The sequence below is a fragment of the Typopeltis vanoorti genome, chromosome 2 (assembly GCF_054136105.1).
Source record: "Typopeltis vanoorti isolate ZY-2024b chromosome 2, IOZ_Tvanoo_1.0, whole genome shotgun sequence".
Lineage (NCBI taxonomy): Eukaryota > Metazoa > Arthropoda > Arachnida > Uropygi > Thelyphonidae > Typopeltis > Typopeltis vanoorti.
In genome coordinates this window covers 86992992-87065080 of record NC_143550.1, presented here as the reverse complement: position 1 = coordinate 87065080, position 72089 = coordinate 86992992, and the positions used below count along the sequence as shown (strand labels likewise).

The following is a 72089-nucleotide window of genomic DNA, read 5'->3' as shown; positions in this document are numbered from 1 at the left end:
CACGACTTTGTGTAGCATACAGTATTTCGTTTCCTGGAACTTATGAACACCTTTGAAAGACAATTTTGACAAATAAAATAAAATACCGGTAATAGTTAGGAACATAAAACAAATGGGGTTCTTTCAAAGTCGGCTTTTTTTTTTACACTAATATAAAAAGGACCTACTTTGAAATTAACATGTATAGAGACAATATTTTAGTTTTGACAAATGAATCTCAATTACTTTCCAATGAAATCTCGCAGCTGTACTTCTTAGCAATATTTCCATCAGTGCTTTACGTTTCATTTGAGTTCAAGTTGTGAAAAACAGGGGAAACATTATAGCACATGGTCTCTATGAGTATCCATTAAGTTGATCAAAACTCTTGGGGATATTCTAAGAGTTCCATCGAACAATATCTCAAAAATAAAAGAGATGATGTACCAACTCTTGAGATTTTAAGAAGAACGCGAAAGTACAGGTAGCATGTCGCAATGCTTAATCTTAGCGATCGGTGAATTTTATCTAGTAGCGTTTTCTGCTATGATGAAAAAAAAAGGCATCAGAAGAAATCTCGTACGTCTGGCTCCCACTGACGAGACCTCAATAAAGGTCGAAACCGGTATGGGTAGTGACCACCATTACCTTAATGCATAGCATCATACATCTCCGCAAGTAAATGTGCTTTGCATTAGGGGAAAATTTTAAGGAAAGTGATCAGAGCTTGCTCCATTTTTACAACGAGTTGGCTAGTGTTGCACTACATGCAACCGCAAACTTGACTTACTTGTCTGTTTGCTTACTTGGGTAAAAGGATTAAAAACCTAGCTTATAAAATTGCTTGGTATCTTTAACATAATATATACCCAAGGTAAAAAACTTTCTACACACACACACACACACATATATATATATATATATATATAGAGAGAGAGAGAGAGAGAGAGAGAGAGAGAGTTAGAATTTAAGGAAGTACAGGACATTCATTATATGACCATACCCTGACCACAATAATAATAATAATAATAATAATAATAATAATAATAATAATAATAATAATAATAATAAATAATAATAATAATAATAAAGCAGTGTCAGCAAAATGATAAAAAACTCCCAACAGGAATACAGTCAGGAATATATACCCATACTTGAAGTAGAAAAAGCCACCAAAAAACTTAAATGTGAAAAGACAGCTGGATTAGATGAAACCGAACATAAATTCTCATAGATTTATGAAAGTATATTTGAGAAACAGCTGAGGAAAATTGTGAAAGGGTAGCTTGGTGAAGAACAACTCGTACTTAAGTTTGTAGATCGGGAAAAGGCATATGCAAGGTGCCAAAAGGAAAGCTCTTCAAAACAATGTCCCATTTACACCATATAACTACAGTTATATGGTGTAAATGCAAATATATTGCTGGATATAGGACATTATATCCAGCAAAACATAGTCTCTATTTAAGCTGTAAGTCAGGAGTTAGAATTTAAGGAAGATGGTTTGATATTAAATCAGGTGTGCGACAAGGGTGCGAATTATCTCTACTGTTATTCGTTATCTATACGAATCACATTATGAAAGAAATTGGTATTAAATATGATATCAAAGTTGGAGATGTTAATCGTAGCTCTTTACTTTAAGCAGATGATGTTATAGTTTTAAATAAATCCAGTACAACTCTGAAAGATTTGGCTAAATTGAATAACCTGTTATAATAAATTGGGTATGAAAATCAGCAATAAAAAAAATACAAAAACAACGAAAATAGGTAAAAACATTGAAAGCATCAACTGTATCCTAAATGGTGAACCTACAGAACAAGTAAAACATTTAAGCTATTTAGGCACAATTTTAATGAAGATGGCAAATTAAATATGGAAATAGTATATACAGACAGTGTCAAACCAATTTTAACCTATGGATATGAGAGCTGGGTTAGAAATAAAACACTTAATCAAAGACTAAAGACCTCTGATATGAGAGTTCTGAGACAGATTAGTGGAGTAAACAGATGGCATCAATGGCAGTATCGCATTAAAAATGAGGATATTAGGAAAAAACTTGACATCGTTATCATTCAAGAATATATTAGTAGAGCTAAGCTAATCTCTGGTGGTATAGCCACTTAAACAGAATGGGAGTGGAAAGATTAGCGAAACAAGTGTTCTTTGGCAGGTTAGCAGGGAAAAGTCCCAGAGGAAGACCAAGATGTATGTAGCTTGAGACAGTAAAAAGTGCCTTAGAGGGAGAAATATACGATCTGATAACGCTGTAATGTTAAAAGATAAATTAATTTGGAGGATAATGTTTGATCAAAAGTTGTAATAGTGTTATTTTATCATGTAGTACTACCATAATATCCTGTACCACCCCTGAAGATATATATCAGGAATTTTATATTATTATTATTATTATTATTATTATTATTACATAGGTGTCCTTAGACTCATCAAGGGAAGCACTAAACATTATGTCAACAACCATCCAACATTTGCGCAGCATCATACTTTACTTTGAACTCATTTACAATCATGGCACCCACAACGGACTCTGGCAAACTATTCCACTCATTTACTACTATCCAAGCAAAAAACCTAGTTCTCATACCTTTGCTAACTACTTTCTTACTCATTTTCTATGGATGTCCCCTAGCTCTCCCGCCATCAGATCTGTTTTTAAAAATTTCCTCTGAATTAATCTTGTAAATAAAAATCCCTCAGTAATTTGTATGTCTCAATCATATCACTCCTTTTCCACCTATCAACCATTTTCTGTAACCCATAAATCTTCAGCTTATTTTTGTAAGGTTCATTCCAAGTGAATAAGATGCTACCATCTTAGTCACTTGCCAGTGTATCCTCTCCACCTCCTCATCGCCATGAAACTACTGCTCCCAGATCTGTGCAAAGTCAAGATGGGGGTATTATCAAGGCTCAATAAAGAAGTGGATCAATAATCTGCTTGTCTCTGCTGTGAAAGTATTCTTCAGTAACCAAGTGATCTGATGAGCTGCTTTTGCTATGTGTCCCCTAAACTTTAACTCCATGTCCACTAACATCCCGAGTCTCTGCCTTCGTCAGTTTCCTGATTTCACTAATGTGGTATACAGCTTATAATCTTTCCATCCCAAAATTCACGACCTTACATTTTGCCAAATTAAACAGGCTCACCTTTGCCCAGTCTGCCAATCTATCCGAATCATCTTGCAAAAAATTTGACATCATCTGTATTAACTATTACTTTACCCAACTTTGCATCATCACTAAATAACTGAACAGTTCCTTTCCTATATCGTTAATGAACAAATTAAACACTAGTGGTCCAAGAACAGAACCCTGCGGCACGCCAGCAGCCACAGACCTTCTTTTGGACTCTACTCCTGAATAAAGTACCCTCTGATATCTCTCCATCAACCGCCCTCCTATCCTTCCTCACCAACCCTATATCCATCCCATGTGCTACAGTTTGATTACAATTCCATGTGGTATCCTGTCAAAAGCCTTTGCAAAGTCCAGCAGTATCAGACAAACCCATTACCTTTATCGAAATCGACTGTATTATAAAACGTGAGCAAGTTTTTGAGGCATGACCCATCATAATTATGATGATGATGATATTGATAAACTGTACAAAATTTAGAAATCTGATAATAAAATGACAAATACACACCCAGGGAAGATTTACCTCAGCATAAAAAGTATAAAACTATTAAATACATAAATATTCTAACACATTCTAATTTTTCAAAAAAAGCCTTAGAATTCTTTTAGATCAGAATTTTTTGGAAATCGATAAGCAGCTGGTTTGCATCTGTCACCATTCCAGCATTGCGGAAATTCAGTGAATTACTGATCGGTAGATGCCATGCTAAACGAAAGGTGATGTTTCCATTTCTGACTACTGTTATAATATTCAGTTTACTGAGGTTTTAGGAGATTTAAACGCTGAATTTTCTTCCACGACAGAGAAAGAAACCCTGCACTAAAGATCCATTAACGCTGGAATCTGCTGAAACAATTACTACTAATTGCTATTCCAGTCTTTCTTTTGTAGATGTAGAGAAATGGAAGTCACTCCTAGGCTACACAGAATTTATTTAAGATTTATAATTTAAATCAAATTATGAAATTATTTTATATTATTTAAAATATAATAATAATAATAAGAGTTAAGAACAGCTTTTACAAAGTTATGTAAAGGCTGTTCTTAACTCTTTGGAACATTCCCTCAAAACACGTGGTGAAATAGCATCAAGTCCCATAGCCTTATTTACATCATCTATTCAATTCCTCATATACTTGCTGTTCATTTACTAACAGTTCCTCCTCCTTCCTAGTTCTGCATGATGAAGACCTAGGAAGTATTTCATTCTTATATTCATAAGAATGAAATACCTTTATAAATTGCTCATTAAATATCTTAAATATATCCTCCATTTTCACCAATCAATCCCATCCTACCATAATCATTTTTTCTTCTACTGGCCACATATCGGGAAAAAAAAATCCTTCGGATTTTTTTAGCCGTATTAGCTAACTGCTGCTGCTCATACGGCACTTTTGCTACCCTTACCGAGCGAGTCACCTTCCTCGCCTGCTCTTTGTACTTCTCGTGCAACTGGTTGTTATAACTATTCATCTTGTGTTTCTTCCATACCTTCTTCTTCCAGACTGCATACCTTATCTCTTGATTCATCCATTTCACACCTGATCTATTTACCCTCTTAACCTTGGAATACATTCTGATATTACCTCCACAAAATAGTTCTTGAGTGGGGCTCAAGCAGCATTGATATCCTTTCCATCTTTTATTAGATAGTAGATAATTAATGATCTGAAGTAGGTTAGAAAAGTTCCATTTGTCATTCCTACATTCTGGATTATCTAACCCTTAACCAACCTACAATGCTATACGTACAACGGGTTCACATCTTTTGGATAGGATTCGCGTAAAAAATACAGTAATATTTGTTTTTCAGTTTATTTGAAAAACAAATCCTAATTATGTCAAGAAGCAGCTTTTACTTCTAACAAATTTGTGCAGTTTATATTAGAGGGTAATGTTCTTACCAAGATCATATTACGTACATATGGAGCTTAAATATTTGGCGCAACTAATTTACAATGGTGGATCATTACAGTAGTTAGGCATGCTTGCATGAAAGGTGTTTTTATAAGGGAAGACCTAACGCGTACTTCCGATATGGTGTGGAAATGGTAAGTTGGTAATTTTACTTATGAAATATACTATGGTTTAACGGGGGGAAAAAGATGGGATGACGAGATGTAATTACAGATTATTCACTGGAATATAATCGGAGTGGATATCGACAGGTATTCACAGCTAGTGATGACACGCTGCAAATCGCTCTTCCTACAACCGTAGGAAGAGCAGTTGATTGTCCTTGGAAACTAAGAGAGAAATTATATACATACACACTAATTTTTTATACAGTTTAAACGATACCTTGATAATAATAAAAAATAACTTTCACTGGCCAGAGAACGAACAAAAGAATGCCATCTAGGACCATGAAATCAAATTAGAATATTTGCACTGAGGTAAATAAAAACAGTTAAATATATAAATAAATAATTTTTCATATGAATTCCGCCTAAGATAAAAAAGGCATATTATATTATACCATTATTGTAAGCTAAGGATTAAATAATTCAGAAGCTCCCCCCCCCCCTAGAAACCAAAGTAATTTTTTCAAGACACTTCAGACCTCTAATAAGAAGTAATGGCAGTCTCATACTAGCAATGAAGATCAGTTCCACCTGAAGACATTTATAAACATGCATACCCATGACGGGATTCAGACTTACAGATTGTACACTCTCTTCATACACTGTCGACCAGCTAAACTGAAATACAGTAAAAGTAAATAAATCTGATATATACTAGTTTATCAAGAAATAATTCTTTTTATATATTCTGATATTCCTCGATGGCTATTTTATTTTGTCCTGCATAAACACTTCATTTATTAGCATATGATGATACAACGGGTGATTCCCATATGGTGTGGAAATGCCAAGTGAGGCACCATCTCATGAAATCAGTATGAAGCTATTAGTTATAATGTATTTTTGTCAGTCAATTGCATGTATTCACAGGACCAGCTTGTCTGTTTTGAGGGATGAAAAAAACCCATAATCTCTGTATGTGAGACCAGTTAACTCACTTTTGATTGAAAAGACGACAAGACGTCGTCTTTTCAATCAAAAGTGAGTTAACTGGTGAGTTCAATCAAAAGCCCATGTCTTTCCAGTCCAAGGACTAGTCTAAACCAAAAGCTATGGTCTGGTTCCTTCTGATAACCCTGCTTAAATAAATGGATGGAGTTTTGGTCCTCATTGGTTCCTGTGGGATGCTTTTCATTTTGAATTTAAAAATGCATCATGAATGTTTCACAAAGAAAGCTATTTCTTACTCATTTAAATGTATAAAATTGTACATCTTTCTCCACCTACATCGTAGAACAGCATTCCCTCATATCTAACCAATGCCAGCATATTAACATAATTTCAAAGAGCTTTTTATACAGATTTAAAAAAAAAAAAGTTGCACAGATGTTGTATTAATGGAAAATCATTATGTGCAAAAAAAAAAAAAATAATAATAAATAAGGTTCACATATGATACCTGGACATGTGAATAGCTCACTTTACCCTATATGTTTCCCTAAACCAGAAGCTTATATAATATAGATTGATCCTTGTTCTTAATGCTGTTATCATTGTTAAAAAAAGATAATATATTTCTACTGTATAAAAGTTTGTTTCTTTTGTTCCTGTTATCCTTGGTAATTAAAATATCTATCTAGTGGTATATTCTCATCTCATACACTGACTACATGAGACATAGCTAGATTAAAAAATTATATACAAGGAATAAACAAAATGTCTTGTGAATTTAATTAAGTTAATAATGGCAAAAACTAAAATTTCTCTTTCATGTATACAAGTTGAAGCACTATCATAATGAACCAACATACTTACACACACTATCAATTAATAATATTTCGCAATCCATACTCATATTTTACTGTATGCACTTGTGTCTATGGTTGTTTTATGAGTTGCTAGATTAAAAACTTGAGTTTGTTCAAAGAGAAAAATCTTACTTCCTATCTGTAAATATTGAATAATTCTAGAATAGGCTGGAAAAAACACAAAAAGTCAATCTAGTCAGTGGGCAGAGGAATAATTTCTATAATCCTCTTTCTACAAACCTAGCGAGAAATTTTCACAATAATGCTAGAGCTACAGAAAAGAGACTATTATAAGTTCAAATCCAGTCACAGACTAAAAAAATTTTTTTTTCAATGCACTTTTTGAACCAGATGTAAAATTAATCAATCTTTGGTTCAGGCAAGTAGGGTTTATTTATTTTTATTTTTTCCTCCTGGAAGCAACTCCGACTTTTAATCCTGCAATGCAGCAGAATTGACTATTGAGCATGTGCATGCACATGTGCACACACAAATAAATACAACTTAGGATCAGGAAAAAGCCTTATTTTTATCCAGCACAATAGGAGAATGCAGTTAATCTCCCCCCACTCCAGTGATAGAAATGGAGACCAAGTATTTACCAATTTCCAAAAACTGGAAGAACTAAGTGTTTTCTACTTCTTTCTGAATATGATAGGTGATGGAAGAATTTATATATTGACTTCAGAACACTGAGTTTGAGAGGTACACACATAAGCCAATCCACACTGCCATTATTTGTAACACTTGTTTGATTTACCTTTCATAACTGCATGCAAGGTCTGCTTTACTTTCTTTCAAATGCTTTGTCCTTGCTATCAAATGTTTCCCCTTTATTTTGGAAACAGCAAGTGAAATTTGAACATAATATTGGCAACATTTATCTTTGGATACTAAAAACTTCTTTGTTTGACTCTTGAAGATTTTATAGTAGTAAACCTTGTGGAGGTATTTTGCAGTAAGGATGGATATTTTATAAACTGGATACTTCTTAACTTTTAAGATAAATATTTCAAGGGACATAGCTGATTTTTTTTTAAATTAATTTGAGATGGAACTTGTTGATATGGTAAAATGTTTTTGCAAACACTCAGGGCTTTAAGGCTTATCATCAACAAAACACATTACTCCAACATTACACAAACATTCCTGGATTTTGGAATTTTGAATGCTAAGACAAGTTGCAACACTGCAAAATACAATTATGAGGAAATGTACACAAGTCGCTGTAATGATGTCTCCCCTATAAATTTATTTAAAAATTAGCCATTCCACCCTAGTGGGTAGCACTTGTCTCACAGTGAAAGCCAGTATTCATGATATTGGAGGTGTGATGTACTGTTCATTTGAAATTGATGATTAACATGATCTCACATACTTTAAAAATTGCATGATTGTGGGGTACTGGTTAAAAGGTAGCAGTGTTCAGGGAACTGCCAATTCATACACTCTTCATAGAGTGCTGTAGTTATTATTATTTTTATTCAGGCCTCCATAGAGTCAAAAGACTCATGGCAGGAGGTTCTTCCTAGGAAACACAAAGTCTAATTAAAATAAAAAGCCAAAAGGCTTTTTATTTATTTCTTATCCATTTAATAAACACAAAGTCTATCATACCACTCCTTAAACTCATTGACCGTTCTCGCTCTCACCATTCTATCAGGCAATAGATTATAAGGTTCAACCACCCTCCATGCAAAGAAACCACTCCTCACCCTCTTTCTCACAACTTCCTTTAGTAACTTCCAGGGATGGCCCCTTGTCATCACTCCTTCCCACTGTTCAGTTCAACCAAGCAAAAGAGCTCCCCAGTGTCAACCCTGTAATTGCTTCTCAACAGTTTAAAAGTCTGTCTCAATTCTTCTATTTTGGAAACAGCAAGTGAAATTTGAACATAATATTGGCAACATTTATCTTTGGATACTAAAAACTTCTTTGTTTGACTCTTGAAGATTTTATAGTAGTAAACCTTGTGGAGGTATTTTGCAGTAAGGATGGATATTTTATAAACTGGATACTTCTTAACTTTTAAGATAAATATTTCAAGGGACATAGCTGATTTTTTTTTAAATTAATTTGAGATGGAACTTGTTGATATGGTAAAATGTTTTTGCAAACACTCAGGGCTTTAAGGCTTATCATCAACAAAACACATTACTCCAACATTACACAAACATTCCTGGATTTTGGAATTTTGAATGCTAAGACAAGTTGCAACACTGCAAAATACAATTATGAGGAAATGTACACAAGTCGCTGTAATGATGTCTCCCCTATAAATTTATTTAAAAATTAGCCATTCCACCCTAGTGGGTAGCACTTGTCTCACAGTGAAAGCCAGTATTCATGATATTGGAGGTGTGATGTACTGTTCATTTGAAATTGATGATTAACATGATCTCACATACTTTAAAAATTGCATGATTGTGGGGTACTGGTTAAAAGGTAGCAGTGTTCAGGGAACTGCCAATTCATACACTCTTCATAGAGTGCTGTAGTTATTATTATTTTTATTCAGGCCTCCATAGAGTCAAAAGACTCATGGCAGGAGGTTCTTCCTAGGAAACACAAAGTCTAATTAAAATAAAAAGCCAAAAGGCTTTTTATTTATTTCTTATCCATTTAATAAACACAAAGTCTATCATACCACTCCTTAAACTCATTGACCGTTCTCGCTCTCACCATTCTATCAGGCAATAGATTATAAGGTTCAACCACCCTCCATGCAAAGAAACCACTCCTCACCCTCTTTCTCACAACTTCCTTTAGTAACTTCCAGGGATGGCCCCTTGTCATCACTCCTTCCCACTGTTCAGTTCAACCAAGCAAAAGAGCTCCCCAGTGTCAACCCTGTAATTGCTTCTCAACAGTTTAAAAGTCTGTCTCAATTCTTCTATCTACCAAACTCTGCAGTCCACATTCCCCAATTCCTGTGGCATCTGCTACATAGGCCAGACGGGAAGATCAGGGGAAATTCGTATATGAACGAACACCAAAAAGACATGCAAAAAAGGAGAGAACACAAATCAGGCCTAGCATCCCATACAACTTCCACCAGCCATGATGTACTCTGGCATAAAACGAACGTCTTATATTGAAAAAAAAAACTGTTTCACAAGGAAATTTAAAGAAGCTACTAATATGCTAATTCCAACACAATGCAACAAAAACTAGGGCCTAATTCTACATTAAGTTTGGTCAGCATTGATAAAACATATATCTAAGTCAGATACATATATATATATATATATACACCTCGGACAGTGTGAACGCGAACAACAGAACGTGACAACATCTAGCATTGTTCAAATTTAGCATGCACAATTCTGAATTCGGATTTTTTAATTTAATGAACAGTTAGATGCCCATAACATCATTTCTTGTGTTTAAACTAAACTTTTAGTTATCTTTAACCCCTGAAGATGTAAGTCAAACGACATACAAAACTTGTTGGGTTTGTTTATTTTTATTTATCTTAATAAACATGTCGCAATACTGGAATCTTTCTTTTGAACTGCTAAACCACAGAAACCTATGCCTACAATCTTCTGGCCTGTGTCTTATATTTTTCATGCATCTGCTTTTCACCTGTCTCCTTATATCTCTTCCACAGCCTCTTTTTCACATGCAGTTCCTGTTTAATATTGTTTGTCATCCACTTTACACCAAATTGTGTCCTCTTCTTCACTTGTGGAATACAGCTTACTACTGCTGCTAACAAATATTCCTTCACAATTTCCCAAGCACTAATGATATCCCAGCCTTCCAATTCCTCCCTCTGAAACTTCCCAAGTCGATATCTAAGAGTATTATAATCATCACCTACCTTATAATTCCACATACGTCCCCCATCTCTTTGATACTCCTGTATGTCTATTCATCTTCCAAGTCAAAACTACATGGCCACTCTCTCCAACTGGTGGAAGAGATGTCATCTCAATTATTATCAACTTCTCATGCTATGACCAAATAAAAAACTCTTGAACCTCTTGTTCCCTCTATTACATGTTGCCTAAGACATTTGTCCCTCAAGAATTCTAGAAATTCCATTCCCTTATTGTTACATGCATCTTCCTCTCCCCAATTTATACTGCTGTAGTCAAAATCTCCCATAACAATCATTCTTCTTGCATTTGCCAAGCTCAACTGTCTAAACATCTCCTGGTTCCCACCCTCTGTGCTCTTTGGTTTGTAGCAACACCCCACTAAATATCCCATCTTGCCTATCTCTACCTCACACCATATGCTTTCAAAATCATTAGTGTCACTGCCTTCCAAAGCCTCCACTCTTAGAGGAAATAAGTCGTCACTTATCATAAGCAGTGCTCCAAAACAACCATACTTTCCCTTCCTATCCTGCCAAAAAATGCTGTACCCTGCTACTTCTATTCCTGTTATTATATCCTCTTCTGTCAACCATGTCTCAGTGATTCCAATAATCTTTGACCAGGCTGATGCTATCAGCGCCACCAATTCCTCTCCTTTATTCCAGATACTCCTGGCATTAGTATAAAACATAAAAATGCCACTGTTTCTATACTACCTAGCATTATCCCCTCTAGACTCCATTGGGCTCAGCATTACCTGATGTCGTCCCCCTTCTCCCAAATACCCATTCCCACAAAAGGCCACCCCTGCTACCATCCACCCTGGGTATTCTAGTTTCCCTGCATTGACACACCGACTCGTTCAGAACAGCAATCTCTCCAGATGGCTATGTCCTTCCTCATTCAAATGCAAGCAGTCTCTCACATACAATTCCCTTCTGTCCTCAAACACCCTCCAAGCATCCACATATTCCAATCCTCTCCTCTGACACATTTTGGCTATTATGTTATTCGATATTACTGCTCTTCTGCTCAGCTCGGCACTATCATACCTAGGCAACATGCACACTATCTTTCCTCTCTGTGTTTTCTTTTGTACAACCTCAAGCAGAAATCTCATATCTCTCACTGCTCAAGTCATTCGTTCCTACCATCACAATCATCTCATCCACCCTTTCACCCTTCTTAATTGCCATAGCCACACTTTCTGTTGTTCCTCCAGGCAAATACTCCTCATGCATCCTATCTTGCGCATCGCAAATCATTGAGTCCCCATACATTACAGCTCTTACCACTCTGCTCCTTGATTGCTCATCTGCATCCCTCACTCTCTTTCCTCTAACTAACACTTTCTCTCTCTGTTCCCCTACTTACCTGCCTTCCTGACATCACTCTATCGCTGGTTCCAGTGCTCCCTCACATTCCTTCTCTCCTACTGTTTCTATTCTCCCCTCTTCTATCATTCCCTCTCTTCTACTGTTCCTATTCTCTCCTCTTCTATATTCCCATAACTCTCTCTCATTCCCTCTCTTCTACTGTTCCTATTCTCTCATCATCTATCATTCCCATACCTCTCTCTCATTCCCTCTCTTCTACTGTTCCTATTCTCTCCTCGTTTATCATTCCCATACCTCTCTCTCATTCCCTCTCTTCTACTGTTCCTATTCTCTCCTCTTTTATCATTCCCATACCTCTCTCTCATTCCCTCTCTTCTACTGTTCCTATTCTCTCCTCTTTTATCATTCCCATAACTCTCTCTCATTCCCTCTCTTCTCTTCTAGCATTCCCATAACTCTCTCTCAGTCTTACTCTGATTCGCCTTACACTCATCTCTTCCATTCACCTAATCTCATCTTTCACACTTCTCATCTCATTCCCTAGACATTCCACCTGCTCTTTCAGCTCGTCCATCTCTCTCTCTCTCTCTCTCTCTGCAAGTCAGCCACTCTTGTTTGCCATTCATCCTTCAAATTGAGACCATCTCCGAAAACTTTACAATCATTCAACCTTTCCACACTCCCCACTCTCATTTTTTCATTCATATTTCTCTCACTATTCTCGCCCTCTATCATACCACTCATCTCTCTCTATGTGGAGAATCTCCCACCTCTGACTCAACGAGGTCAGTTATAGTCATCTCTAACTCACCAAGTTCCTCCCATTGCCTGCATTTTGCATATATACGTATTTCTCCTTCTCTCACCTGCCACATATACAAACGCAGGGATGCATACATTCCACAAGTCCCTCATGCCACAAAATCCCTTATTATATCATGCAAAATGGAGTCCTTATATGGGGAAGGACTTGGTGATATGCCATTTGCAATTTTAGCTGCCGCCATTATTCAAAATAGTGTCGAGGAATTATTACAACTAAACGCTAAATAAGTATAACTATATAAGTATAAGACATATTTAAGTATACTAAATATCTAAATAATGGAAACTTGTTATCTTCTTCTCTCCCACTGCTATGCATCTGATTCCATCCCCAGCTTCTCGGTAACCAAAAATACACAATATAGAGACAACAACTAACTCCAAAATCAACCACTGAAGGATACTTGTATTACAGAAAAACAACATAGCACAAATCTCGACAGAAGTCACACTATTCACCGATTAAAAAAGCACTTTTTTCAGCACAGCTCAAATCCCCTGCCAATGTTCTTCGGTCTACTAATGGTCTTCTAAATGAGAAATTTCTAAATAAATATAGCATAGTATTGATTTTTGAGAAGAATGCCTGATTTTAACCATAGATTTTCTTAAGGTGGACAGAGATGTAAAATTAGAATCATATTATAACAAGTGACATCTTGTATTAATCTGACCTTAAATATATATATATGTATGTGTGTGTGTAATAATAATGCTCAGTAATGTTGTGAAACTAATGGATATCAGCTGGCATTATATTACTCCTTGTATACAAAAGCTTATATGCTTAGCTGTGTGAATGCACACTCATATGTATCACATACAAGTTTATAAAGAATATGGGTTGTAATTTTTAATGAAGTGAGTGCTAAAATATTATCATGCCAATTATCAAGATCTGTATGATCAATTAGAAACAAAGGAATGACAGAGAAAAATTTACCAACTAGCAAAATGCAGAAATAAAGTAGCAGAGGACATCTTACATGTGAGGCAGATCAAAGACACTGAAGGAAGAGTATTATGGAGGGATGTGGACATAAAAAACAGATGGAGAATATACTTTGAGGGACTTTTGAATGAGGAAAATGTGAGGACTCACAGAGAAGATGGACAGCCTTCTGAGGGGATGGTGCAGAACATCAGTAGAGTGGAAGTGAAGGAGGCCATGAAGAGGATGAAGAATGGAAAATCGGTGGGTCCAGACAGGATTCCAGTAGAGGCATGGATGACACTGGGGGAAGAGGGAATTGATCTGCTATGGGACCTGTTTATGAAAGTTTGCCAACAGGAAAATATACCTGAGGAATGGAGGGAAAGTACTCGTCCCCATCTACAAGGGTAAAAGGGATTACATACACCAGACTGTAAGAATTACAGAGGAATAAAGTTGATGACCCACACAATTAAAATCCTAGAAAGGGTTCTTGATAGGGGTGCTTAAGGGTCAAAGCTGTATAACTGAGAGGAGACCTCCACATAGCCTTTAAAGGAATGCGGAGAACCGACCAGGGCTTCTGACCTAATGTCCAATCCTCACCTTCTCGTGGTGCACCCTGTTGGGTATCTACTTTGATACTGAACGAACGAGGATGGGCTGGCAATTTGGGATTTAGCCGACCAAATTATATTATTATTGGTTAAAAAAAATAAAAAATGATGGTACAACATGACAAAATTTCATACCGGCTGGGGTGTCGCCCGGTTAAACAAGGCCCCCGTTGTTTTCGCCAGTGAACCAGAGCGAACAGCGAAAAGTCAGCTACTGGAACAAATCTGAAAACAAACCACAACTCAACATCACCACAGTTAAAGATCGGTACTATCAACATAAGAAGCCTGAATGGCAAAGAAATGGAGCTAGCTGAGGAATTAGATAAGTACCAGATCGACATAATAGGGGTGACTGAAACAAAAAAGACCAAAACTGGTGAGATCTTTCTGAGCAATAAATACAAAATGTTATATTCAGGCAATGACAATCAAGGAAAAGGAGTAGTAGCCATAGTATTCAACACAAAATACGAGGCTAATCTTCTTGAATGGCAGTCAGTCTCAAGTAGTGTAATGTGGGCAAATATGAGAATGGGGAACTGGACAATGAGACTTATTTGTGCCTATGGTCCCACAGAAGGTTCTACTAAGGTAGAAGTGGAGGAATTTTTTGAGGCTTTAGAAAAAGCAACTGACACAATGAAAAATGAAAAGTTGGTCCTTGTTGGGGATCTAAATAGCAGAGTAGGAAATGATTGTGAGACATACAAAATTATTTTGGGAAAATTTGGAGAAAAGAGCAAAGCTAATAATAATGGCAAATATCTGTTGGATTTCTGCTCAGGACATGGACTGGTTATTACTAACACCATGTTCCAACGTAAAAATGTGCACAAATTCACATGGAGAGAAGAGGCTAGGAATAAGAAAAGTCTCATCGACTATGTTATTGTTGATAGTGATGTTTTCTCCATGGTGCAGGACACCAGAGTGTACAGAGGATTTGAAATTGGAAGTGATCACTATTTAGTCTTGAGCAGGATAAAATTGAATTTCATATTGAAAAGAATAACATGTAAGAAAGTTTTAAAGCGAATAAAAGTTGAGCAGCTCTCAGATGTGAACTGTAGACTAAAATACAGAAAGATTATTGAAAAGAAAATGTAAACGTTTGAGAACAGGAATCAAACCTTGGAGATTCAGTGGCAAACTCTGAAGAAAACATTGATTGATTCTGCCAGAGAGGCATGTGGTGAGGTTGTGTGCAAGGATAAAAAAATCAGAACTCAATGGTGGACACAGGAAGTTAAAGAGGCAGTGAAGGAAAAGAAGAAAACATACCAAAAGTTCCTATCAAATAAGTCAGCTTGTGCTCTTACAGAATATAGAGACAAATACAAGAATGCTAAACACTGTGTAAAACTAGCTAAACAAAAGTCATGGGAGGACTTTGGCAAGAATATAGAAAATAAATATCAAGAAGGTGGCAAAATATTTTGGAGGTTGTTGAAGAAGCTTAGGAATGGAGGAAAGAGTGCTGTAAAAGGAGTTAGAGATGATAAAGGTGACATGAAAACAGAAGAAAAAGATATCCTTGAAGTATGGAGTAATTACTTTGAAAAATTGCTAAATGAAACAAGCAGTGATGACAGCATAGTGACAAAAAACACTAACCAGGCATGCAGTCAGGAATACATATCCATACTTGAAGTAGAAAAAGCCATCAAAGGCTTGAAATGTGGAAAGGCAGCAGGAGTCGATGATATTCAACCAGAAATGCTGAAGTATGGTGGTATAAAAGTCTTACAGTGGCTGCACTGCATAGTTCAGAAAGCCTGGACAGAGGGACGAATTCCCGATGATTGGAGTAGAGCTCTCATAGTACCCATATATAAAAAGGGAAAGAAAACTAAATGTGAGAATTACAGAGGTATTTCCCTCCTGAGTGTTCCTGGCAAGATCTACGCAAGTATACTTGAGAAACGGTTGAGAAGAATTGTGGAAGAAAAGCTTGGTGAAGAACAAGCTGGATTCAGGCCAAATAGAGGCTGTCAGGATCAGATCTTCACTTTACGACAAATAGTCGAGAAAGCATGGGAATATAACAAAGATCTGTATTTAAGTTTTGTCGATTTGGAAAAGGCATGTGACAAGGTGCCAAGAGAGAAGCTATTCAATACGCTGCAGTTATATGATGCCAATGGGGCATTATATCAAGCAATACTTGATATAACAGAAAGGAAGTACAGGAAGGAAGTACAAAACAGAAAGGAAGTACAGGAAGATGGTTTAATGTTAAATCTGGTGTGAGACAAGGATGTACATTATCCCCTCTGTTATTCATTATCTATATGGATCACATTATGAAGGAAAGTGATATTAAACCTGATATCAAAATTGGAGAGGTTAATGTCAGCTCTTTGCTTTATGCAGATGATGTTATACTTCTAAATAAATCCGCTACATGTCTGCAAGATTCTCTGACTAAATTGAATAGCTGTTGTAATAGATATGGTATGAAGGTCAGCAATAAAAAGACAAAGACAATGAAAATAGGCAGAATCATTGAAAATGTCAACTGTGTTGTGAATGGAGAACCTGTGGAACAAGTAAAACATTTCAGCTACTTAGGCACGATTTTTACTGAAGATGGTAAATTAAATAAAGAAATAGACAACAGAATCAGCAAAGCTGGTATGGTGGGAAGTCAATTGAATAAATTCATATGGAATAAGAGAGAAATTAGTCGGAACACTAAATTAGCTGTATACAAGACAGTGTTTAAACCAGTTTTAACTTATGGATCTGAGAGCTGGGTCAGAAGTAAAACACTTGACCAAAGACTAGAGACCGCAGATATGAGAGTCCTGAGAAAGATTAGAGGCATGAACAGATGGCATCAATGGCAATATCATATTAAAAATGAGGATATTAGGAAAGAACTTGACATTGTCAGCATCCATGAATGCGTTAGCAGAGCTAATCTCAGGTGGTATGGTCACTTAAATAGAATGGGAGAGGAAAGATTAGCAAAACAAGTGTTCTCTGCCAGGTTGGCAGGAAAACGACCCAGAGGAAGACCAAGATATAGGTGGATTGATACAGTACAAAGTGCCTTAGACGATAGAAATATAAGATCTGATAATGTTGGAGTCTTGACAAGTAACAGACTGATTTGGAGGAAAATTGTAGATAGGAAGTTAGTAATGATGTAATTTTTTCATGTAGTACTGTCATATCCTATATACCCCTTGAGGGTACATGGCAGGAATTTGATGATGATGATGATGGTTCTTGATGGAAGATTGAGGAATGAGGTGGAGATTGCAAAGAAACAATTTGGCTTCATGCCTTATAGATTAACGACAGATGCTATCTTTGGGTTACGGCAGATGATGGAAAGTTTCGAGAGAAACAACAGGAGCTACATCTGGTGTTTATTGATCTGGAAAAAGCATAATAGAGTGGCAAGGTAAGAATTCTGGAGGTGTCTGAGGGAGAAGAAGGTACCGGAGAAATATGTCAGGTTGGTGCAGGAGATGTACAGAAATGTGAAGACAAGAGTTCGGACCTGCCTGGGAGAGACAGATAGTTTCCTAGTGACAGTTGTCTTGCATCAAGGGTCAGCATTAAGTCCATTTCTGTTTAATATTGTGATGGAGATGGTGATGGAGGAGGTGAGAAAAGATGCACCTTGGACAATGTTGTATGCAGATTCAAGTTAAGAAGTGGCATCTAAACTGGAAAGATGGAGGAAAGTACTGGAAGAGAGAGAGGTATGAGACTGAGCAGAAGTAAGACAGAGTATATGTGTTGCAAAGTGGATGGCAGGAAATGTCATCAGGAAGGTGAAGGACTTTAGATACTTAGGTTCAACAGTGGAAGAAGATAGAGGGGCTGAGAAGGAAGTGGAATGCAGGATACAAGCAGGTTGGAGGAAATGGAGAGAGATGGCTGGAGTGCTATGGGATAAGAGGGCGCCGATCAATCTGAAAGGCAAAATCTACAGAACAGTAGTGAGAGCAGCAATGATGTATGCTATGGAAACTGTGTCCCTGAGGAAAAATAACATCAGTAAGATGCAGGTAGAAGAGATGAGAATGCTTAGATGGATGTGCGGTGCGATCAGAAAGGATCGTCTGAGAAATGACTATGTGAGGGGATCAGTGAAAGTTACGAACTTAGGTGCGAAGATACAGGAGGCAAGGTTGAGATGGTCATGTGATGAGGAGGGAGGACGAATATGTGGGAAGAAAGGTCATGCAGATGGATGTGCAAGGAATGAGGAAGCGTGTGCGGCCAAAGAAGAGATGGAGCTAGCTGGTAGAAGAGGACTTGAGGATGAAGAACTTGGATGTGGTGACAGCTCAAGACAGGAGGATGTGGAGGAGACTCAACATTAACAGCAACCCCACTTAAGTGAGACAAGCTGTAGAAGAAGAAGAATTAAACGAAATAAATTAATAAAAAAATTTTTAAAAAAATGGTACATTACAATTTCACTTCACTTTTTGCTCCCACAAATTCTAGTTATATTGTGTTAGAGACCTTCAAAATTCTACAAAAATAGTAATTTGTAATTTCCATGTTTATTATATTAAATTATACTCTATAGCTTCTGTAAGTCAAGACTTACAGAAGCTATTTGTATTTACTGTTTTCTTTTTTTAAATTGGTATTCTGGTACTTATCATTTTAGTGATTATACTCTTTGTACAGTCAAGCTTATCAGAAAAAATAACTCTTCAATGATTTGTGATCCATTAATACGATAATACACAAAACAATTTATTATTTTTTTTTTGTTCCTGACCACTAAATAGAGTTTGCATTGTTGGATACTATCACAGTCTGATATAGTGAGTAATTTTGTATTCATTAATGCATTAAGTCCGTTTCTATAATTTCATATATGTACATAATAAAAAATAACAGAAAAAAACTTATTTATTGACACGAGTCCAAATTAAATATCACAGATATCAAATAGTGTTAAGTGATCACAACCATCATAAATTTTCCTTCTCAAATATTAATTCAACAGCTTTTAAAACATCTTCTACTACATATGTGGGGTCTTTCATTCCAGCCTCAGCAGGAAGAAAATCCCTTGGAGAGTGATCACTTTCTTCTCGATGATTCTCTGAATAAACACCAGTTTGTACAAGAATTGATTCACAACTCGTCACTCCTGCATTCTCCTGAAAAATATAAAATAGTTTTTTTAATAAAAAAAATGTGCAATTTTTATTTCAAGAATATTATAATTGTATTTTTTTTCCTTTTTGATAAATTTCAACACACACACACAAAGCAGACCTTGTTTACCTATAGTATTCTACAATTAAGCATCAGACCAAAACTCCTTATCCTAAAGGAATCATACTTTATAAACAGCACATGGATTCCTAATTAACTTAATTTTAATAAAATAACTTGGAACATTGCACCACTTTTTTTGTTTAATTTGGAATTTAAAAAAAAATGGGAATTATAAGAATGTACTGCATCAAATGAACAGATGAGCTGTGTTGCACACTATGATTCATTGCTGAGGCATCAATAACATTTTCAACATCAAATAACTGATTAAGATATCTTAAGTTCATTCAGCTGAAGTGAATCAGCAAATGGAGTATGAAAAATACAAGTCTGGTATAAACACATTATCTTATCCCATTTTCCTTTCATGTTAGAACTGAATGGTCTGTCAGGGCCAAGTAAATTGGCTTCTTAGAACCTGATTACTGTATATGATAGCAAACAATGCAGATAGTATTAACTGCCTGTAAATAGCAGTTTGTCTGGCTGATTTATCTTTATAATGGATGAAAATAAGCCCATGTTTCTAGGAGGCCTGCCACTTCTGTATGAGACTAACTCATCTTTAAAACGTCACCTACTTAAATGAAAATTATTTTGCTCCCCAGTGAAAATACGACTAAGATAACAAGAATAACAATATAGATTGCTTCTCTAGTAGGTATCCAATTACAGGAGAGGAACATCACTATCAATGTGCCTTAAGGGTCTGTTTTAGCCCATTTCTTTTTAAAATGGATGTTAATGATATCGGGGAAAGTTTGAATAGGGATATTCAATTGTTTGCAGATGATGCAAATTTGGGAAAAACTATGAGAAACAGAGAAAATGTGGCTTTATAAGAGGACTTGAATAGACTGAGTGAATGGGCACAGGAGTGGGGATTGTCAGTGCAATGTTGCAAAAGTGTAAGATTTTAAAATTTGGAAAACAAAAATTGGATGTAGAGCATACACTTAGTGAGGATATATTGGAAGAGGTAGAGGAAATAAGAGATCTATGAAAAACCTCTTCAATATTAATTTGATAAGGACCCCTTACCAACTTATACGTGTTTGTCATATCACCCTTCCTCCTATTAACCCCTTAACATACAAAGACGTCTGTGACACGTCTTTTTTTGTTTATTGCACCAAAATTGATTTTGAATTTTGGTTTCACATATAAATACAACCAAATATAGATGCTAGACAATCTTGATGCACAAATTCATCATTATTTTTCAAATAATGATGAATTTGATCCAGCAAATCACCCTCGCCCAAAAAATTGGCAGAAAAACGACTGCTTTCTGATTTTTAATTGGTACGTTAAGGGGTTAACTAGACTGTAAATTGCATCTTCTTAACCTTTCTTCATACACAACATTCCAGAGACCAGAAAGAAACCACTGTAGTCAATCACTTCAGAGGACACTGACTTTTAGTCAGTGTCCTCTGAAGTGATAGTTTGTTTTATCATAGTTTGTAGTCTGTATAAAACAAACTATAATAGAATGTTGGGACAGGGGAGAGAACAAGAGGTCATCCCTGCCTCAGATTATATAATAAAATAAATGTAAACATCTTCCCTATGTAATTTACATACAGTGAGTCACGGAGCCACTGAGTCAACTTTTATCTAGTGATAACAGTGTTGCACTTCTGGATAGTACTGTTAGTGATACATTTGTTCATTATGCCTATACAGATAGGAGGGTGGTCTGAAAAGTTCTCGGCCTCAAACATAGATGACAACACTATAAGCATTCATGTGAAATTGCAAGTCATTCTATCATAGTTTGTTTTATACAGCTGTCTGAAGCAAAATAGTTGTCTGTATCCCTTGAAATGGATAAAATTGAGTATCGTGCAGTTATAAAATTCTTTGTAAAAGAAGGTTTAATGCCAAAAGAAATTCATTTGAAGTTCATAAAAGTTGTGGGCACTCCTCGCCTTCATTTTCAACAATTAAAAAATGGGCTACCAAGTTTAAATATGGGCATACCAGCATTGAAGATAATCAATGCGAAGGACATCCAAAAAATGTAACATCAGAAATCATTGATCAAGTGCACGATATGGTATTAGATGACCGACGAGTCAAAGTGTATGAAATGGCTGAGACTATAGGCATTTCAAAAGAATGTGTAGGATATATTTTGCATGAAGAATTGCATATGAAAAAGCTTTGCGCAAGATAGTGCCACACTTGCTCACAGCAGATCAAAAACATACTCGCATGAAAATCTCTGAATGGTGCTTGGAGCGTTTTTACCAGGAATAAAACTGATTTTGTGCGTCAATTTATAACTATGGATGAGATTTGGATTCACCATTACACACCCGAATCCAAACAGTAGTCAAAACAGTGGACAGAAGTCGGTTGTTCAGTGCCAAAGAAGACAAAGTCAGTTCCATCAACAGGAAAGGTCATGTCATCGATGTTTTGGGATGCTAAAGGCATTTTGTTTATTAATTATCTTGAAAATGGCAAAACAATAACTGGGGAATATTATTCCAATCTTTTAACCAGACTAGATGAAAAAATTCATGACAAAAAATTTGTAAGCTGGCCTGGTTGGCCAAGAGGTCAGCGTATCTGCTCTCCAGCCTAAAGGCTGGGGGTTCGAACCCCCCCCCCCCCCGTGGGTATGGATGTTTCTGATTATCTGTGAAAATACTAGTGGTGGTGATGATGGGCGGTAGATGGTGATGGTAGTTGCAATTTGTTGTAGTTGGTGGACTGAGTGGTGGAGACAGAGAGCTGTAGAGTAGGTGCCCTCCCTCGATGAGTGTTTGGACTCCTGGAAGTGTTATGTAATAATAATAATAATAATAATAATAAAAAGATCCAGTTTTCAGAAGAAAAAATCATCTTTCAATAGGACACTGCACCTGCCCACAAAGGTGTTTTGGCAATGGGAAAATTAAGGGATCTGTACTATGAATTGTTGGAATATCCACCCTATTCCCCAGATTTGGCTCCCTCTGACTTCTATCTCTTCTCAAAATAAAACTCTTCCTTGCTGGTCAGCGTTTTTCTTTGAATCAAGAGGTAATTGCAGTTGTAGAGGGGTATTTTGCAGATCTTGCTGAGAACCACTACATGGACAGGATAATGGCACTGGAGCATCGCTGGAATAAATGTATTAGTCTTAAGGGAGATTATGTTGAAAAATAAAAGCAATTTTGAAATTATAAATTTGTATTTTCATTGTTAGGCCGAGAACTTTTCAGACCACCCTCATATGTTCTTGGATTAGTGTGATTTTCTGCCAGAAGGGAGAAAAAAATTCCCATCTAAATATAGATCTGGCTAACTTAGCCTAAGTGCATTATTATTATTAGTAGTATCAGATCTCCATGGAGTCAAAGGACTCATTGCATTAAGGAGGTCAACACTTTTATGCAAAAAGACTAAATTCTGCCTTGAACTCATTCACAGTTTCTGCACTCATCATAATTTCTGGCAATGCATTCCACCCACCAACCACCCTCCATACAAAAAACCTACTCCTCATTCCCTTGTTCACACCCTCCTTATACAGCTTTCAAGCATGATCTCTTGTTCTACATTTGTCTCACTTTGCTCTATGAAAAATTTCCTCAACATTAATCTGGTAACAATCAATAAACAGCTTATGTCTCAATCATATCCCTCTCTTTCTTCTAGACAGAAGGCTCTGCAAGTTGCATTCCCTTAATATGCCCTCACATTCCACAGGCCTGAAACTAACTTAGTGAACTATGGATCCTCTCTAATATCCTTATCCTTTTGACCAGGTGACCAAATCTGTGCATAGTACTCTATGCTTCTTAATCAAGGCCTTATACAAGGGAACCATAACCTCTTTGCTTATACATGTCAAGGTCCTCCTCATCACTGACATAATCCATTAAATTGTACGTTCTTATAAGTTTAGTAATGTGACTCCGAAACTCTGCCATCACTCCCAGAGCTCTCATCTCTTCCACCTTCTTAAAATCATAATTGTCCACCTCTATAATTGTATACTCCACATCCCAACCTTGACTACCAAATTTCAAGACCTTGCAGTTTGCAACATACTCACACAGTCTATTGAGATCCTCCTGCAAAGCTATAACATCTGCTCTATGCTCATTATATTCAATAAGTGATGCATTATCAATGGAGATATTTAAATAAATATTGTGTGTTTACTTAATACGAAAATAAATTGTCTATAAAAAAAGTAAAATATGACAGAAAAAAGTACAGAAAGTATAATATGCACTTTCTGTACAAATGCAAATAATTTTCACATAAGTTTTTCACAAAACATACAAAATCGCTGAAAAGTTATTCCTCTGTACTGATTCTCTTCTGTATGGAATTGCATTGCTGTACTATATCTGTGCTTACTCCTCTATACTGAATATTGTATGTTCAAATTATTTATGTTATTGATTTATCACGCTTTTCTTTTTCTTTTTTTTTTTTTTTTTTTTTGAGATATAGAGCAAACCTTACCTGAATAGTCACATCCTCATTTGTTATGACACTAGTCCTTGATCGGTTGGCACCTCCAGCAACATGTGCGACTACTTCTTTTTTCTGATGCAGTTTTGCACGTTTCTGAACATAGCGATTATACAGATTTGCTCCATAAATATCTGTGTTTATATTATCACTGAAAAAAAAAGAGTTTTTTTTTTCCTCATTCAAACTGCACTTTTTATAATTAATGAATTCTTTTCTATATTAATACAGCATTTTAAGAATGTTTTAAATCTAAATCCAGTTAAATTAACATCCCTTTATGTGATAAGCACAACAGCTTCCTTCATACTAAATCAGTCCCAGTAATGTAATCTATCAATTTATATTCAACATAAAATGGCACTTTTACATTTAATTAAGTGTGAAAGATATTCAAAAGATATTGAGAATACATAACAAATAAATGATCTAAATAGGTGACTTGATAGGGTTTAAGCACCTAACACCTTAATGAAAATTCCACAAGGCCACTACTGTTACATATTAATGATATTTTGATTAGTGCGAAGATATTTAGTAGTTTATAAAAGTGTTGGGGTGCATTACAAAGAATGATAATATCAGAAGATGTGTAGGGGGGGTGGGCAGCTCAGTATTGTTAAGAGCAGTGTTTTATAGCTTGGAATCCTGATGATGGAGTTGTATTCCAAAAGATGGAAAGATACAGGATTCAAAAATGATAGCAAACAATAGGGTATTAAAACTCAGGGAAAACATTGCAAAAAGCAAGAGGAATAAACAGAGGCCTGACACAATAATAAGAAGGATACTAAAAAGTTGTATAGTTTTATAAGATCAAAATGAGATCAACTGACTTGGCCATAATAGGCATTTACTTGCATGGCCGAGTGGTTAGTTGTATCTAGTCTCAACCAACAGATTGCAGGTTCAAATACTGCCATGGATATGGATGTTTGTGATTATTTTTAGATGGGTGATGAATTTCATTTTGAAACCATTGTTCTGCTTATTACAGACTTGAAGTGGCTTGAAAAACTTCCACATTTGGTCTCTAGAGCAGGGTAACTGAATTATGTAAAAAATAAAATTCAAAATATGCATACACAATTTTTCTGTTTTCTGTTAATAATAAAATAACAGAAAACATCCTTAGCCTATCCATGGTACTAAAGAACTATATGTTTATAACCTTTTGTGGTGGAGAGTTACATAAAAAATACAAATGAAAGGCGATAAAGATGTGTGGAGACATACAAGCTCGCATACAAGCATAGAGACTGAAGACACTGGAAGATGAGCATTACATAATAGGAAATTTAATCGAAATAGTTGACAAGGCTAAAGACTTAAGAGTGATAATGGACAGAGTGAAGTCATCACAGCAGATAACTATGATGGTGAGGTGAACTAACTTGTAGGAACAATGAAATCGTTTTTTCTTTTTAATGAAGCTTTAATAAGACCACATCTGGGCTACACTGCTCACACATAGATCCTTGCCACATCTCTTCATTTTTAAATCCAAAGGTGGATAACCAAGAGGATATTAGACCTGTGAAATGTCAATATGATGACATGTGGAAGAAACATGGGCTTCAAAGTTTGTCAGCTAAATGAAATAAAGGAAGATCTGCTAGAAAAAGCGAGTTCATAAGATATTTTAGTGTAGATGCAGGGAGATTTTTCAATATATGGCAGGTAGAGAGGGAGCAAATGATGGTCATATTTGAAAGCTAAGCAAAAGAATGATCAGTATGAGTGTAAACACTAGATTGCTCTCTTAGCAGGTGGGACCTGTGAGAATAGTGAGTGCATGTTCAACTAAATGAGTTCAAGGGGAGATACACCAGGTGCTATGTATATTAATAGACCACCTACAATGAGTGGGAGGCCTCTTATAATAAATATAGTAATAGTAATAACAATAGTAATGCCAATCCATCTTCCTGAATATCTTAGTCCCAATGTCCTTATGGCCAAGTAACATAACTTTTTTATAAATATAATTTTTGGTAATGATAGGAAAGTTAACCCTGGCTATATATTCTAATATGCTTAACTAATCAAGCCGTCTTCAGTTGAAATATTCCTCATGATGTAGATGCCATTCAAACCAACCTCTTTTCAACAAAACAACACTGATGTTACTGACTATACTATTAAAGGCATTCACCAATATCATATTTCAAAATTAATTAGGATGTTTCAAACAAATAAACTAACAGAACATTGTATGTGAAATGCATCATTCACACTGGAGGTAAGGATGAACGGATTAAGTGATCATTTATGTCATCTGTTTCCTTGATAATGATGATAGAGGTCTGTGGGTTGCAAAGGCTAGTTGATAGATGAAAATTGTGTTAGAGTGTGCTTAGGAAGGTTGTTAAGACTAAATTTCTTGCTTGGAGAGTGAATAGGTGTGAGTGTTTCATCAGAGAATGTGTTAAAGAAGTATGATACATGTTGTGTGAATAATGGTTAGTATGGGCTTCCCATGATGAATGTTTGACTACATGGAGATATCTCAAAAAATAATAATAAAAATAAATAAATAAATAGATAAAATAATGGGGGTGCTTAAGGGTTAAAGCTATATAACTGAGAGGAGACATCCACATAGCCTTTAAAGAAATGTGGAGAACCGACCAGGGCTTCTGACCTAATGTCCAATCCTCACCTTTTCGTGGTGCGCCCTGTTAGGTATCCATCTAGATACTGAACAAATGAGGATGGACTGGCAAGTTGGGATTTAGCCAACCAAACTGTATTCTTATTGGCTTAAACCAAAATAAAAATGATGGCACAATATAACAGATTTTCATACTGGCTGAGGTGTTGCCCAGTTAAACAAGGCCCTGTTGTTTTTGCCAGGGAACCAGAGCAAACAGCGAAAAGTCAGCTAATGGAACAAATCCTAAAACCCACCCCAAATCAACATCACTAGAGTTCAAGATCGGTACTATCAACATAAGAAGCCTGAATGGCAAAGAACTAGAGCTAGCTGAGGAATTGGATAAATACTAGATCGACATAATAGGGATGACTGAAACAAAAAAGTCCAAAACTGGTGAGATCTTTCTGAGCAATAAATACAAAATATTATATTCAGGCAATGACAATCAAGGAAAAGAAGGAGTAGCCATAGTATCCAACATTAAATACGAGTCTAATCTTCTTAAATGGCAGACAGTCTCAAGTAGAGTGATGTGGGCAATTAAGAGAATGGGAAACTGGACAATGAGACTTATATGTGCCTGGTCCCATAGAAGGTACTAAGGTAGAAGTGGAGAAAGTTTTTGAGGCTTTAGAGAAAGCAACTGACACAATAAAAAAGGAAAAGTTGGTCCTTGTTGGGGATCTAAATAGCACAGTAAGAAATGATCGTCAGGCATACAAATTTATATTGGGAAAATTTGGAGAAAAGAGCAAAGCTAATAATAATGGCAAATACCTGTTGGATTTCTGCTCAGGACATGGACTGGTTATTACTAACACAATGTTCCTACATAAAAATGTGCACAAATTCACATGGAGAGAAGAGGCTAGGAATAAGAAAAGTCTCATCGACTATGTTATTGTTGATAGTGATGTTTTCTCCATGGTGCAGGACACCAGAGTGTACAGAGGATTTGAAATTGAAAGTGATCACCATTTAGCCTTGAGAAGGATAAAATTGAATTTTATATTGAAAAGAAGAACATATAAGAACGTTTAAAAGAATAAAAGTTGAGCAGCTTTCAGATTTGAACTACAGAGTAAAATACACAAACATGATTGAAGAAAAATGAAAAAGTTTGAGAACAGGAACCAAACCTTGGAGATTCAGTGGCAAGCACTAAAGAAAACAATGATTGATTCAGCCAGAGAGGCATGTGGTGAGGTTGTCTGTAAGGATAGAAAAATCAGAACTCCATGGTGAACACAGGAAATTAAAGAGAAAGAAAAGAAGAAAGCATATCAAAAGTTCCTGGCAAATATGTCAGCTTGTGCTCTTAGAGAATACAGAGACAAATGTAAGAAAGCTACACACTGTGTAAAACTAGCTAAACAAAAGTCATGGGAGGACTTTGGTAAGAACATAGAAAATAAATATCAAGAGGGTGGCAGGATATTCTGGAAGAATATCCTGTTGAAGAAGTTCAAAAATGGTGCTGTAAAAGGAATTAAAGATGATAAAGGAGAAATGAAAACAGGAGAAAAAGATATACTGGAAGTATGGAGTAATTACTTTGAAAAACTGCTAAATGAAACAAGCAGTGATGACAGTACAGTGGTAAAATATACTGACCAGACATTCAGTCAGGAATACATATCCATACTTGAAGTAGAAAAAGCCATCAAAAGCCTGAAATGTGGAAAGGCAGCAGGAGTAGATGATATTTGACCAGAAATGCTCAAGTATGTAGGTATAAAAGTCTTACAGTGACTGCACTGCATAGTTCAGAAGGCCTGAGAGAGGGTCGAATTCCAGATTTGATTAGAGTAGAGCACGCATAATACCCATATATAAAAAGGGAAATAAAACTGAATGTGAGAATTACAGGAGGTATTTCTCTAGTGAGTGTTCCTGGTAAGATACATGTAAGTATACTTGAGAAATGGTTGAGAAGGATTGTGGAAGAAAAGCTTGGTGAAGAACAAGCTGGATTTAGGCCAAACAGAGGCTGTCAGGATCAGATTTTCACTTTACGAGTTGAGAAATCATGGGAATATAACAAAGATCTGTATTTAAGTTTTGTAGATCTGGAAAAGGCATATGACAGGGTGCCAAGAGAGCAGCTATTCGAAATGCTACAGTTACATGGTGTCAATGGAGGCATTAATATCAAGCAATACTTAGTCTTTATTTGAGTTGTAAGTCAGCAGTTAGAATTGAAGGTAGTACAGGAAGATGGTTTAATGTTAAATCTGGTGTCAGACAAGTATGTACATTATTCCCTCTGTTATTCATTATCTGTATGGATCACGTTATGAAGGAAAGTGGTATTAAACCTGATATCAAAATTGAAGATGTTAATATCAGCTCTTTGCTTTATGCAGATGATGTTATACTTCTAAATAAATATGCTACAAGTCTGCAAGATTCACTGACTAAAGTGAATAACTGTTGTAATAGATATGGTATGAGGGTCAGCACTACAAACAAAGACAATGAAAATAGGCAGAAACATTGAAAATATCAACTGCATTGTGAATGGAGAACCTATAGAACAAGTAAAACATTTCAGCTACTTGGCCACATTTTTCAGTGAAGATGGTAAATTAAATGTGGAAATAGACAACAGAATCAACAAAGGTGGAATGGTGGGAAGTCAACTGAATAAATTTATATGGAATAAGAAAGAAATTAGCAAAAACTCTAAATTAGCTGTATACAAGACAGTATTCAAGCCAATTTTAACTTATGGATCTGAGAGCTGGGTCAGAAGTAAAACACTTGACCAAAGACTAGAGACTGCAGATATGAGAGTCCTGAGGAAGATTAGGGGCACAAACAGATGGCATCAATGGCAATATCATATTAAAAACGAGGATATTAGGAAAGCACTTGACATTGTCAGCATCCAGGAATGCATTAGCAGAGCTAATCTCAGGTGGTATGGTCACTTAAATAGAATGGGAGAGGAAAGATTAGCAAAACAAGTGTTCTCTGCCAGGTTGGCAGAGAAAAGACACAGAGGAAGACCAAGATATACGTGGATTGATACAGTAAAAAGTGCCTTAGAAAATAGAAATATAAGATCTGATAATGTTGGAGACTTTACAGGTAACAGACTGATCTGGAGGAAAATTGTACATAGGAAGTTAGTAATGATGTAATTTTTCATGTAGTACTATCATATCTTGTACACCCATTGAGGGTATATATCATGAATTCGATGATGATGATAAAATAATAATTTCCTAGGTAAAATATATGACACCATTTCTTTATGCTTCAATAAATGCTTTTGTGTCATGGTGGAAAAAGTACTTAACATCTTTGCTCAATGTGTGTAAGTAAAGTGTACCAAACAATGTGGAAATGTAACGTATACTGAAGTCAACTATATCGGAAAGAAGTTCTTCACAAATGTGTACACATAGGTCTTATATTCGTTATTTAAAAATCCACAATATATTTTTCATTTTTGATATATTTTTTGCAAAGGGGTAATTCCCCTCCCCGAATCAGATCAGATCCCAGATCAGAAATTTAGAGAGAGAATGAAGTATTAAAGAATTTGCTCCTGAGCTAGATACAGGAGATAAGTGGGAAAGAAAAAAAAAAGCATGCTGAATCATTGTATCATTTTACGCATGAATGCTCTAAAGAGCATGGGTGAAGAATGCTCTCTAAAGAGATACTTTTTTTATGGTTAAATCTCTCTTGGTATTCGTGTTCGGAGTAGAAAGAATGCAAAAGCAGACAATTCTTTTTAAGGGTCACTCATAGAGTTTTGCAGATAGTGAAGTAAGTGTTATTTCTGACGCCTACTAGCAGGAGAATCTCTATAAACATCTCTCATATATTTTGATTTGACACATCATAAGAGTTGCTCTAAAATACAAAACATACTATATGCATTTGTTTAAATTTAAACTGACTAAAGTGTCAAAGCACAGTAAACAGGAGTTAGCACTGAGTTATGTATAAAGTTAGGTTGGAAATTTCCACACTGACTACAATTAAATAAATAGAATAGTCTAAGACTTGGAGTATGTTATGATGATGTTCTGAAAACATCAACTTGTAAATGCTGAATGGAAAAAAGAAATAACCTTTTTTTTTTCTCTGCACTTTCTCCCAATAAAAGTTTTAAATATTCTCTCCCACTCTGCTAAGATGGAAATCATGGAGACTAAAAAAGTCTGAATTAGAATGAAATATCTCAAATTCAATTTAAAGGATAAAAGTTCAATTTTTTTTTTTTAATTTTTGCAAACACTTACCCAATTGCATATAAATGCCTAATTGGATGTTGAATGCCTATTTTTAGTGCATGTTGTTGAACACAGTATTCAGAATGATGATAGGTAATTTCACTTGGCTTGCCTACTAGGGATGTGTATATCACATCTTTGCCTGTAATTTTCTGAAAGAAAATATGAGTTCAAGTTTTACTATATTTTTTAATATATGCACAGATTGATTCTTATAGGTTAAAATTTTACTTACAGCCCAAAATATTCAATTTTGAATATTTCTGAAATATTTGTATTCATATCTGTAAAAAAGCATATTCTATGATTAAATTGCAAGCTGATAAACTTGCATTTTTATATTTCAATCTTTTGATTTTTTTCTGCAAAAATAATAATTAAAAACCAAAGAAGGAAATGAAAATTGCATTTGTTTTCAGAAGAACATCTTTTTTGAGCAAGTACAGAGAAATGGTATATGAATATGCAATTTATTTGTTCTTGATGAAAAAAATATGCATCATCATCATCATCATCATCAAATTCCTGCCATGTACCCTCAAGGGGTGTACAGGATATGATAGTACTACATGAAAAAAATCACATCATTATTAATTTCCTATCTACAATTTTCCTCCAAATCAGTCTGTTACTTGTCAAGACTCCAACATTATCAGATCTTATATTTCTATCGTCTAAAGCATTTTGTACCGTATCAATCCACCTATATCTTGGTCTTCCTCTGGGTCGTTTTGCTGCCAACCTGGCAGAGAACACTTGTTTTGCTAATCTTTCCTCGCCTATTCTGTTTAAGTGACCATACCACCAAAGATTAGCTCTGCTAACGCATTCCTGGATGCTGCCAATGTCAAGTTCTTTCCTAATATCCTCGTTTTTAATATGATATTGCCATTGATGCCATCTGTTCATGCCTACCTATGATCTTTCTCAGAACTCTCATATCTGTGATCCCTAGTCTTTGGTCAAGTGTTTTACTTCTGACCCAGCTCTCAGATCCATAAGTTAAAACTGGTTTGAACACTGTCTTGTACACAGCTAATTTAGTGTTCCGACTGATTTCTCTTTTATTCCATATGAATTTATTCAATTGACTTCCCACCATACCAGCTTTGCTGATTCTGCTGTCTATTTCCATATTTAACTTACCATCTTCAGTAAAAATCATGCCTAAATAGCTGAAATGTTTTACTTGTTCCACAGGTTCTCCATTCACAACACGGTTGACATTTTCAATGATTCTGCCTATTTTCATTGTCTTTGTCTTTTTATTGCTGACCTTCATACCATATCTATTACAACAGCTATTCAATTTAGTCAGAGAATCTTGCAGACATGTATCGGATTTATTTAGAAGTATAACATCATCCGCATAAAGCAAAGAGCTGACATTAACATCTCCAATTTTGATATCAGGTTTAATACCACTTTCCTTCATAATGTGATCCATATAGATAATGAATAACAGAGGGGATAATGTACATCCTTGTCTCACACCAGATTTAACATTAAACCATCTTCCTGTACTTCCTTCAATTCTAACTGCTGACTTACAACTCAAATAAAGACCAAGTATTGCTTGATATAATGCCCCATTGACACTATATAACTGAAGCGTATTGAATAGCTTCTCTCTTGGCACCTTGTCATATGCCTTTTCCAGATCGACAAAACTTAAATACAAATCTTTGTTATATTCCCATGCTTATCTACTATTTGTCGTAAAGTGAAGATCTGATCCTGACAGCCTCTATTTGGCCTGAATCCAGCTTGTTCTTCACCAAGCTTTTCTTCCACAATTCTTCTCAACCGTTTCTCAAGTATACTTGCATAGATCTTGCCAGGAACACTCAGTAGGGAAATACCTCTGTAATTCCCACATGCAGTTTTATTTCCCTTTTTATATATGGGTACTATGAGAGCTCTACTCCAATCATCAGGAATTCGTCCCTCTGTCCAGGCTTTCTGAACTATGCAGTGCAGCCACTGTAAGACTCTTATACCACCATACTTCAGCATTTCTGGTCGAATATCATCGACTCCTGCTGCCTTTCCACATTTCAAGCCTTTGATGGCTTTTTCTACTTCTAGTATGGATATGTATTCCTGACTGCATGCCTTGTCAGTGTTTTTTACCACTGTGCTGTCATTACTGCTTGTTTCATTTAGCAGTTTTTCAAAGTAATTACTCCACACTTCAAGGATATCTTTTTCTTCCATTTTCATGTCACCTTTATCATCTCTAATTCCTTTTACAGCACTCTTTCCTCCATTCTTAAGCTTCTTCAACAACCTCCAGAATATTTTGCCACCTTCTTGATATTTATTTTCTATATTCTTGCCAAAGTCCTCCCATGACTTTTGTTTAGCTAGTTTTACACAGTGTTTAGCATTCTTGTATTTGTCTCTATATTCTGTAAGAGCACAAGCTGACTTATTTGATAGGAACTTTTGGTATGCTTTCTTCTTTTCCTTCATTGCCTCTTTAACTTCCTGTGTCCACCAGGGAGTTCTGATTTTTTTATCCTTACAGATAACCTCACCACATGCCTCTCTGGCAGAATCAATCAATGTTTTCTTCAGAGTTTGCCACTGAATCTCCAAGGTTTGATTCCTGTTCTCAAATTCTTTCATTTTTTCTTCAATAATCTTTGTGTATTTTAGCCTACAGTTCACATCTGTGAGCTGCTCAACTTTTATTCGCTTTAAAACTTTCTTACTTGTTATTCTTTTCAATATGAAATTTAATTTTATCCTGCTCAAGTCTAAATAGTGATCACTTCCAATTTCAAATCCTCTGTACACTCTGGTGTCCTGCACCAGGGAGAAAACATCACTATCAACAATAACATAGTCAATGAGACTTTTCTTATTCCTAGCCTCTTCTCTCCATGTGAATTTGTGCACATTTTTATGTTGGAACATGGTGTTAGTAATAACCAGTCCATGTCCTGAGCAGAAATCCAACAGATATTTGCCATTATTATTAGCTTTGCTCTTTTCTCCAAATTTTCCCAAAATATTTTTGTATGTCTCACAATCATTTCCTACTCTGCTATTAGGTCCCCAACAAGGACCAACTTTTCCTTTTTCATTGTGTCAGTTGCTTTTTCTAAAGCCTCAAAAAATTCCTCCACTTCTACCTTAGTAGAACCTTCTGTGGGACCATAGGCACAAATAAGTCTCATTGTCCAGTTCCCCATTCTCATATTTGCCCACATTACTCTACTTGAGACTGACTGCCATTCAAGAAGATTAGCCTCGTATTTTGTGTTGAATACTATGGCTACTCCTTTTCCTTGATTGTCATTGCCTGAATATAACATTCTGTATTTATTGCTCAGAAAGATCTCACCAGTTTTGGTCTTTTTTGTTTCAGTCGCCCCTATTATGTCGATCTGGTACTTATCTAATTCCTCAGCTAGCTCCATTTCTTTGCCATTCATGCATCTTACGTTGATAGTACCGATCTTTAACTCTGGTGAAGTTGAGTTGGGGTTTATTTTCAGATTTGTTCCAGTAGCTGACTTTTCGATGTTCGCCCTGGTTCCCTGGCGAAAACAACGGGGGCCTTGTTTAACCGGGCGACGCCCCAGCCGGCATGAAATTTTGTCATGTTGTACCATCATTCTATATTTTGGTTTAACCAATAAGAATACAATTTGGTCGGCTAAATCCCAAATTTCCAGCCCATCCTCGTCCGTTCAGTATCCAAGTAGATACCCAACAGGGTGCACCACGAGAAGGTGAGGATTGGAAATTAGGTCAGAAGTCCTGGTCGGTTCTCCGCATTCCTTTAAAGGCTATGTGGAGGTCTCCTCTCAGTTATACAGCTTTGACCCTTAAGCACCCCAAAAAAAAAAAAAAAAAAAAAAAAAAAAAAAAAAATGCAACCTCTAAAAATTTCATTCATTCAAACTTCACTGAAGGGAATATGAATTATCAGCTTCAAACTAAATGAATCTGCATCATATGAACACTTTTTTTTTTTTTTTAAGATACTGGTTTTGTCAGATGAAACATGAATGTTGCAAAATGTGAAAAGATGCATTACCCACTAGAAACTTTTTTTTTTCTCATATATTCATGACTCTTTTGGGCCTATAAAATGATGCAAACTTTTCAAAATTTTACAAGTTGAAATCTATATTTCAGTATGTGAATTAGTTATCATTCTAATAGTTTTCCTCATAGAATTTCTTCAATAGAAAAAAGAGAGGGGGAGTTCTATTGATGATAGAGAAAGAGTTATGTTCATACAAAGTAAAGAAGATGCAAGAGGGAAATAGTGCCAGTGGTTTTGAGGCAGTATGGTGTGATATAGAGGTCAATGGAATCAAATACTTAGTTGGATGTTGTTATAGACTATGTAATGTGGATGGTGGTGATAATGAAAATGTATAATCAAATTAGCCAAGCATATAAGAAAAGGGTGATCATTATGGGCGATTTTAATTATGGCAATATAGACTGGAATGTTGAGATAGCAACTGGAAGTAAAGAAAACTAGTTTCTTGAGTTTTTGAGGGATAACTACCTCAGACAGTATGTAACAAAGGGCAAGCGAGGATTGAGGGTCTTGGATTTGGTCATCTCATCAGAGGATGTAATTATAAATGAGGTGTCAAATCATCCACTAATTGGTGAGAGTGACCATGAGGTGATTACCTGGGTGGTTGCCAGCAGTGTGAGGACCTCTGTGAGAAAAGGGTATATATGGAACTACAAGGGAGGGGGGGGTGATTATGAAGAGCTCAGGAGACAGCTTATGGGTGTAACATGGAGTGAGGAGTTAAGTGGAAAAGAGATCAATGCAGCCTTGGGGGATTTTCAAAAACTATCTAGTAGATGCAATGTCTAAATGTATTCCAAGGGTGAGAAGGTTAAATAAGGTAGGTATAAGATGGATGAATAAAGAGATTAAGCATGCGATACAGAGAAAGAGGGCATTGTGGAGGCAGCATAAGAGAAGTGGAAATAATCAATTCCATGAGGTCTACAAAGACCAGGCAAGAAGAGTGACTTGGTTGGTGAGGGTAGCTAAAGAGAGGTATGAACAGCAATTAGCTAATGAAGCCAAAAAGAATCCTAAGGAGTTCTTTCAATATGTTGCCAACAAAAGAAAAAATGATTATGGAAGGATGACATTGATAAGAGAAAATGGTATAAAGACAGCTGTTGTGGAATATGTGGTGGAGATACTTAATGAGCAGTTCATAAAGGTCTTTCAATCTTGTGAATGTGACTACATGGAGAGATTGAGAGCAGTAGATGATGGGGAGGAGAGACTGACTGTAAGTAAGCAAGAGGTGTATGGGAGTTGAGTAAACTAGATGTTAATAAGGCTGTGGGACTTGATAATATATCACCACGTATTCTGAAGGAATGTGCCAGGGAATTCACACCTGCCTTGACATATTTGTTTAATGCGAGTCTTGCACTCGGTCGAGTTCCTAAGGAGTGGAAGGAGGGCAAGATTGTGCCACTTCATAAAGGAGGTGATCGAACTCAAGCATCAAATTATAGGCCTATCTATGTGTCAGGTGTTGTGGTTAAGTTGTTGGAGAAGCTTGTGAGAACTAGGATCCAGAGTTGGGTTGACAACAATGGTATTATCTTTGATGGACAGCATGGATTTGCTAAAGGGAGGTCATGTTTTAGTAATCTATTTACTTATTACATGACTGTTTCCTAGGGCAGGAGAAGGATACACAGTAATATATACTTAGATTTCACAAAGGCTTTTGATAGAGTGGCTCATAATAAATTGATAGTCAAACTGGAGTGGATGGGGTTAGATATTAGATTAGTGAAATGGATTGAAGACTGGCTATCTGATAGGTATAAACAAGTTGTGTATGGGGGAGCGATATCAAGGAAAAGGAAAGTCACTAGTGGAGCACCTCGGGGGGCCTGTTTTGGGGACATTACTGTTTAACTTGTATATTAACAATATAGATGAAGATTTGGATGGAGATATTGTTTGCAGGTGATGCAAAGTTGGGACGAACCATGAAGAGTAGTGAAGATATGGCTTTACAAGAAGACTTGAATAAATTGAGTGATTGGGCACAGAAATGGAGATGTGAGTTCAATGTTGCAAAATGTAAGGTTTTAAAATTTGGAAAACAAAGATGGGATGCAGAATTTATGCTTGGTGAGGATATATTGTTGGAGGTGGAAGAAATAAGAGATCTGGGGGTGATAGTGGATAAGGATCTGAAATTTAGGGGACACACAGCCAAAATTGTGAAGACAACACAAAGGCTTCTGGGAATGAATACGGAGGACACTGACTTGTAGAAGTAGGGAGATTCTTATTCCTTTGTATAAGGCTTTGATTAGGCCACACATGGATTATTGTGGCCAGATTTGGTCACCTGGTTTTCAGAAGGATGAAGAGATGTTGGAAAGGGTCCAAAAGTCACTGACTAAGGTAGTTTCTGTCCTCTGGAATGTCGAGTATGAGGAAAGATTGAGAAGATGCAATTTAAAGTCTGGTGGACAGGAAGAAGAGGGGAGATATGATAGAGACCTACAAGTTGGTAAGGGGTTGTTATAGGATCAATGCTGGAGAAGTTATACAGAAAATAGTGGGAGAGCGGGGGAGCACCAGAGGTCATCCGTGAAAACTATATAAAGAAATTGTGAGTATGGGAGTGAGAGGCAGGTTTTTCTCATGCAGAGTTGTAAATGATTGGAATTCCTTGAGAGTGTGGTGTCTGCAAAGAGTTTGAATGTGTTCAAGGCAAGGTATGATGAGCTGTGTGTGTGTGTGTGTGTGTGATAAAAGGACTTCTCAGATGAGTCTTTGACTTCAAGAGGTCTTGGGATAATAATAATAATAATAATTAGACAAAAATGAAATTAATGCTAAAACTGGTAAGAGATGAGGTCAAAAGCAACAATAAATACTTTTTTATTTGTTGCTAATGAATTAATATTTAGTATAGTTAGATTTAGTTACAGTAACCAACTGTTAATTTTTATTTTAATAAAATATTATTATTATTATTATTATTTTATCAAATCAGAGAGTGGAAACCATTTTAACCATTCACTTGTTTGTATCACTATATATTTTATATAACAAAATGTTATACATATATGAGAAGACAAGAATAGATCACATATTTCTTGTGTCAGTCATATACAACTCCATCTGTAAGTATTAGAATTCAAAAAAATAAATTTTCAATAATAATTACTAATTCATTATACGCAGGAATAAGAAGTGTTAATTAGGATGACCTCTCAAAATTGGGAAAGTTTAAGACAATTGTTCTTGTTGTGGCCAGCTCCATGAATGTGGGTTTCGCAACTGTTTATACAGTCTTTCAAGTAAAAAAATTACTTTTGTGCAAGACTCTAGGTTTTATTCCAATGAATTCTATGCCTAGTAGATAAGGCATGGATGGCAATACCAGACTTAATCAGATTCATGAAGTAAAATATCATTCATTTTGAGATTCATTTAAATTAATCACAGCTGAACAATCCATCTGTTCATAATAACAAAAGGGCTGTATGAGCACGAGATTCTGTAACCTCAAGGATGAGAAAGTGGAGGACATTTATCTTTCAGAAAGTCTAGTAAGGAATTTAATTTCTGAAAAGGATGAAAAGAAACTTGTAGGTTAATTTGGTAGAGAAGTCAGACAATTCTTTCTGACATTCCAATACATATGGAATGGAAATTCTAGAAACCTGCTTTGCTAATCTTTCTTCTCTCTCATTCTGTTTTTTTAATAACCAAGCAAAGCTAATCTCATGCTACATGAGATTAGCTTTGCTTACACATACTTGAATGCTAACAAGGTGACTTGATCTTGTAATTTCTATATTTAATATGATTCTTCTACTAATACTATCTATTCACATTTTTCACATGAAAGGATAAGGGTGAAATTCTGCCTCTTTACAAGGCCTTGAAGAAACTTGGGTGTGTTAAAAGAAGGTACTAGAGCTGTAGCACAAACTGAATAAGAATTCAGCAATAGGGACTGATAGGATATCAGCATGGGTGCTAAAAGAGCATTCAGATGAATTGGCTATTCCTTTGACAGGTTGTTTATTATGAGTCTCAGAACAGGGAAGATTCTGCAGGAATGGTAAGAATGTATGGTAATCCAATTGCACAAGGGTGGTGCAAAGACCAATGTATCCAGCTATCAACCAATCAATATCTCAAGAGTGGTGGTGAAGATTTTGGAAAAATTGGCTAGGGCTCACTTTCAGAAATGGGTTGACAGTGAATTTCTACTTTGCAATGAATAAAACATGCTACAGTCATGTTTTACAACTTGCTCACATTCTATAATATTCATTTTACATTCATTTTACACAGCATGGAAAACTGTTGCATAAATTGGAGAATATGGGTTTGGACCATAAAATATTAGCGTGGATAAGAGAATGGCTGACTGACAGATCAAAAAGTGGTATTAGAGGGATATAAGTCTGTAAGATTTAAGGTGATTAGTAGTGTACCAATAATCACTCCTTGGTCCACTGTTATTCAATCTATATGTTAATGATATTGGGAAGGATTTGACAGGTGACATACAGATATTTGCTGATGATGCAAAGATAGATAGGGTAATCAGGAATGCTGCTGATATGCAATACTTACAGAATGATTTGAATAGGCTGAAATTGTGGGCATGGGAAAATAAGTGTCAGTAAATGCAAAGTAGTGTATTTTGGTGTGATTAGACATCCAATCATATTATGTTGGTGGGATTATGCTAGAAGAAACTGATCAGGGTAGGGATCATGGAGTTTTAGTACATAGAAAGTTGAAGTTCAGGGGGGCCATGTAGCAAAGATTGCAAATACAATTCAAAAGATAATTGCAATGCCGAAATGAACTTTCATATGTAAAGATAAGAATGTCATTTTGCCTCTTTACAGGGCCTTGATAAGATCTCGTCTGGACTATTGTGCACAGTTCTGGTCTCCTGGTTTCCGTTGTGATTCTGATACAGTAGAGAGACAGTGCAACGGAATGTTAAAAATGATATCAGGATTGTGGAATACTGATTATGAAGACAGATGGAGAATTTGTAGACTGCAGACACTAGCAAACAGGACAAAGAGGGGTAATATGATTGAGACTTACAAACTTCTTCTGAAAGGGTCATACAGGATAAGAATGAATGCCACTAAGAAGTGGGTGAGGGCTAGATTTTCTCTCATATGGCAGTGCATAATTGAAATGGATTGCCACTGGATTTTGAGTGTGATGATCTCATGAATAAGTATGATAGCCTTCCTCGATAAGTCCTCGACTCCCTGGTGGTCTCTCTTAATAATAATATTCACTTCCCTAATTTTTCCCAGAACATCTATTCACTCCCCTAATTTTTCTCTAGGAACTTGACCTTGTAATTTCTATATTTAATATGATTCTGCCACTAATACTATCTGTTAACTGGCATAATTTTTTTTAGGACAGAGTTCTGAGAAAAATTAGGGAAGTGAATAGATGGTATTATTTCATTTCTAACCCAGTTCTCAGATCCATAAGTTAAAACTGATTTGGACACCGTCTTGTATAGGTTTAGTTTTGATTATTTATTCATTTGAATCTTCACCTCACCAGTGCTGCTTATTCAGTTATCCATTTCTGTATTTAATTTGTCGTCTTCACTATAATTTGTGATTAAATGGCCGATATGTGCTACAGGTTTTGTAGGATGTAGCTGAAGTTTGTAGTGTTCTTGTTATGTCATTTTACTGCTGATTTTCTTGCAACATTTATTACATCAGTTAGTCAATTTCATTAAGGAATCCTGCAGACTTGTCTTGGGTTTATTTAAGAGTATAACATCATCTGCATAAACTGCAGAACTGAGATTAACATATACAATTTTGATAACAGGTTTAATTCAACTTTTCATAATATGATTTATATAAATAATGAATAACAGTGTAAAGAATGTGCAACTTCCACCTGATTTTGCATCAAACCATTTCGCTGCACCTCTAAATTCTGATTGATGACTTACAACTGAAATAGAGGCTATGCATTGCTCAATATAATGTGTCCTGTTTACACCATATAATTGTAGTGTTTTGAATAGCTTGGCATCCTGTTATATACCTTTTCCAAACTACGAAACTTAAATACAGATCTTTATTATACTGCCATAATCATCATCATCATCATCAAATTCCTGCCATGTACCCTCAAGGGGTGTACAGGATATGACAGTACTACATGAAAAAATTACATCATTACTAACTTCCTATCTACAATTTTCCTCCAAATCAGTCTGTTACTTGTCAAGACTCCAACATTATCAGATCTTATATTTCTATCGTCTAAGGCACTTTGTACCGTATCAATCCACCTATATCTTGGTCTTCCTCTGGGTCGTTTTCCTGCCAACCTGGCAGAGAACACTTGTTTTGCTAATCTTTCCTCTCCCATTCTATTTAAGTGACCATACCATCTGAGATTAGTTCTGCTAACGCATTCCTGGATGCTGACAATGTCAAGTTCTTTCCTAATATCCTCATTTTTAATATGATATTGCCATTGATGCCATCTGTTCACGCCTCTAATCTTTCTCAGAACTCTCATATCTGCGGTCTCTAGTCTTTGGTCAAGTGTTTTACTTCTGACCCAGCTCTCAGATCCATAAGTTAAAATTGGTTTGAACACAGTCTTGTATTCAGCTAATTTAGTGTTCCGACTAATTTCTTTCTTATTCCATATGAATTTATTCAATTGACTTCCCACGATACCAGCTTTGCTGATTCTGTTGTCTATTTCTATATTTAGTTTACCATCTTCAGTAAAAATTGTGCCTAAGTAGCTGAAATGTTTTACTTGTTCCACAGGTTCTCCATTCACAACACAGTTGACATTTTCAATGATTCTGCCTATTTTCATTGTCTTTGTCTTTTTATTGCTGACCTTCATACCATATCTATTACAACAGCTATTCAATTTAGCCATAATTGCTGCCATAAAAGCCATAATATTGCCATAATTTCTTGTCTTAAAGTGAAAAGCTGATCCTAATAACTTGGAGAGGAAACCAGTTTGTTCTTCTCCAAATTTCTCTTTCCTAATTTTTCTTAGCCTATTCTCAAATATGCTTGCATAAATCTTATCTGGAATAATTAGTAAAGATATTCTTCTGTAATTCTCACATGTAGTTTTATTTCATCTTTTATAGATTGGTGCAATGAAAGTTGAAGTACTATTATCTGGAATTCGACTTCTGACCATATCTTGAATTATGCAATACAGCCACTGTAAAATTTGTATACCTCCATATTTGAGCAAGCTGTGGTCAAATATCATCTTTGCCAACAGCCTTTCCACATTTCATGCTTCCGATGGCCTTTTATACCTCAAGTATTGTTATGTACTTCTGACTGCACTCCTCTGGAATATTTTCTACCACCATTCTGTTATTTCTTGTTTCATTTAATAATCTTTCAAAATCATTACATCAAACATCTAGGATATCTTTACCTTCAATTTTATGTCATCTTTATCATCTTGGATTCCTTCCTTTAACAGTGTATTCTCCCTCCATTTCTAAGGTTTTTTTCAATGGCCTTTATGATCGCTCGAAAGGAGAGAGGAGGTGTGTGTGTGGAGGGGGAGGATTAGATGGGAACACATCATACCACTAATTAATCCAGAAACTGTTTCACATCATTATGCTTTATTATAATCCTTGAATTTTCTGTGGTATATATTTATTATCTCTTAGAAGAGTAATGGACTACTTATGTATAATTGAAGAATCGTCTTTCTTTTATTCCAATAGCCTAGGTCCCAGGCATAATATTTGAAAGTAGAAAAATGAGATATTGCAATCTGGAAGATGGGATTCAAAGTTTTAAAGTGTTTTTTTAAATGTTTTTATTTTTATAAGGAAAATTATTCATTCACAATTTTTATTTCAATATCTAAATCAAATCATTAACAAACACTACTAATTTTTTAATAAAAAAATATATATGTCTTAGAAAAACATTTCTCTTCATTATAATAAATTATAATGAAGTTTCAAGTTTTCATCTCTTTCAATCTGAATCCCAACAGCTTGTCCAAAGTTGATTGAAGTTTAAAGTTTACAGTTGGAAAACTTCAAAACATAATTTTAATTTTTTGTTGTTGTTGATGTTGTTTTGCTTTTAATTATATTCCAAAAGCTAACATATTTCAGAGGAAATAAATATTGGTTGCTAAGGAATTTTTATTATAAAAGTGTTGATATAAGAGTGATATCGTAATTAGTGAATATTAGATTTGTCTTCTTGTTTAGAAACAGAACATAATGGAGAGGGATAAGTTTTCATTCTTAGAGATGCATTAAAACAACTGAAGCACAAATCACTGCGAGCAATATAATCATGAATTTTAGATTTTTAATTATAAAAATGTATATTGCTATAATTTTAATAATGACTGGCATTCGTTATTTAAATTCAAATATTCCACACAGTGATTCAAATAAATAAGGAGTAGGTTATTTTGTTTTGTTTTACTTATTAAGCATTATTATTTATTTTTTACATTTTAAATAAGTTAATTATTTAGAATTACAAAGAGCTTATCACTAAATGTTCATCATTGTTTGCAAGACCACTCACTCATCCAATGAAATAATCATTTCAATTGTACTTAATATTAAGGCTAAATTCCTAATGTTTTGCCCTTTCAGAATTAAAATCTAATCTAATAACTTTTTCTTTTTAATAGGATAACCTGCATTACTAACTAATGTACTGCTACTATAATAATATGTTTAAATACCACAAATAATCATAACAATATCTTAAGAATAACTTATACAATTAACTCTCACTATAGCAAACACCACTGTAGTGAACTCACTCACTCATTCTAATAAAAAACTATTGGAATTACAGTAGGTTCCAAGCAATAGCATATCAAGGTGATTCTAAAAGAAGTTTACTATAGAAAATCATCCACTATAGCAAACTACTTCATTGGTTCCTTTGAGTTCAATATAGTGAGAGTTATCTGTAATTTACATCACAACAGATAACATGAACTTACTTTATATAAGTTTTCTAAACATAAAAGGAATGCTCCGTGCCCAAATCTGTAATAAATAAGATTGAGATAAAAAAATTCTATAATAAATTTAGTTATAATTATTTATAAAATAAGAAATTTCACTGCTTCTACCAAACAATTTTTCTGCACTTAACTGTAATTCTGTGGTCTCATAAGTCTAATTTCCTCATATTTATTCTAATAGATAAACTATTTCCTAAATTATGTTTTCTGTCAAAAGCATTCGAAATATATGATATATTTATAATACAGATATTCTCAGACATTTCTGTACTGCACATGAGTATTTCAGTGCAGAACAGACATAACTGTATTATGCAGCAATAAAATATCTAAGCAAATTTGAGTGTTTGTGAGAACTGATAAATGCTGGTAATCTGCCTAAGAAATATGCCAAAGATATATACATAAAACTGCAAAATTTCACCCCACTCTCCTCCTTCAGTAACAAAGAACTGAGAAGTCTAAACTCTGTAATAAGGGTGGAGATCATAAGTGCTAAGAACTATATTATTTTAAACATAAGAACAGTTTTAAACAGAAATAAAGTGCCGAAATTTATATGTATCCCTGGATCCAGAATTGAGTGATCTGGTTTTGTTTCCATTAAAGAATTATATGATGAGATGTGTAGGATTGCTTAATGGTCAAAGCTAGATAACTGGGAGATAATTTTTATATAGCCTGTAAGGAATGTAGACAAGTGATCAGGATTTCTGATCCAATGTCCAAACCTCATCCTCACATTCACATGGTATTCCTCATTATTATTACTGCACAGAAATCTCCATGGAGTCAGAAAACTCATCATGAGAGATCAGACAATGCCTTTCATACTTCTCTTTGAACACATTCTGACTAAGCACTCACAACAGACTCTGGCAACCTATTCCACTCATTCACTACTCTCCAAGTGAAAAATCTAGTCCTGATGCCATTAGAGTTAGTAGATATCTACCTAGATAGTAAACAAACAAAAAGAGACTAGGAATTTGGGATTTGGGCCAACCAAATTGTATTCTGTGAAACCTATAAACTGTATTGTAACTGGAGCACTCTTCAGCTGAACATGGCATTTGCTGTTTTACCAGGAAACCAGAGAAAGTGAAAAGTCATCAATGAAAAGTAATGGAAAAGCCTCTGAGTTTTCAGAGCAATTAAGGAAATATCACATCAACATGACTAGACTTACTGAGATGAGGATAAACAAAGGTGAGGTGCTTCTAAATAATAACCATATAAGATTTATATTTGGACAACAGTGATCAGAGAAATTAAAGATTAGTGATAAGAGTTATTAGAGAGAGTGTGTGTTGATATAAAGAAAAAGGAAAAGATGGTTCTTGTTGGAGACCAAAACAACAGCAGCATACATGATGTGTAATCCAATTTTAACTTAAGAATCTGAAAGTTGGGGTAGAAATAAAACTTAAATGAAAAACTAGAGCCCAGAGACTTGTGACTTAATTGATGGCCTGTTGGCAAAATTTGCTCTCTAACCAACAAGCTATAGTTCAAATAACACCATGGGCATGAACCTTTGTGATGGCAGGAGATGAATTTCATTGTCTGATATGATACTATTGTCCTGCTAACTGGAGGCCCGAGTGACTCTTGATCAAAATTCCATGTTTGGTCTCTAGAGCATGGTTTCTGGATTATGTAAAATGCTAAATAAAAAAAGAATAGAAAAAAAAAAAAAAAAAAAAAAAAACTTAGCACATCCATAGTACTAATGTATTATAGGTTTTACAACTTTTGTAGGTGGGAGTCACAAAATAAAAAAAAATTGGAAAGCAAAGAAGTATTTGCATATGAGAAAGCATGCATAGATCTAAGGTACTAATCTAAGATTATATACATTCACTTAATCCTGCAGAGGTCACGGCTGATCTGACAGATACAAACAAATTGTTTAATATAAATATTCTTACACATATCTAGTGTATAGCTTGGAGGTCACGAGTAGCTGCGCATGCATATATTACGAGTGATATTCCACACTGTTTATGTGGTCAGTTTTGGTTTAATACGTGTTATGTAAAGGTGTGTGATATTTCATAGTAAATTGTATCTGAGAGATACCGTGACCTCAGATGTCAGCATAGTATTGGTTTAGTGGTTTTTTTTTTAAATTTTTTTTTATTATTTACTTTGAAAATGGCTGGAAAAATATATCGATTGGTAATCCACCAGATGTTGAAGAGATTCAGTGATTTTGTTATTCAAGTCCGATGATGAGAATGATAGAGTCGAATGCAAAAGTGATAATTAATAGTAAATTGTATCTGAGAGATACCGCAAACTCTGATGTCAGTATAGTATTGGTTTACTTGTTGTATTTTTCTTTGTTTCTTTGTTCAATAATTTCTAGATTGTAACTGAAAATAAATAAATCATTATGTATTATATTTGCAGTGTTTTTTTTTTTTTAAGTTTTATCGCATTTTAGCACAGACTAATAATGAATATCTCTCTCAGATACACGCTGCAATTTTTTTGACAGCAACCTCTGCAGGGTTAAACAAAATCTAAGAGAAAAAAATTGAAAAACATATGTTTGATGACAGATAAAGATAACAGATAAGCTTAGGTGTTGACGGTTATTCATGACTTGTTTTTCACGGTATTAACAACACCACAAACACTTTTATCAACAAAGATGCTTTATTAATGCTTATATTTTGCTGATTTTCAACTCAGCATCATCAGAGCACAACACACTTGTAAACGCGACAGTGAGTGAGTGAAACAATATAATTGCAATGAAATATAAGCATTAATAAAACATCTTTGTTGATAAAAGTGTTTGTGGTGTTGTTAATACCGTGAAAAATAAGTCATGGACAGATAAAGAAAAAAAATTGAAGATGAAGATGAAGATTTAGGGAGATTGATGCCTAATTGACTGACAGTACTGAAGACTTGAAAAATTACAGATTAATTTGAAAGAAAATCACTGGTTCTATACATCTTTTGAGGGTATTTTTCGGAAATGATGATGATGATACATGATATTCCCACCTTTTTTTTTTTTTTTCAGTTAGTAATCACAGGAAGTTAAAATACAGCATAAACTTCACAAACTTATAAGTATAAATATAATTTTATCAAAACAGAAAAGGAACACAATACATGACAAAATTCTTTTATAATCAAGCGAGATGTAATGCTTATTGACATTTATAAAATTATTATAGTCTACAGACTGACACCTTTTCTTCAGTAAAAATCAGATATTATTAACCAAATCTGACAACTCTACAGTAAAAAGTAATGAAATATTATGCTAATACATCGGTTTGCTTATTTTTTTTAAAAAAAAAAAGTACTGGTAGAGAGAGAGAAGAGGAACAGATGTCAGGACTGACAAGAAAAAAGTAATAAATTTTAATGCATGAGAGTTGAATTAAAAATAAGACACTTGGACAGATGAAGAATGTAGAACACATTCTTCATCTGTTCAAGTGTCTTATTTTACAGTAGGAAAATTAGGGAAGTGAACAAATGGTATGAATAGCAAAATATTAAAAATAAATATTTCAAAAGTGAACATAACATGATTAATAATTTAGAATGTGTAAGACTAATCTGAGGAAGGGGACATAATCATTTAAAGAGAATAGAAGATGAAAGATTTGAAGTAAAATGGACAGTAAAGAAAAAAAAAGCAAACACAAAGTTCAAAATTAAAATGCATTGATGCAGTTAGTATAGACTTAGACAACATGAAACATCCAACTGTAGATATTATAAATAAATATAATAAAATCATTGTTTGGAGTATAATAGCATCCTATACATATCAGGAGATGCTGCTGGTTTGGAGGATAATTATTAATAGAAAGCTATCATCATATATGATAGCTTTGGTTGTTGGTTGTCTATGATGGTTGTCTATCATGACAATATGGATAATAATTCTTTCTACATAGTGTTATATGTTTGTCAATTGTGTTTATTCTCTGGATGATTTTCTGACTTGCAAGATGAAAAGTCTCCAGAAAGAAAAAAACATGTGAAATCTGTATGAGACCATTCAGTTAATTCAACTTCAAAAAAGTCATAAAAATTTTTCACATTGAAAAATTCTTTCACTCATGACACCATGATATAATTAAAGGAGCTATGCAAAGGAGTGATCATCACTAGCATAATTAAAATATATACCCTTGGAAATGGCACCTGCTTCCATAACTCTAGACCACCAGAAGAAAGCTCGCTATAGACGTGATGCTAGTCATCAACTAGCGGAACTTTTTCTAGACCTTTTTACAGCTAGTTCCCAAGCTGTCTCACACAGAGGCAAGTAAGGTTTTCATTTCATCTATGCAAATGAATAAAATCAAGCATAGAACTCACACTGTTTCAGATAATACTGGGCAATGGTTTCACACCTCTGTCAAACTTTAAAGATGAAGTCAACACTTCAAAACTAATGAAGCAGTTCCAATGGAGCGACATGCAAGTAGTCAGCATTGTCAGTGAGTGTGTTTACTGAATTGGCTAATATGCACTGTTATGGACATGCCAACAGAAATGCACATGAAGGATGTTGCATTTATCAAGAGAAATGTCCTAGTCATTGAATGCATGACTAGTGAACATTCATGTTCTTGGATGTTTCACTTGTTTTCATCACCACTTTTATGAATGTGGCACAGTTTCTGCACCACAAAAAGAAGGAGGGATGAAGAACTGTCACAGTGTGGACACAGAGAGAAAACATCTATATCTAGTGACATCTATGCATTAACACATGGAAAATTGCAGTGGAAGAGAGCATCTCCCAAGCAGTTGTATTAGGGCCCTGCATGATGACTGTCTTTGCCAGTAACATGTTGAGTTGGTTCAAGCACCTTTACCTGACAGTCATCATTAATTAGTTTGTCAGTAGTTTCTACAGTGTATTTGGGACCAATAATCTCTCTCTCTCTCTCTCGTGTGCTTTTTGCTTTTCACTTAAAATGGATATCTAAAAAATATTCAATTATCATAACAATTATATGTTGGCCAATCAAAATCCATATGAAGTTATTCTGATAACATCATCAGCAGAAATTTTCCATGAATATATGGGCAGGTATCTTTGAAGCCAGATTAATAGAGCTGTATGTTTAGTCAAAGGCTCAGAGGATCTTTGTACTGTGAATGCATGCAAAACTTGGTAGAAAATATCGTCTATGATTGCTTCATGATGTTTCCCTGGTATCAAAGAGAAACATACAGGTCATGACATGACAGAGCTCTGGTGCACTTCATAGATGAAGCTGAGAGTATCTTCATGAAAGATGGATTGGATGAGGTAGATGAATTAAGTGGCCTCTTTAATCATCTAACCTAAATCCTGAGGATATTTACTTTTAGAGTCATTTGAAATCATTAGTGTACTCTACCCTTCAGTAGAGAATGTAGATAAACTGTGCTGCTGCCATGAGATACTGTTACTAAACTTCAAGTCAGTGAGTGAGGGGCTGTCAACAGTGAGACATCTCAATGGCTGCACAGGTGGCACAGTAGTCATTTTAAACACCTGTCAGATATTTTCATCCTACCGTTTCTTTTGCTAGTTACCTAAGGAGTTATGCTTATTTCTTAACATTTTGCCTTCTAACTGAATTGCAGGTTGGTAGTTTTTATACTGCCACTACAAAGGGTGGTGTCTCAAAAATGCAAGATTTTTGGACCCGTGTTTATTGGGACCTTTTCATTAGCTTTGGCATATAGACCATGCCTTTAAAGTTTATGACAGTTCTGTGGAATCCATGTATATGCCTGTTAGGATCACACGATGGTGACAATTTCTGCTATTCTCTCCTTTTATGCTCTAAATTCATTGATAGCTATGGGTTCAGGGGTATCTTGATGGCCAAAGGCAGAAACTACTTGTCCTTTACTTTCCAAAATGTCAGTTAGGGCTAAGTAGTCTGCCTGCTCTCTTTGAGAATAAAAGGCTTTAGGGGATTTAAATTTTATATATTATTGACTGGTTAATTAAATACACCTGGCAAGAGTATCTAATAAACAGTAATAATGGAATCTTAATTGTTATAGACTAATGCAGTATCCTGTACACTATTTGAGAGTATATCAAAATAAATGATAGTGATCAAAAATAATATTAATGACAGAAAACTATCAATATACATATATAACATAATATATGTATGCTGTTATATAATACAGTATTATACAATAGCATAAAACATACATATATATATATTATAGTATATTGGATAAACTAAGTGGAGTTTATTGGGTGAATATCAGAGCAGTTTCAGTTCATCAGGACAAAATGCAGGCACCAAAAGTATTCTACATGGTTGTTTATCCATACAGACTTGACTGCAAACTGCAGTTACTCTGGATTAAAGTGTGAGTAACCATACTATTATGAATTTTTTGTTCCATCTGCTCCTAAAGATGCTACAAATGATAGACTCCAGTGAGATCCTGTGGAACAGGCCAAGGAAGCATGTAGTTACTATCACACTCCTGAAACCAAGTCCAAATGATCTATGCCTTGTAATATGGACATATTATTCTTCTAGAAGTAAAGGTTGTCAGATAAATAAACTGTGATCTGAGAGCCTTTGTTTCTGTGTCAGTGATGTCCTCTAGTTAGAAAGATCTGGGTTTGAATTCTATCCTGAACATGAGGCACTTTATAAAAGCAAAGAATGGCATTTATAAATCCATTCTTGAATGATATTACCATCCTATTTATTAGATGCTTGCCATTCCCCTTACTAAAAAAGAATCCATTTTAGTATGGAATTTCTCTGATGATTTGACCCTTTGGGTATACAGTTCGTAGTGATGGAATCCTTTAGTTTACAGAGATATGAGTTCAAATCCCATTTGAATTGCAAAGAATGATTATAAAAACTGCTCAGTTATCTCGTCCCATGTGAAAGCAGTAGCTTCTTCCTCTCCAGTAAAAGGATAAAGAGTATATGCAACTGACAGGCAATAGATTAGGCAGACAGATTTCCTTACCCTATCATAACAATGATTAGGTTTTTATGAGACCAAGTTATTACTTGGCTATGACAGATCACCTATTACTAGGCTTTAGCCACCATATTGGCCATAATAGAAAATCTGTCATGCACAGCATGGATGCAAAACATATGACTAAAATTGAAAGATCATTGAGATTTCATTGAAATAACATGGATGGAAGTTTAAGATGACTGTCATATTTCATTCATAATAACCAGTTGAGTGGTTAGAGCACTCTTAAAAACCATTACTGAAGCGAACAAAAGTGTTGCTGTCATTTGTTCTTTAGTAGTTTGGTTATAAAGTGTTATCCATATTAAGATCATTCAAAGTTTTTTTTTTTTTTTTTAAATTATTGAAAGTGAATTTGCTTAATTTCAGAAGCTTGTTTTAATATGAAAAGAACAACTTCATATGAAAATGTTAGCATACAGTTCATGGTTTCTACTTACCTTGGAAGACGTGCTTCAGCCATCCACTGAAGGTCCATATTGCAGGCTAATACAGGTATGTGAGGATAAGGAATAGTAGACAAAGGTTTATGAGGCTGACCATTTGTTACTAAGGCATCAATTATTAACTGAAGACTAGTTTCCCACCTTATGGGTTCACCAAATAGTATAACAGCTGTGTAAAAAAAAAAATAGTTTTGATATCATGTATGTTTTATAATCATTTTGAATAGCTAAATGTATCTATTTTGAAACAAAGGATGAATAACCCTTTCTTTCAGATTTGCAGCACATGTTATTGAGAGAGTAATATCTTGTAAAAAGTGAATGTGTTGAGTCTGTTGCAATCTGAGCTTCATCACAAAATGACAGACACAAAAATCACTGTGTAAGTTCTGCTTAGAGCTGGGATAAAATTCAAAACTGGAATTTCTTAAAAATAACACTGATTCTTTGATGTTGTTTTCCTCACCCTCTTTAGTCTCCACATATTTAGCATTCTGTGAATTGCAAAAATTTTTTTTTTCTCCCCTGAAATTCGGTTGTGCCCTGATGGGAAGATGATTGACGATTTGATAACAATGTAATTAAAAGCACATATACAGTTCTAAACATAGCTTCTGCAAAAAAAAAATTTTTTAATCAGTGGTATTAGCACTGGGCATACATTCAGTATTCATGTATCAAATTCTAAGGGAAATCCCCTTTCTGTGCATGTAAGGGGGAGGGGGGAGAGAACTTCATAACTGTTATAGCTTTAGAGACAAACTTAATTAGGCAAACAATAATTGATATTTTATTAATTTTCATGGATGTCAAACAAAGCTATTTTTGATTTTTTTTTTATCATAACCAGTTTTCAACTCATCTGACCTAATTTTTTCTTGATTTTTTTTACACTGTTTTTGATTCAGATTAATGGAAATTGGAATTAGTTTACCAGTATATAAAATAATACAATGTTGAAATTTTATTGTCAAAAAAAGTTCATTTCTATAAAATAGAACTCATGAATTTGCAGAAATAATAGTCTGCACAGTGACAGACGATCAATTTGTCTTTGTAAAAGTTTTTATTTATATTTTTTATTTTCTTCAAAATACAGCATGTTATTAGGTATAGTTTCTGGGAAAATTCCCATGCTACTCCTCTTAAACACTATTATTATAATGTTCCACTTAATGTTCTGGAATGGGAATATTACAATATTCCCATTCCGGAATATCTGAACACAAAAAAAACATCGCAACATAAAAAAGAAAAATAAAACACAGAGTACAGGAAAGACAGAAATTGCAGCTCATGCCCTTGAACTGAAACATATCCCCCAAATCGACAAGGCCATAATCATAGATAAACAAGACAATGAAACAATGCTTAGAATATCCAAAACTATCGCCATAAAATGCGATGAAAATTCAGTCAACATTCACCGCCCCTACCTAATTTCCGAATGTTGGATGATCCAGAACTTACAAATTAAGTCATGCCTCCAGCCATTTAGCGACAACAAATGCCCTTATTTGGCAGAATCAACTTGCAGTCTTGACATAGCCCTACACTCATTCCGAAAAAGTTCCAATGATGGTCAGTCGACCGAAACAGTCTGCACCCTGTTAACCCCCTCCCCTGCCCCAGTTTCCACATAAGTAAACCCTTCCCCTTCTCTCCTTCCCCCCCCCCACAAAATGCGCATCTAAACACAATAATATATATATATTTATATATATATTATTAATATATAACCTGGGTTTCCAAATTTATTTTCCCATGTCAAAACACACCCCCACGCTCCCTTCTTCCTTCCTTCCCCCCTTCTTTATAAACAACCTTCAGCAGGATCATGAAATTGGAAGACATCCTGGAATCAAAACAGGTTTTTTTCAAAATTTTTCCACCTCTTTTATTCTGCTATAATTGCCTTCTATACTCACCCATAATGCCCTAAAATATATATACCCCCCCCCCTTTTTTTTGAGTAATAATAGCCAATGTATTTAAAATAAGGGACACTCCTAAACAAAAATAGGCTATAATAGCTGTAATTATAATAACAGCATGTTATGCTTGTTGATAATATATGCCAAAAAGAAAACAAGAATCTTGCCTCTGCAACCAAAAAACTATGGCCACAAATCCCACTAAGACATGGATGTTTGTGAATGCCTTTTAGTGGTAGACAATTTTTGTTAGTTGGTGCAAGTCTACCACCTCATTTTCTAGAGTGCTAAAGTGACTTGAAAAGTTCTATTTGATCTTTTGAGCAGGGTTCCAAGATTATGAAACCCTTAACTCACTTACAGTGCTGCATGTGCTACAGGTTAACAACCTTTTGTGGCTGGTAATGACAGTACATGTTTTTTGTTAATCCTGCCAATGAACGGTTGTAAACATTAGTACACTGATATTAGCACCATGTGTGGGCTAAGTTAGCACCGTGTGTGGGGAAAATCTAGAAACTTGGTTCTAGGTGAAATTATTTACCCCCTTGAGATATTCACAAACATTCATGTCCAAGTAGGATTTGAACCCATTCTTTGGTTGGAAAGCAAATATGCTATCCTCTTGGTCAGTATGACATGTGGGAACAACTGGGAATTATAATGATTACTGATTAATATTATCTGATAGAGTAATAATCATGATTTCTTGATGCATTCAAAAATCTAAATATTAGTCTACGTTTATTATATAAAATAAGATAATCAGGATGGTTAAATTATAAAGAATAGAACACATACCTTCTATTCTTGGGAAATATTCTTCAAATGCACATGGCTGCAATAAATGAATGCAAAATTATGAATTTTATTATACATTTTATCAATTTCAACACTGAGAAATTTTTTATAAAAATAAAATATTACCGTATTTAATTTTTATTATTATTTTTTAATTTAAAAATTTGCATTCTTTGCATTGAAAACTGTCCCACAAAAACTAAATGTAGTGACTAATCAAGTTAGACATATTGCCATATTCTTAACACTAAGTATCTTGAAAAAGTATTGAACATACTTTTTAGGAATAATTCATAAAAAAAAATTTTTTTAAAAATTAAAACTCACCACATTGGTTCTTCTTTTTTGGTCAACTGCATCTAATAGAGGAAAACAATGCCTAAATTGATCCACCGTTGTTACTTTAGTGAAGCCAAGACTGAAATCAAATGTAAAAATAAATATGAAAATGTTAGTCATAATAATAACTCAAATTTTCAACCTTCATAATTATAACATCCTTTCAATATAATATTAGAAAGTTTAAGTGAAGGTAGCAGAACTGCTTGGCTGAAAAAGCATGTGATTTGAAGAAGAATTTATAAACACATGAGGCAATGGGAACTGAGTATTACACCTGTTAATTGTGTGGGGGGACAGTTTCCCTTTGACAGGATAAAAAAAACACAATTTTTGAAAAGGAGGAAACCCTACCTTCATATGAGACAAACTCACTTTCAATTGAAAAGCTCTTATAATATAGATTCTTTGTATCCTAGACAGGAAGAACTTTAACCCAGGTCTTTCCAACCAAACAGTATATTAGTAATAAGTAAGCAACAAAGGCTCACTAATGAAAGATAAGAGTTAAATAATAATTTAACTCTTATTTAACTTTAATTTCCTTCTGCCTTCTAATCCAAGTTATTACATATAATTTAATAGATAACAAATGTTCCTGTTCCTCTGACAATGCTAATGAGACAGAGAAATATTATGGACATGTAAGTGTAAAAAAAAGAATCTAAGAAGTTATTCTACAAAATTTACATTTTTTCACAAAAGGTATATCCAACTGGATAAGGCTTCTGACTTAGAATCAGAAGACTGCAAGTTCAAGTCCTCTTGCGGACAGTAAGTGTTTTTGCCAACCTGGGAGGGTAATTGGTAAAATCAGTAGTCTGTGTGCATCATTTAATGCAGAAGATGTCTTCAGACTCTTGCAGATTCCACCTGATGGGCACAGGTTCAAATCCTGAGTGAGGCATGGATGTTTGTAAAACCCACATACAAGCTTTCAAGAGCTGAAAAGCTTTGATTGTATAACCCCACAGAGGGTCCATAATATAATAATAATTTTAATTCTTTTTACAGCTGCTTTAACAACAATATGGTATTATGTGTGCATCTTTTGCTGATATATATATATATACAGGGTGTTCGGGATAAATTTGACAGTTTCGTAAGGAAAAAGAAAATCTTCTTTGTATCTATTAAATTTAATGAATTGACAAAAAAAACATTACAGGCAGAGTTAATTACAATACTATCAACATGATTTACTCAAAATAACCACCATTAGCATCGATCACAGCTTCAATTCTGCTTCGGAACCTCGAACAAGCTGATGCTACAGTCTCCCTGGGAAGGGCCGCAAAAACTGTTTTAATTTTATCCATTAACTGGGCTTTTGTATTACTGGAAGTGCGATTGGTGTCTTTTTCAACTGCGCCCCATACAAAATAATCCATGGGGTTAAGGTCTGGGGAGTTTGGAGGCCAAACATTTGGACTGGTGAAGTCGTAGAAATTTTCAGACAACCATTTTTGACTTTTCCCAGAGGTGTGGCAAGGGGCCGAATCCTGCTGCCATACATACTGCCTACCATTGGCTACCCTTGTTATCCAGGGCTTGACTACAGTTAGCAACTCCACGAACAAAGCCCGAATTCCAATGCCAGGGTTCTTCAACACCTGTTCCTGCAGATTTGCGAGGAATTCTGCTGTACGAACGCAATCAGATCGTCTGCTAGGGATCTTTCTTCTTGCTACATCCTCGTAGTCACCATTGCAAGTCTCTAGTTTATGCCTGATTGTTTTTACTGTATTCAGGGAGCATTGGGCAGCAGTCGTAATATCCTTATTTTGATGGCGGGCACGAATCATCATGATACAAGTTATTCTCTTCCATGATTCAGGTGGGTTCCAGCTATCCGTCCTTTCTGACATCTTGTATATGAATGAAGAAGGGTCCAAACTTTTAAATGAAGAGAAGTGTGTGTTAATACATGTAACTTACGGAAAAATATAATTAATTATAAATATGTCAAATTTATCCCGAACACCCTGTATATATATATGCATTTTAAAAAAACATTCATAAGTATATTTTTTGAAAGTCTTTACAACAGCTGTCAGAGAATGGTATTTGAACTGCATGTCGTTGCGTTATTATTATTATTATTTTATTTTTGAAATTTCAGTATCTTTATTTACATAAAATAATTTCGATTTTCAACTGGAGTTCACAATGCAGCATTAAGCAGCAATTTTGCTACTCTTCTGATTAGTTTCCTAAATGTCTGTATAAGAAATTAGAAAGACAACAGCCAAATTGAGATGAAACAAGAAATACTGTAAATAGCTACAATTTTATTATAATAAAAGAATTAAAAGAAAAGAAAAGAAAATAAATCAGTATTTTCATATTTAAAATAACCATGAACACTTTAGGCATGAAGAAGAAGATATATGTGATATGCTAATACAGTAAACCACATGGTATCTGGTCTCTTAGTATTCAACTCTTATTCCAAACCAGTCATCTCAGTTACATTTATCATATTGTAAATAATAATAAGCAAGCATTTGCCAGTTATTAATTTAACATCAGTTGCAGAGGTAACTGTTTAGGAGTATGAACTAAATATAAAGTTGCTAATGAGTGACAGATGATAGTGATTTAGTCTAGCACTTGAAATTAATAAAAATCAACAAGATAAAAAGGTTATTTTTGACCACAAAAACTATAGGAGAGATTGACTTCTATTTGGGTTTATATAGATCAAATTTATTTCAAACTAAGTTAGAAAATACCGACAAGTTTCGCCAACTTTAGCTGTTTGGCTTCGTCAGGGTAAAAAATATATGTAAGACAACTCAAACACTAAAACTGTTACACTAAAAACTATAAATGAAGGAAGAACCGAATACAATTGTATTCTTACAAAAAGCAAAAGAAAGCGTACATCACACGCATGGAGCATGTATGATCTCACTTGTTATGTAGGAACGTTCTGTCTTGGCGGCAAGCAATTGGCAGCAAGATTTAATTCTGGCATGTTTAAAGATCTTGTGAGGGTCTTCCAAATCTCAGGCAGAATTAATCCTTGGTTTCTATTTAGGTTTTGTTTTGTTTTGTCTTGGTTTCTATTCTGTATTTTTCGGGAGCAGAATATTTAAGTTGTCTTACATATAATTTTTAATCTGACGAAGCCAAACAGCTAAAGTGGCAAAACTTATCGGTATTTTCTAACTTACTTTGAAATAAATTTGACCCATATAAACCCAAATAGAAGTCAATCTCTCCTATAAAATCAAAGATTAATAAAAAAAAATAAAAATAAAAAAGAGAAATAAAATCCTAAAAAATCAAGAAAATTAACTGTATACTTCAAATGCATATAAGTAAGAAAAAATAACGAATTTGCACTCCAAATACTTTTGCATATTTAGCTGCCTTACATGTAATATATACATATATATATATATTATTATTATTATTATTAACATCTGACCTCAGTGGAGAGTCAGAGACTCATCATGGGAGATACACACTATCACTCACAATGTTCATCCAACCATGCCTTAAACTGATTCAAATGCACAACACACTCAGGCAATGCATTCCACTCAACCACCTCCACGTAAAGAACCTGCTCCTCATTCCTCTGCTCACACTTTCCTTATACAGTTTCCAGCAATGGCCTATCCCCCCCCCCATCTACCATTCTAGTTCTACCTCCCCTCTGCCATTCTGATAAAAATATCTTCCATGTAAACGTGATAACAACCCCTGACTAGCTTGTATGTCTCATACCCTCCTCCCTTGCAAATCCTCCATTCATGAGGCTTTGCAATGGTTCTGAGAAGATTCACCTTTGTGAATCTTTTTAACCCTTTTTAACATATCCTCATCACCATGAAAACCCTGTGACCAAATCTGTGCACAATAATCCATATGATTAAGGCCATATACAAAGGCATCATAACCTCTTTATTTCTGCATGTCGGGGTCCTCCACATTATTGCCATTACGTGATGTAATGTTTTCAGAACCTGTGAAATGTGGCAACTCAATTTTAGGTCCTTGTCCTCCACCACATTATTGTAGTGGAGGATTATTGTGTGCAGATTTGGTCACTGGGTTTTCATGGTGATGAGGATATGTTAAAAAGATTCACAAAGGTTAATCTTCTCAGAACCCTTGCAAAGCCTCATGAATAGAAGGATTTACAAGAGCAGGGGGGGATGTATGAGACATACAAGCTAGTCAGGGGTTGTTATCACATTGACATGGAAGATATTTTTAAAAGAATGGTGGAGGGGAGGTAGAACTAGAATGGTAGATGGTGGGGTAGGCCATTGCTGGAAACTGTATAAGGAGAGTGTGAGCAGAGGAATGAGGAGCAGGTTCTTTGCATGGAGAGTGGCTGAGTGGAATGCATTGCCTGAGTGTGTTGTGAATGTAGATACATTGAATCAGTTTAAGGCATGGTTGGATGAGCATCGTGAGTGATAGTGTATATCTCCCATGATGAGTCACTGACTCTCCACTGAGGTCAGATGTTAATAATAATAATAATATATATATTGTTATTACATGTAAGGAAGCTAAATATGCAAAAGTATTTGGAATGCAAATTCATTTTTTTTCTTACTTATGTGCATTTGAAGTATACAATTAATCTTGTTGATTTTTATTAATTTTAAGTGGTAAACTAAATCACTATCATCTGTCACTTATTAGCAACTTTATATTTAGTTCATACTCCTAAACAGTTACCTCTGCAACTGATGTTAAACTAGTAACTGGCAAATGCTTGCATATTATCATTCCCACATCTTTCATCTCCTTTAAAGTTTCCCCACCAAGTGTATGCTTAGCATTCCATCATTTGTAACCATTTTCTGTTGTTGTTTTTTTCTGTTTATATATGTATCTGTTTTATATATATATATGTGTGTGTGTGTGTGTGTGTGTGTGTGTGTGTGTGTGTGTGTGTGTGTGTGTGTGTGTATTTTTATTTTTTTTTTTTTGTCTGTATGGTTAGCCTAGTGGCTGTGCGCTTTGCAACCATATGCCTGGGGAAGGAATGTCCTAGGTTCGATTCCCGTCAGTGACGTGAGGAGTTGAAGGATCTTCCTCAACCATAGCCACGTTAGCCAGTCTTGGGCGTGGACAGTAGGGTTTTTTCCCTTAGTCTATCCTGGGGTTTTTCATCCCACAAAGCAGGCAAACCGGCCTTGAGAACTCAACACTATAGACACAGAATACACCGAGCATAGGGCTGACCACCTTATCCTGTGAACGGTTTGAGGTCAGATGATTAACAAATCCTCGACACCGCAAGGTAAAAGAGGGTAAAAGGAAAATTATATATATATATATATATATTTTTTTTTTTTTTTTTTTTTCTGTTTATATATATTTTCTGTGTTTCTCTGCAATTACTCCAACCTAGAGTTATATGAGCAGTGATACAAACTTATATTTAGTAATTTTAACTGTATAATATATATTTACCCTTTTGCAATATCTTCTATTGGTCCTTGTCCTGATATAAGACAATGTTTGTGATGAAACTGTTTGAACATGCGTAATGGACTATGAGACATAATGACCTGATCTTCAGTAATCTAAAAGTATATAATGACAAGGTTAAATAATTAAGTAACAAATATTAAAGAAACCATAACAAAAAATTACCAAATGAAGAAACTGTTAACCTTTTATGCAAATTAAAATGAAGAAACAAACAATAAATACAAAAGTTTGTTTCCCAAAAGAAGTGAAAATAAGAATGAAAAATTCATTGTTCTGCTTTCAGCCATTAATCTGAGAAGTTATTTAGTATACATATACTATCTCTGTGGTATGGAGCAGTGACAAATATCTTTGAAACCAACAATTAGCTGAAAAGAACTGTGGTAGAAAATCTCATTTAGAACATTTAAAAGGGCTTTTCAACTGAAGGTTGGGTAGCTGATATTGTAAGGTTCTCCATCTTGGAAACTGTTTTTTACAGGAAGAAAACCACTCTGGCCAGATTATGCATTCACTGACAAACAAAGTATTTACAGAGATAGGATTAATTCTGTCCTTACCAAAATTAAATTTATAAGAAGCTAGGGTTTATAGGATCATAACAGGTCACTAGAACTTATAGGTAAAAGAAGATGGGAAAAACAGATGATTCTACTGCAACAAGGAAGACAACCTTCTGGATTTTTATGTTTCCTCCAACTCCTACTTTGCTGATATTAAAAAAAAAAATCTGCGTAGGCTATACAAATACATCACTTTCAATGGCTACCGTGATTTTTTTTGTCATAAAGAGGTTTAGAAGAATTTTGACTAACCTGTATATCAAAATGTCTCATAGTCCTGATGACATTTCTTTGGCTGTTCTGAAATTTGAACTCCAAAATAGATCTCCTTCGTGAGACAATCACTCTATCCTGTTCCATTTGTAGCTATTCTTTAACTTGGAAATTAGCCCATATTCAATCCTATTTCTAAGAAGAGAGAGAAATCTTTACCATCAAATTACCACCCTTTTGCTCTCACTTCATTTCTTTCTAAATTTAATGGAATAATTTATGCACAAACTTGAAATCTCTCGGCTAATCTTCATCTCATCATTATTCTGTTAAAACCAAAAATCTTGAAACTAAATAAAATTTTGTGATAGGATAAATACATACTTCCAAGTTTCATTAAACTCAAACTTGGACATTCATATAAAACATTAATTTGACTAAATATGTTAATAACCCAGCAGAGTAATGTATTACTTTAACAGATAAAATGGAAAAGTTTTGAACAGATCCCAGTAATCCTCACTATAACAAAACTGCTATAGCTATAACTGTGATAGCCTAAAGAAAGTTCACAGTAGCAAAGTCTCCACTGTAACAAACAATTCTTTGGTCCCTATGCATTTGTTTCAGTCAGTTGATATATGGAAAGTAGTAAACTAATTTCCTGGCAAGATATTAGGTCAAAAGCCTCATGGCAGGAATAAACAGCAGAATATATCTTACTTTAAACATAGATAAATGGCCATAGTTTGAGACAAAAACTTATCCCAAAATTGCAAAGACATTTCCTAGAAAAATGTTCATCAAAACATTAACAAAAACTGGAGTGGACTGTTTGAATTAGTGTTGCAGAAAATGCAATATGAGGCATCGCTGTTTATGGCTGTCAACTCTGCATACTTTTGAGCCAATTTGTCTATTACAATAAAAAATAAAATAAAATAATAAAAAAAAACACTCTTGGCTTTCGTATGAAATTTGTTAACTCAGCCTAAGTTGAAAAGGCCTAAATAAGTTTTTGACAAAAGTCTTTCCAATTATGAAAGGTGGGTATGGGATGAGTTGTCTCATCATGACCAATGCCATGGAGACATTACAGAAAAACGTCCAATTAGTACAAGAATAATGAGTTAAATAGAAAAATTTTTATGTACTGCATATTAATATTCTGCATGGAAGGAGGTGAGCACAACCCCCCCCCCCTCGAGAGTAATTTTATCAGGGGGGTACGAAGTTTCTTTTGAACCCCTTATCTTCTCCATTAGTCACTGATTTTATTCTCCTGTGCCCCCTTTCTGACCCTGGGCCCAGATAAGATGAACCTCCTGCCCTCCCAGAGACCCTGGAGGTGAATATGCAGATAATGAATAATTTTAAGATATTGGTATGATTAACTTTGTTGGGTTGGATTGGACCTCTCATGATGAGTTGCTTGAATTATAGTGATAGTAATAATATGATAACAATGATCACATATCCAAAAACTCGATATCGTGTGAATTTCAAAGCAGCTGAGAATGAATGAATTTCTTATTCATTAGGAAATTATACTATGTTAGGTGGAAATGAATGAGTACATGAATATTTCTTACCTTAACTCCAAGCAAGTCTGTTAATTGCTGGGCTTTCTCGTTGCGCTTTTTATTTCCAGCATTTGTAACAAAAGCAGTTGGAATGCGAAACTGTGTACTGGAATCTACTAGTTTTTTAAAAGCCTCAACAGCTGAAGGTATAACACTACGTCCTCGCAAAAGAACCCCATCTATGTCAAACAGCAAGCCAAAGTTTGGATCTTTATTTAAACTGACCATGTTACCTGCTAACGAGTGTAAGGAGGATATCTGCAAGAAGATAATATAAATGAAATACTATGAATTAATATTAATAATTAATCCTAATAATAAGTTAAATCATTATTAAATATTTATTTTGGAATATGACTTTTCAAGGTTTGCTTAAACAAAGATTATTTGAACACTAAAAGAAAATTTACAGCCTCCCCTACTTCCTATAGAAGAATAAAGGGTGTTAGTTGATTTATTATTTTTTCATATTTGTACCTTTTTAATTAGTATTTTAACAACTACTATTTTTTATTTTATTAAATTAATTTTTAAATAACCTGAAGGAAGTTCCCCATTTCCATCTCCTAAACTTGGCTCTATATGGCAGCAAAATATCTATAGAGATCTAGCGCCATAACTAGAATGGTTGAGATATGATCATGGTTGCAGCAAAATAAAGGCAAAATAATTCAGACACGCACAGAATGCAGCAATAATTTATTTTAATTACCTTAAGTTTATTGATGCATTTGATGTTTGACGAAACGGTCCTTAAATAAAGATTAAAAAAAGGGTCAGTCTCAGCAATGTACTAGATCTGGGAGCATTCATTTAGTAGCCCCCCCACTCCTTTTGTTTTTATTGTTATCTCTCGATCCAGAGAGCGTTCTAGTACCAGAACCTACTTAACACTTTTCACGAGGCGAGCGGAGCCCAAGGCGATAGTGTTCCGCCCCCCCCCCACCTCATTGTTTGGGGCTCTTAAATTGGGCCTAATTTTTCAGAGCCCTCAGCTAGAGCGTCGTGAGCCTGTGCAAAGAGCGGCCTTGTCTATGACGAATAAAATTTAAAAAACATCCCTCTAACGTTTATTTTATTCTCAAAAAAGAGGCTAGTTGAACTCTTTAGTACTAAGAAACTTGAAGAAACTTAGAGCCTGACTCTACCTATAGTCGTAATCGCAAACTTATTAATATATACAGGGGTGTAGTGGAGCCAGGGTGACGCCCTGGTACTATGAAAAGCTTTAAATTCATTATAATAAATTATAAGAATTATAATAATGAGAATTATAATGCATTTCCAGCGTTCGGTCAAAAAATAGCAGCTTGCCACTCTTGACTGTCATTTTCGTTTCAGAAAACAAGACAATCTCTCTATCATATGGCCGTCGCAATAATAATAATAATAATAATAATAATAATAATGCCGCACTTCGTGCTCTGGATTTTTGTTTCCAAGGTAGACCCCTGGCACTATTTCTTTTAGGACTACACCCCTGGATAGATACTATTTAGAGAGAGAGAGAACAGCAGATAGCTGCTACCATCTCACCTCAACCCTAGCTGATAGCCTATTTACTTGCGCAGAAATCGACTAACTCCGAAAATAACTGGAAAAAAAGTTCAAGAAAAGTTCCTGTAGTTGTCAACTAGAATTGGACCTATATCGAGTTAGATTCTGGCTGTCTGACGTTACACGGCGAATGGTTACTGCAGCGCTACAAATATACTATTTATATATTCTACTTCATTACCCATTTTCTGTCCACTGCTTTCCACAGTGGAATGGTAAGAGAGGAATTTCGATGTTAGATTTGGCCTGGTTTTCGAGTGGTTAGTGTATCCGCTCTCCAGCCAAAAGGCTGCAGGGTAGAATCCTACCATAGGTATGGATGTTTGTTATTGTCTGTGAAAACGCTAGTGGTGGTGGGCAGTAAATGGCATTGGTGTAGATGATGACGGTAGTTGCGGTTCGATGTACTTGGTAGATTAAGTGGTGGAGATGGAGAGTTGTAGAGTGGGTGCCCTCCCTCGATGAGTCTTTGAACTCCTTGGAAGTGTCACGTTATGTACTTCAGTATTACTTTGGTGAAATTACCAAGTACAATGGTTTATATAATCTTTATTTTTCTGTTTGTTATGCATTATGCAGTTTCATTAAAGCCAGCCTGGTTGGTCGAGTGGTTGGCGTATCCGCTCTCCAGCCAAAAAGGCTGCCGGTTCGAATCCTGCCAAGGGCATGGATGTTTGTGATTGTCTGTGAAAATACTAGTGGTGGTGGTGTGTGTGTGGGGGGGGGGGGGTAAGTGACATTGGTCTAGATGATGATGGTAGCTGCAGCTAGTTGTAGATGGTGAACTGACTGGTGGAGACAGAGAGCTGTACAGTAGGTACCCTCTCCGATGAGTCTTTGGACTCCCTGGAGGCGTTACGTAATAATAATAATAACGATGTTTACGTCTGACATCTCAAATTTTTGGTCGATTGAAGCACTGTTCTCTAAGTTATCGCCTTACCATAAGAAATGACTTGATTCCCCACACTAATCAATATAAGTGGCAAGTAACACACACACACACACACACACACACACACACACACACACACACACACACACACACACACACACACACACACACACACACACACACACACACACAAGAAAAAAGATATAGTGATTTCAGATACACTACTTGGAAAGAAGTCAACGAACACCCCCCTATGGCAAGGTGCATCATGCCATGTAAACGAGTCATGTTTGTAGCCGGTATAAATTGGAGAATATGATACTCCCAAGTCGGTGCAAACTGGGTTTGAGTGAAATGGCTGCAAGAAGAGAACTGAAGAAGTTCGAAAGAGGCGTTTTGAGAGAATGCCATGATGAAGGCTTATCTGTTTGGCAAGCTGTTGACAAATTGTTCCATCCCAGATCAACAATCAGTGCTACATACCATACGGAGATGGAAACGCAGATAGTCACCCTGCAAGAACTACCTGCAGTGGACAACCCACCACATTCACCGAACATGACCGCTGGGTACTACGAAGGATAATATGTAAAATCCGCCATTCATAGGCCGAAATGTTGAATGCGAAGTTCCGGGCATGAATTAGAGACGTGTGTGTGTGTGTGTGTGTGTGTGTGTGTGTGTGTGTGTGTGTGTGTGTGTGTGTGTGTGTGTGTGTGTGTGTGTGTGTGTGTGTGTGTGTGTGTGTGTGTGTGTGTGTGTGTGTGTGTGTGTGTGCGTGTGTGTGTGTGTGTGTGTGTGCGTGTGTGTGTGAGTGAGATGACTCTTAACACCGCAGTAGAACTCAAGTAAAAAAAACTGGTGACTAATAAACTTCAAATTTTGCCAGCATTAATTTGTTTCTGCACTTCTCTACACAATGCATTTCATCCTCTTAGCTAGGGTTTTGTGACCCCCTCCCCTTCCAACTCATGCAATATGCAAGTCCCATATTACCCGAACCAACATGCAGCGTCGTCGTCAGTGGTTCAAAGAGCTCATTCAGTGGCACATGGAATCTTAAAAAGCTTTGTTATGGTGCAACGAATCATGCCAACACTCTACAGAGCTGGTGGGCAGGTGTGAGTGTAGCGGATGCCCACTGAATGTCTCTTACCAGAGTGCATAAACTCAGTTATGCAGTTCGGAGGTGTCGGTGTGATGGTATGGCGCAGTTTTTCCTGGTTTGGCCTCGGACCTCTGTTTGTGGTGCCACGAACATTGAACTCCGAGAGGTATCTGAACATTCTTGGCAATGCAATGCTTTCTACTTTGTGATGTTTCTACATAACTGACCATTGCCTCTTTCAGCGAGATAATACACCGTGCCATAATGCTGCTGCTGTTGTAACTGTGTGGTCTGAGTACATGAACGTCATCACACTTGACTAGCTTCCACAGAGCCCTGATCCCTATTGAACATATGCGGAATGAACTGGAGCATGGGGAGAGGTCAAAGGATGCCCTCTTTACAAAAATCCAGTACCTTATTACATATCTACAGGAAAAATTATCCAAAATATCCCATTCAGAAGCATGTACCATAGGACAGCCGCAATCATTGCAGTGAAAGGAGGTCCAACATCTTATTAAGGTGGGCATCATGGTTGTTTGTTCCTTACAGTATGGTTCGAATTGACATCTTTTCAACCAGTGTAGATCAATAACTGATCAGGAGCTGTGAAATCTAGGGTGCTGTGGAATCTATTCACATGGTTATTCAGTTTTCAGTTTACAGTCTTAATGCGATTTTAGTAATTAGAGACATTTTGTTCATGTGTGTGTGTGTGTGTGTGCGTGTGTGTGCGCGCGCTCATGCATGCGAGCATTTATGTTAAGATGCATTCAAAAATTTGAACTGGACGTACTGTTTAATCATTGTTTAATACTTGAAAAAAAAAACATTCCTCGAAATAGGGAATTCGACTAATTCGGTTCCAATTCGTATGCAGTGCGTTATATCAGCTTTGGCAATTCGCTTGAGAACATATCTATTATATTCTCTTCACTCTGTACAATCCAGTCCGTTACTCTTGCCTCTTTACATTGTACTTTAGTATTAACGATACAGTATTTTGCTTTGCAGGTCTACTGAATATTAGACAGAGTACGTATCTTATAAGACAGATATTCTCGGTCGTTTTCGCTTTGCTACATGCCTAGTATCATGTTCACTTTTAATGGAGCTTTGGATTAACATTATAGCCAGCTAAACTTAACACATATGAATCACTAAAAACTAATTAAGACTAGCTAAAATGTAGAGAATAAAAATTAAACAAGTTAGAAACTTCATAAATCATAATCAATAATAAAGAAACAAAAAAACTTATATTGGAATTTAATAAATTGCTTTCTATGCTATCATTCTTCTCAATGTGACTGTTTTATGGTGATTTCCCTGCACACGAGTCTTATTATGGTACCCCAACGCTGCGTCTCAGGTGCTCAAGCATTTCTGATCTAAGTTCAGGAGTTCACAGTTACAACACTATTTTCGCTGAATTTTCGAATGTTCCGTAGACTTTAATATAACACCTGTTTGTTGATTTCAAAGTACAACCTCTCTCATTACTGCTGGTCTAGAAAAGTTCCTGTTATGCCCGACAACATCTGTGACTTTTAAATGGTATACTTCCACAATATGGCAGTGAATTTCCTTCGCAATATCAAACTTTGATAGGCTTTTATAACATTACAGTGTCAAATTTATTAAAATATACTCACCACAATTACAGACAAAGACAATAGTCCCGTCCTTTATATAATATGCCACCTGAAAAAAAATCATCTACCATATAAACCTTAAACTGAACCGATTAACAAGTTTCGCGATTTGCGTAGTTTAGATTATATATTTCATAATGTCAGAATATCTTTCTTTGATAACTAAGAGCACTTTAAAACGAATTGAAGGTTATAGAGTTCGTGCATATCCCTTTCCCAACCGAGTTATCATATCTGGAATTTTTACAAGATAAAAATATCAGTTTTCTTCTTGGAAGTAATGGTGACTTTAACCTAAAAATTATAAGTGCATTGATATGAGACGGCATACTAACGAGCAAATTATAAGCAATACTTAATTTTTTTTTGTAAAAAAATAATAAAAATAAGGCAAAACAAAAGTCTGTTAATGTTATTTATTTCATTTTACTTTTTTAAGTCAAATCCGTACATTCAGTATATTGTAGGCTTTAATTGAAGAAAATGGTCAGATATGTTCTTTTGCTACCTCAGCTGAAGTCTGTGTCACCGTTAGACGAAAATTTAAAACTAATTATAAGGAAGAACCCACAGAAATTCAGTTACCAACTGAATGAAAAAAAATTAGACAAGTTCTGTTAATAAGCTACAAATTGAAAGACAGTAGATAAATGATGAAACGGTATTTTTTGTATTGCAAATTTTTACACAGTCCATGAAAATCAGCAAGAGGGACTTCATTGGAACTAGGTATCAATAGAACAACACAAGCTTTTCAAAAAACATGATTGGTTGACATACAATGGAAGATTTTGTTAAGAAAGAGATAATTCTAAAGTGACCATCTAGTGTGCGCTAGAAAAATTATGCATGATTGGCCGATTATTTTTTGAAGGAACTAATGCAAATGATAAGACTTATTAGAATGAACATACCGCAGAATTACTTTATTCCTGAACTGAGGAGATTAAGACATCGAAAAATCGAGATCGCATTTAAATTTTTAAATGTGATTTTTCCCGGATACATGGATCAGAAGAGATGTGCCACACCTTGGCTATCTTGTTCTCCAGATTGCTACCATTAGATTTTTTTTGTTGTTTTTCATGTGAGTAAATGTAAAAACTGAAGTTTACTCAACAAAGCCTTATTGCCTAAACGATCTTCGCGCTAGGACAACTGTGATCGGTGCAATAACTTAAACACAACTGCAAACTGATGCGGGGGACACTTCGAAATCGTGTTAACTTGTATTCAAAATGATTAATTGTACTGAGCGTTAACATTCTTAGACTTAAATATTCTAAATCTTTAATAAACTCACCTTTCTGTTGCATGCCGTTTGTATCTTATATTAGGATTCCCATAACCTCTAAGTCATATATTAGTTTTTTTTACAGAATTGTTTCTAGTATTAAAAATATTTAGCTTTTTTCTTTTCTTCCCGATAGTTTCCCAACACTTTTATAATACCTCTTGAGAATATGAAAAGCATTATTGAATTTATTCTGAGACTGTCTAGTTCTATCGCTTCAGCAGAGCATTATCATTAGTGAATTTAGTATGGAGAAGAAAAATTTCATATTGATATAGTAAAATCAATGATAATTATAAAACCGTATTTCAAATTAATGAAATGATGCTTTTGCGAGTTTGTGCGTAAAATAAAACAATATATACATATTCTTCTGAAAAGAATATGAGGCAAGCTGCATCAGCAACTACAGAAATTACAAGAAACAACTTGCTGGAAGTTCCAAATGGTATATCTTGAGTTACTTCTTTACTTTAAATTTCAATTTCTTCTTATTAAAAAGTAATGCCAACTTAATTTTCAGCTTCTACAAACTAGCTACTACAAACACACACGTACTTTACATTAAAATATCGTAACAGGTGAACAAGAATACCTTCTCAAATACCTAATTTTGTTCCGATTTGCATTAACAAATTTTATTTCTTATTATTTGGAGAAAATCTTAACCTCCTTCCCTAGAATTTGAGGTTCTGTATTTTCTGTTTACAATTATGAGACCCCTATCTTATACCAAAATGGTTACTAAAATTTCAAGCAGCATAAGGACTTTACAGACATGCTGCATGTGATATAATATAATATCTTCGTATGAAATTGGACAACCAGAAGTTATAAACTCAGATGTGTGGGTGTGCATAAATATAGATGAAATACAAAAATAGCTTAGACAAATCAGGTGGCAACACAGAATATAAAACAACAAAAAATATACTATGGGCGCCATCTCTTGATAAATATTAAAACTATTAAGTTTCGAATCTTTTCGATTTTCTGTGAGGATAGGCAGAGTACCTGTGTACATAAGTAACTTGCACTTTTGCATCTTTAAAAAAAAAAAAATCCAGAAAATAACTGTGTTATCTATTTTTCCGTGTTACTTTTATTTTATTTATATTTTATACTTTATTTTTCAGTTGATTGTTTCTGAACGAATTTTACAAGTTATACTGACTTTTTGTAAGGTTTAGTGAGCGTGACATCGGTTGGAAACTACACCATCGAAATTATAATTATCAACAGGATCGTTGGTGGGATAAATGCCGCTTCTCGTCAAGCACTATTTTGCCGCCCTACAAACTTGCTGATCCTAGACATCGCCTTAGTTAGTGGGTTACGACAGCCCTGCCCCTGCTTAGCAGATTTGCAATTTGTACGTAAAATACTAATCATATATATGAAATACGATATTTAATAATTTTTAGGTATTCTTTTTTTTTTTTCATATGAATTAAACTCAAATTCCAAGAGGTCCAAATTAAACCAACTTCGCTGACCATTTCATTCGCTGTCTCAATATTCTGCACCTGATCCTTCGTGTGTGATATCGTATGCTAACTGACAATGCATGAGCGACCAGAGACAGGCGATGTTGTGTTGGTGAGAGTGGTTAATAAGTATAACGAAACAGTATTCAAAACCTATTCGCCTTGGAATGAAATATTACCCTAACCTTTATAATTATTCAATAATTCATTAACAACATCAGAGGCTTACGTAAACAATCAACGTTAGCCACTTCTTTTTTTTTTTCCAGTTCCATCTTAGAGCAAGCCAGTGTAATATATTTCATTCTTAAATATATCAGCCGATACCTTCTTGCAAAGGAAGTCGTATATATCTTCAATCATTTAACCATTTGAATTAATTAATTTTTATGTAAATCCCAATCATGAAAGACTGCTTTAACTTACAGTCCATTTATATTGCTACAGTAGGTGGGCAAATGATTAGAAAACCTTGATATAGAGACCAAACATGGAGATGTTTCTAGTCGCCTCAGGTCTTCGGGTGGAAGTCTCATACTGAACGCTGAAATTCAGTTCAAACTAAAATTAATTAATTAAAATGAATAATTAACTAATTCGTGAAATTGCCATCCTAAATGAACTGCTTTCTGATTGGATGTCGATAATAATAATAATAATAATAATAATAATAATAATAATAATAATAATAATAATATAATGGATTACCTGCAACATTTATTTCTTGTTTAGTATTCTAAAAACGTAAATTTTCCCGTTTTAGGAGTAAGTAAAAACTTATTAATAAGATTACGAAAAAAAAAATCCTTCCATATCTAATAAATCAAAACCGTCACTATGCAAAAGAATAAGATCATTACTTATAAACTACACTGATGTGTATAAATAATTCTTTTAGCTTATAAACATTCTACAACAAGGCAAGTGTCACTAATAATAATAATAATAATAATAATAATAATAATTTGAAAGTATGATATAACTCAAACTACAGGAAAAAATGAAGTTTAAAATTTACCTGTTTATCTAGCGATTGTTGTACATTTATTGAACAATCCCTTCTTTTACATAGAATCCTACAACTAAAACTCTTTCTTGATATTCTGATCATTAGAGCTGAGCCTTTCACTGCTGCCATTTCGTACCTGCAAATATCCCTCAATCAACTATATGCCATGAATTTCAGTTCCTGGTTTCCAACTATCTGTCACAACTAGTTTAAATACTGAGTTAGCCAAGCGTCAGTTGTGACGTCAAATAGTCGTCATTCTTCAGTAGAAGTCTCGTTTGTAGACCAAAGGTTGCTGAGCGTTCGTACTAGTTTTTGTTTCTCACAAGTCCTTATGCTATTGGCTGCAACAGAATAATGTTTGAAAGAGCCGGAACAAGCAGTTTATTTCTCAATAAAAAGCTTAAACGGTGCTGGTGGATGCTACTTGCATTTTACTTTCAGTTTGTGAAAACGAGTCAAGATTTTTGTTTT

General features: G+C 35.1%; 1 protein-coding gene across 4 annotated transcripts; it reads right to left on the bottom strand.

Annotated features, from left to right (window-relative positions):
- Window positions 1-19392: 19392 nt before the first annotated feature.
- Window positions 19393-71786, bottom strand: LOC150109227 (haloacid dehalogenase-like hydrolase domain-containing 5). 4 transcript variants are annotated; one of them, XM_090406412.1, is made up of 10 exons: window positions 71625-71786; window positions 62617-62865; window positions 60228-60340; window positions 54771-54861; window positions 54444-54480; window positions 51703-51877; window positions 44225-44270; window positions 31186-31328; window positions 24259-24418; window positions 19393-19664 (listed from the first exon to the last, which is right to left on the bottom strand). In XM_090406412.1, exons 1-10 carry the CDS (start codon window positions 71742-71744, stop codon window positions 19473-19475), a joined length of 1326 nt encoding a protein of 441 aa, XP_090262538.1. In that variant the 5' UTR covers window positions 71745-71786; the 3' UTR covers window positions 19393-19472. The 4 variants fall into 4 exon arrangements, with proteins under 4 accessions (XP_090262538.1, XP_090262554.1, XP_090262561.1 ...); XM_090406428.1 differs by lacking the exon at window positions 71625-71786 and adding an exon at window positions 67826-67949; XM_090406435.1 differs by lacking the exon at window positions 71625-71786 and adding an exon at window positions 63320-63424.
- Window positions 71787-72089: the final 303 nt, after the last annotated feature.

Excerpts from the sequence above, each read along its gene's own strand:
- LOC150109227 (XM_090406412.1), bottom strand. The coding sequence starts at position 71,744 with ATGGCAGCAGTGAAAGGCTCAGCTCTAATGATCAGAATATCAAGAAAG. Across the intron at positions 54,862-60,227 it reads ATAGAAGATATTGCAAAAGG|TCTTGGCTTCACTAAAGTAA; the intron begins GTAAATATATAT and ends ATTTGATTTCAG. Across the intron at positions 24,419-31,185 it reads AGGCATTTATATGCAATTGG|TGATAATATAAACACAGATA; the intron begins GTAAGTGTTTGC and ends TTTTTTTTTCAG.